Source organism: Sorex fumeus, unplaced genomic scaffold, assembly GCF_029834395.1.
Source record: "Sorex fumeus unplaced genomic scaffold, SorFum_2.1 ptg000014l, whole genome shotgun sequence".
NCBI lineage: Eukaryota > Metazoa > Chordata > Mammalia > Eulipotyphla > Soricidae > Sorex > Sorex fumeus.
This window is the reverse complement of record NW_026606071.1, coordinates 21551942-21624030: the sequence shown is the minus strand read 5'-3', so window position 1 is coordinate 21624030 and position 72089 is coordinate 21551942. Positions and strand designations below refer to the sequence as shown.

General features: G+C 37.2%; 1 pseudogene; it reads left to right on the top strand.

Moving 5' to 3' along the window:
* Window positions 1–34376: 34376 nt before the first annotated feature.
* Window positions 34377–50552, top strand: LOC130021157 (40S ribosomal protein S13-like; annotated as a pseudogene).
* The last annotated feature ends 21537 nt before the right edge of the window (window positions 50553–72089 follow it).

Below are 72089 nucleotides of genomic sequence, written 5' to 3'. Positions count from 1 at the left end.
AAAGTAAAACTCTTGTAAACCTTCTGCCACATTATCTTTATAAATGCTACAACATAGCTGTACCAGCCTCTTGGGCAGTAAAAAAATCCTCCCCAAGTACTTCTAATATCCTTAGATAAATACTAGGAAGTTCCAAGTAAATATCCAGAAAGCAAAGGTTGAACACGAGCTAAACAACCTTAAATTATTTAAATTCTTGAATACCAAATAAAAGAACCAGACACTAGGTAAATTAGCAGGATCTTTATATAGCAACTGAATAATTTCTAGTCTAATTTGATGTGGCATCTGGAAGACCACTGACCATTTGAAATAAATGATATGTTGCCTTAGATTCAGATGATTAGAATATTTTGCAAGGATCAGCTTCATTGTACAATATTGCCTAACAAAAGGATTGCTTCAGGAGATATCTATTGCCAAACTAGTAGTTATTTGCAAAATATACATAACAAAGGATAATTGTGTGTCATATGCATCTTATCATTACCCTGGACACTAAAGCTCTTTTGGATAGTAGCTGAAAATGAAATAAATATGATTTAGTGTATGTTGATTCCAGGAAGGAATTGTTCACCCTGGCCAGCAGTTGTGAACTATAAACAATGTTTGGGGAAGTCAGAAACAAATGTTTTCATTTTAGTGTATAAAAAGTTTGTGAAATAGCATCTGAGTACAAGATTGTTCTTGAAATCAAGGCTAAAACCTGACCACTCATTCAGAAGGGCAGCTGTCCAGACAAAAGCTTTGAGAATTGGAGAGTTGGACTCACTTCATCCAAGCTTTTTAATTTCTGGGGCTCTAGTGTCCTCTTCTGCCAACAAAAAAGCAAGGTCTGCATTAGAATAGGAAATCTGCACTTTTCATCCAGGCTTGCCTGTTGGCTTGCTGTATCCTTATGTCTCCAAGAAAAAGGGCAGTTGTATGCCATCAAGGGCGAAAATTATAGCCTATCACGTCAAAATAATATTTAACTTTAAGCACCAATGAGTTTGGTGAGATTAATTTTTGCAGCTACAGATTATGATACTAAATATCACAATTTCAAAATATTGATTTAGGAATATAATAATATTATGAATCAAAAGCACTTAAATATACATACTGAGATCAAGTTCAGGGGTGTGGATATATAGGCCAGTCATGTTCTTGTCAATAAGTGTTGACTCGTAACTAATGCATGATATATACCCATATATATTACTTATATCTAGTAATTTCTCTGAGGGAAACATATCAGATATAACTCCAGCTCTCAGATAAAAGGGAACAATACAGAAATACATCAAGTAAACTCTACACCAAATACAGTTCTAATAACTTACTATTAGAGTGACTATCCTTCAAGGAAGGTATTAGGTCTTCTTTTATTAGCAAAATGAAAATTTCTGCAAAGAAAAACACAATAGCAAAATTATGTAAAACATAAGTTTTACATTGAATATCATCAGGTACTATACTTTGCGAGTCTTGGGAAGTAATTGCTAAAACACCAGAAGTGATAATATTGTCATTGATTAGACTAACTACAAATGACAACATAAAGGTTTTGATGTCTAGAATACATAGGTTTAAAGTATAGTCTAAAATTAGAATAGGTGAAGCAATATCTTAATGGAAGAGTTGGAAATTGTGAACATAAACCATATAATCAAAAGCAAAAATTCATAAATAATAAAAATAGTGCATGGGGCAGAGGTGAGTTTTGATATGGTGGCTAGTCTAATTGAAAGAAAGGGAGCATTGGGCATAACACAAGAAATAAAATTCAATAGACATTGTATAATTTCATATTCCAGATAATTCAAAAATCAAGGGGGGAAACAATTGTATTTCTTGAGAATTAAAGATAGATGATTCAAATAATAAACTGTACTAGAAGCAAATTCCTGGACATGGAAACAGTCCAATTTTGGTGGAATTCAGAACACATCTGCATAGAAAATTCTATAACAACACAGATGTTTTATGAATACATCGCTAATACCCAGAGATCAGTGAAGAAATGAAACCTGAAATGGGGGTTGCTGCATTTTTTCATTGTAGGAACACTATCCTGAACTAGGTTGTAATAGCAGATGTACAAAGTAAGGAAATCCAGTCTTAGTAGACTTACTAGACTAGTTTAAAGGAAGAATTTATGAAGTTTAACTCTAGATGGAGAGAGCAGAAATAAGACCATGATAGTGATTCTCAAATATCTTGGTAGGCAAAGACAAAACCTCTAGAAATGCGGACATAGGTAACAAAGAAACACATAAATTTCAGCTACTAGAGTAAGCTAATATCAATCACTTTGCTAATCAGCTTTTATCTTTATTCAGAGGGATAGGATAGACAGAGGAAGAAATGATTAGCAGCAATTAACTTTCAGTCCAAATATATAAGAATTTGACAATGGGAATAGAGGGGATTGTAAAGGGTATGCCCACACCAAATGATCAAATCTAAGTGTAGTGAATTCTAGGTCTACTGACCATCAGAAATCCTCACATCTACCTCAGCCTTCACCATCACACCTCTCTGCTTTTTCATCATCATTTCAAATATCAGAGTACTGCATTTGAGGGTAATAGGGCCATTAGGAAATATTATTAGAAAATTAAGCTTAAAGCAAGAAAGTCAACCCAAGTAAAGATTGTTATTTTCAATACTATGCCATGTATCTTTGGATCAGATACTCAAATAATGGCTTAGCACTAAGTACATTATGTGTCAAAAAAAAGCAGGATGAGTAAACAAGTGATACATGAATGAACAAATATTCTTCTATCAATTGCCCTTAATAGCTTTTATGGTGCCTTTGCTTGAAAGCAAGTAAGGGCCCTCATTATTATAGCACTCTGAAAAATGGTAGATGGTAGACAAACTGTAGTGGCTCTGAAAAGTTTGTGGTATAGTGACATGGAAGAAGCATTTTGTTCAGAGGACTTTAGTCTGGACTGAGGATTTGGCCTGGACTATGTGACTTTTGGACAAATTATTTCCCCTCTATAGGTCATTGTGAGGCTGGAGTGATAGCACAGTGTGTAGGGCATTTGCCTTGCACATGGCCGACCTGGGTTTGATTCCTCAGCCCCTCTCGTACAGTCCGGCAAGCTACTGAGCATATCTCGCTCACGTAGCAAAGTCTGACAAGCTACTTGTGACATATTTGATATGCCAAAAACAATAACAAGTCTCAAAATTTGTTGTGAAATGTTACTGGTACCCGCTTAAGCAAATCGATGAACAACGGGAGGACAGTGACAGTGACAGGTGACTGTCACCTTAGTGATAGAAGAGGGGGACTAGCTAAGAAAGAAACTCAGACTTCTACTGGCCTACACCCTCATCTTGAAACTAGCTCTAAAGCCATCTTCAGGTTCTTTCCTTCCTAGCTATCTAAAATGTCTCTCTGACCTTAAAATGTGACTTAGTGAATGTTCTTTTCATCACCTGTCGTATCTTATGGAAAGGGTCTTCTGTGATACACAGAACAGATGTGACTTCAAACCCTTTCAAGGCTTTTCAGAACATGACAATTGTTCTGTGCCATCCATGTGTCACTTATGATGTTTACTAAACTGGGCATAAGATTGAGCCATATTATCTGCAAGATCCTTTCACAGGAAGCACCTGTTGTGATGTAGGTTAGCACAGCTAATCTAAATATGAAACTCTTTTATACATGCCCCAGAAGAGATAAAGATAAGCAGACCCAGACTGGCAAAACCTCAAAGCTTCCTCTTTACCTTATTTCACTTCCATTACTCATACACCTTCTCACCTAAAGACCTGACATAACAAAACAAAGTCACCACCATAAGAATGTAAACTTTTACTAAATATCCATATTGAATGGTCCATTGTCATATTGGGGTTTTAATTTTTTCCTTTTAAGCAACATGTTCGTAATGATTCGTCTTGGTGGAAAGTGGTGAGGATATATAATGAATGGGGGAGACCAAACCAGATCTCAAGCTCACTGTCCCTGCATCACACTTCACTCTGCTCTATGTGCAGCTCCAGGACTGAGTCATGTCCCAGCAACCCTTATTTCCTTCCCCCACTCCTGGATTATCCCTTCTTTTTTTTTTTGCACTCGTCAGTCTTCTCACCCCCTACCCCAGTGCTTTCCCTATTCTCCCATAACTCCGTCATTGCCCATGATAGAGCTTCATAGGGGAACTTCTTTCCAAACATAGTGGTATTATCAACTCTCCTATTCAGGGAAACAACAATCTCAGGCTTGAGGACTATTTCAAATCAGGCATCTTAGAAAGCATTTTCTTGAACAGAATTCTTTTAATGAATATTTATGACATTTATAAATATTAATCAATGAGTATGTGTAGAACCATGGCAGCAGATCAAATGGGAAATAGAAGCACAAGGGTCAAGGACCTCTCAGGAAGGGGGATGAAGTAGGGCTAGGGTATGTATTAGCAATGTTCTTCAAAAGTTCGTTAACTTAGAATCTATAAATGTGATATTAATGAAAAATAGGGTCTTCACAGATATAAGCCAGTTAAGACAAGTTAATTCCGACGAGTATGAAATATGTGGATTAAATGCAATGAAGTCCTGAGAAAGAATTGCTTAGTGGTGGGAGTCAGAGTCAAAGCCTTCCATTTCTACCTAGCACATGGTGGGTATCAGAGTATGTTGATATGAACAGGAAGATGATAATGGTAACAGTGATGCCGACCGTTTTTCCTGTGACAAACAAAAAAATGAACAGAAAACAGAGCATGCAAAAAAGAGATATGGATAAAAGCATAATAACATTGCCAATAGCTCCATATCAATAAACAGAACCAAAGAAGTAAAACCCCAAAATCTGGCTCTCCTGGATAAAATAAAATTAATTATGCAAGGTGCTTACCATTTATGCCTAGTGATGTTGTAGCTCAATAACAATTATGTGTACCATATTATGTGCTAAATTTATATTATTGTAAACTTTATTTGCTCAGAGTAGTAAACTCTGTGAATAGCCCTTATAAATAGCAATTCTTAGTGAGTGGTCTAAATAGCACACAACCTAAAACAAATGAACAAATAAAAAATAAACACCAAAACTATAGGTGACAGTATTTTTTTTTAATTTTATTGAATCACCATGAGGTAGTTACAAGCTTTCATGTTTGGGTTACAATCACACAATGATCAAACACCCACCCCTCCACCAGTGCACATTCCCCACCACCAATCTTCTCAGTATACCCACCCTTTCCCACTCTCCTCCTGCCTCCATGGCAGACAATATTCCCCATACTCTCTCTACTTTTGGTCATTATGGTTTGCAATACAGATACTGAAATTTATCATGTTTGGTCCATTATCTACTTTCAGCACACATCTCCCATCCCGACCAATTCCTCCAGCCATCATTTTCTTAGTGATTCCTTCTCTATTCCAGCTACCTTCTCCCCTCTGCTCATGAGTCAGGCTTCCAGCTATGGAGCAATCTTCCTGGCCCTTGTATCTACCGGGTGACGGTATGTTACAGGACTCAAATAATTACAGAAATTTTGACGAGGTACTTATTTGCTTTTTTTGAGTTTATAACCCAGGCATAGACTTGATAATGAGGATTAAGAGACACAAAAGCATGTTATGATGTCTGACATCATAACATTGAGAGTACAGTAATACCAGAGTGGCAATATATTCCTTTTGGATATCTTGCTCCTGGACCAAAATAAGCGTGTTAATGTGTTCAACAAAGGACTGTTGAGCTTTCCTTGGCCTGTGTCTTGTAAGTCTGCAGCCTGCATTTTAACAAAAACTGTTTGTCACTAAAGTGTGCTTGCTGGTTTGTCTATCAGCCCCACAGACAAAATAAGATCTCTTTTCATGCTCCCACCAAGACTTAAAAAAAAAATATCCTGTAAGTGTGAAAGCACAATCATGCATAATTGTTGTAATTCAGCTGACCTTTTTTTCTCTTCCATTTTGAGACCATGAACACCGTCTCATGGTTTTCCTCTCCCCAATAGCCAGATTTTTTTGTTTAATGATCAGTCTGGGTTTAAACAAAATGCAATTTGTTTTTAAGGATATTTGAAACTAAAATAGGAAGTCTCGTTATTGGTTTATTGGTCTATAACTAGGTTCTTTCCTGTAGCGCTGTTTTCAGTATTCATTGTGAAAAATCAGTCTGCAGCTCCTTGCTGGGGATGGGGTGTTGGTGCCCTCTTGAGGAAGAAGAAACAAGGCCATGAAAAAAGAGAAGGAAGCATTTGGAAACTGGGATAATAATGTACTTAATATATCTATCTTACCTTAACCATTCCTGACAGCCAATATGAAGCTCCTTAATGGTTAATGGCAGAGCAGGACTCTCTGGCTGGATGTGTGTGTTGGGGGGTGGGCTTGGAGAGGGGGGGTCACGTGGAAACTCTTTAGAACGAGACTTGGCTGTGGCCTGGCCTGGCTGAAGGAGCATGCTGGAACATTATAGGACTGAAAGAAAGCACAAGGGATGTTAGAACACCATATGACCAAAACCCAGTGAGGAACAACTTTGTAACTGTGATACAATTAAAAAAATAATTAGTTTGAAAAACAATTTTAAAAAAGAATATATAGCTGGCTCTGTGCTTCAAGAAAGTCTCAAACTTGGGCTGGAAGGGCATTTGCCTTGCCCGCGGTCAACCCGGGTTCAATTTCCAGCCTTCTATATGGTCCCCTGAGTACCAGCAGGAGTAATTCCTGAGTGCGGAGCCAGGAGTAAACCCTGAGCATCGCCGGGTGTGACACAAAAAGAAAAAAAAAGTCTCAAAGGACAATTTGGTCCACCAACATTATTTCAATTCTTGTCCAAAACAAACTTATATAACTCAATTTATGTTTTCTTCTGCATTTATGAACTGTTTCTTTCAAGGCCATGCCATTGGGGGGTGAGAGGGGTGCTTGAGGTTTGGGCCACACCCAGTGGTAGTGCTCAAGAGACTAAATATGCTAGGGATACAAATGGGCTTGGCACATGCAAGTGCCTTTCCCCTGTACTCTCTCTTCAGCTCCATGGTTATGCCACAAAACAAAAACAAAAAAACAAAACCAGTACTGGAGTGACTTTCATACAGTTGGGGCACTTGTCTTGCATAAGGCTAAGCTGGGATTGATCCCCAGGATCTCACCAGGAGCAATTTCTAAGGGCAAAGCCAGGACTAAGCCCTGAGCACTGCTGGGTGTGGCCACCCCTAAAATTGATAATATTAATTTTAAAAAAATCCTAGATCATGCTATTTTGGTGAAGCATTTTCTCCCTCTTTCACAAAGTTCACAGTCAGGGATTATTACGTGTTTTGTTTTGGGGGTCAGAGTGCTCAATACTATACCAGACTTGGTACTTGGAGATCACTCGTGGCAGTACTTAGGGGACCATGTGATGCAGGGGATCTAAATCTGCAAGCAAAGCATTCACTCTGGTCCTTGAGTTAACTTCCCAGACCTTGGCTATGGCTCTTGATTATTAAATCCCTAACAGAGAATTTGCCATACAATTCCTTCTAGTTGTACTCAAGGATCACAAATCTCACAAAGTTCCATCTATCTTGCTCCCATTCCTCATCTTGTTCTCTGACTTAATCTTACTATACACATTCAGTAATTTTACTCGTTTCTCGTGATTCATATCTGCCAGGTTTCTAATCATTTGTCTTACAATTCTTGAACTCAGTCCAATTTTCTGCCTAATTCTGATTCTAAGAACATAGGCTATGAGAATATTTTTTAAAAAATATAGGACAAGTAATATTTCACTTAGCATCTCACTCTCAACCCCAAATTAAAAATCTTTTTAAGTTTCCTTGAGAGAAAATTAATTGACTAATGAACAATCCCAGAAAAACTGAAAAGAGCTTTCAGAGCATTTCAACTGATTCATTCCAATAGTGTATTGGCAACAAATTCTCCAGGGTTCTGGTTTAATATTGCAGAATGAAATTTGACTCTTCCTGGATTTCTAGCACAGCTACAGACTTACTCCTGTATATACTCACCACATCTTATTTAACTTATTATCTTGGGACAGTTCTTCTTCTTCTTCTTCTTCTTCTTCTTCTTCTTCTTCTTCTTCTTATTATTATTATTATTATTATTATTATTATTATTATTAGCTTTTTTAGTCACACCTGGCAATGCTCAAGGATTACTCTTGGCTTACTCAAGGGTTACTCCTACACTCAGGAATCACTCCTGGTAGTGCTCAAGGGACCATCTGGGATGCTGGGGACCAAACCTGGGTTGGTCACATGCAAGGCAAACCCCCTGTCCACTGTACTATTTCTCCAGCCCCGGGACAGCTATTGTTATCTAGTCAGTGTAGTATAGCACATATAGAGAATCACTTTTCAAAATGCACAAACTGAGTTTAAACTTTGTTCTTTCTACCTTTGAATACTATAAATCTTGTTCAAATTACTAAACTTTGGGGGCCTCACAAGGTTTTTCTGTGATAGGGGACCCTGTTTCAATACTCTGGATTCAGCCTAGGCTAATTCTGGTCATTTGTTATGGGACAATTGCTCCCACATCATTGAACATATTGCATTTACAAAATTACCCTGTGTAAAGCAGGGCTTCAACCATCCCATTTCAACAGCAACAACAAAAAATATATTGTCAAAGAATGGGAACTAAAATTAGAAATAATAAAGGAACTAGAATAAAGCCTAGGGGTAAAACAGGGCATTCTTTGACTTTGTTTGCAAATTTTCAGTAGATCATGAATTTGTTTTAGCCTCCTGGCTATTCTGAGAACCTATCACTAACCCCAAGAGAGAAACTACTGAAAAAATCCCCACATGGAGCTGTTTTAGGTGTCAATGGGAAGTAGGCCCTCAGGGGGACCTTGGGATTGTGTTGTATCTACAGTGCTTCTGCTTGAACAGTTTCTAGAGATCTACCTAAGAGAAAGTAATGGCTGGGGAAGAGGCAGGGCCAGACTCTTACTATTCAAGCTTTGAAAGCTTTTATCACTTTAGCAGAGAGATCTGCATATCAGAGAGCTAAAAGGCAAAACCAAAACAAATATGCTCTTATACCTGATTATTACAAAATATGGTCATATATGATTATCAGACAAAAATAAAGGAAGTTTATTGGGGGAGAGGGGCAGTATATTCTCAACACTATTCTGTCTCAAGTTTGGAAACTCTTGTTTGTTGGCGTATTAAAAAAATTGATTTCTCACCTTGGAATATCTATTATATCTAATTTTCTGTTATTTTTCCTACAGGACCAGATAGATGAAATACCTCTTTAAATGTGTTAGAATGTCCTTTCCCACCAGACTTTGCTGACTTACGCCTAGAGAATGGTGCATGCTGCTATTTGCAAATGTGGCTAATTAGTGATTGTTTTTTGATTTATGCAAATCAGGATTCTAAGAGGAGAAGCTTTCTATAAATAATATGCTTTCCCTTTTAAATAAAGGAAAAGAGGGGCTGAACCAATAGCACAGTGGGTAGGGCGTTTGCCTTGCCTGTGGCCGACCTGGGTTTGATTCCCAGCATTCTATATGGTTCCTCAAGCACCACCAGGAGCAATTCCTGAGTGCATGAGCCAGGAGTAAGGCCTGTGCATCACCAGATGTGACCTCAAAAGCAAAAATAAATAAATAAGGAAAAGATCCCCACCACCACCCCCATTCTCCACTCCCATTCTCCACACAAGTCATCAATAGATATGTCTTTAAGCCTTTCACTATTGTAAATTGTGTTTGGAATACAGCAAAGCCCTAACTTTGCTCATATTTGTGTGTGTGTGTGTGTGTGTGTGTGTGTGTGTGTGTGTGTGTTTCCAGTGGCTCGTAATATCTGGAAGTTTAAAAAGCATTTGATTTGATTTTGTTCACAACAAGATGTCTATTTTTTTCCATGCTTGATCTCTCATATCTCAGTATCTATTAGTCTATAGCAAATCTGACTCACTCTGTGGGTTAGGAGAATAATATTTCAAAACCATTGAGTTTATCTAAAGGTTACTTGTTTCTTTTCTTTTTTTTCCTATGTGCCCATGATACTTCAGGCAGGTAGCAAGAAGGACATGACAATCTCCATCCAGAACATCCCAAGTCTAACTGCTCTATCTGTTTCTTATAAAACCTACAGGAGCAACAAGATTTTCTTTCTACTCAAGTGACTCATTATCTTAGACAGGCATCCCTGAGATTTAGAATAAAAGTGTGGGGCTGGAGCAATAGCACAGTGGGTAGAACGTTTGCCTTGAACATGGTTGACCCAGGTTCCATTCCCAGCATCCCATATAGTCCCCTGAGTACCGCCAGGAGGAATTTCTGAGTGCAGAGCCGGGAATAACCCCATGTGCATCACCAGGTGTGACCCAAAAATTAAAATAAATAAATAAATAAAACAAAACAAAGTGCAATTGAAAGTTTAACATCTGTAGTATGTGCAGATAAAACTGTGGCAATGAGTTTGGCTATTTTTAATTTTTATATTTATGTGGTGTTACTCTTCAATTATCTCTCACTTCTATTATGTTCAAACCAAAGTTCTAAGTCTCTATTCCAAAAAATAGTGCTTTATTTTTTGGCTCAATACTTTTGTAGTTCCTTTACTATGAACTAAAAGACTAGAGTTTCATCACTAAAAACCAGAGATTACTTATCTTCCTTCTGTTGGACTACTTTGAGATAAGCCTTGTGTTTCTTCATGCTGTGTAGCAAGAAAATAAAACTGCCTACTCCGATCATTCAGATGCCAACAATCATAAAGATTAACCAAGGCTAAAGAATTTCATTTTAATATTTTTAAAACGGAGTCCCAAATAGATTGTTCAGCCTGCAGTCACTGATTCCAACATATGAGCTGAATATGAAAACATTTTAACTTTCATGTTTTAATGATAAGGTTGTTGTTGGCTTTAGTATTTGAACATTTCAGCATACCTAGTTCTGAAAGCTATGTCATGGTATTCTCAAAATCTACTGGTAGACTATAAATAAAATCCTTCTATAAATATACTTTATGCCAAACTACCAGCAGAATACATTTTTCATCTTCTAAACAGATGGCATAAGAAAAAATATGCATGTATATGATTAATCAAATGTGCTTTTGCTGATAGGACTTTCATTACCATTACCAGCATGAGTTTAGTGAAATTTCTACATGTTTTATTTTCTTTTGAGAATAAGTTTATTTAAGGAAATGATTGATATAAGTGAAGACAGAAAGATGATAGACCTTTCTATGTTTGGATTTTTTGAGGTCCAGCGGACCTGAAATTTAAGGCATTTTTTTCTTCACAAGGACATAGCCAGGCAGCTCTTTTAGGTCTTGTGCTTAAACCACATGCTTAGGCTCTCATCTTATTATTCCAGACTCCACTCCAAGTTTTCATTGGTCATCTGTCATGGTTGTCATTTTATTCTGCATAAATGTTTACCCCCTCCCCTGCTTATCACTGGCATGTAAGACATGGACACAATAAAAAGACTTTAGTTGGGAAAAATGTCATGGCAAAAACTTTTGGCATATCATAAGATTGTACCAACAATGAATATAGGATGGTACTATAGTGTTTGGGCACCTCAAGATTCAGAACATCTGGTTAAAACTCAGTCAATCGCTGAACCAAAACATGGCAATTGTCCTACACTATATCCACCCCTCTATTTCTCCTTGCACAAAACACCACATGTTTTTATCTGCGTGACTTAGATTTAGGAAAAATGAGTTCCTAAATCTAAGTCACCCCCTTGGCTAAATCATATAACTGCTTTGTTCTTGAGATTAAACTTTACTCAAGATATGTCTGATACATTGAAGTTAATGGTGTCTTCAAAGATGTCATGCCACTGGCTAAGCAAGTGAAAACAGAGATAGACAAATGGGACTATCTTAAACTAAGAAGCTTCTGCTCCTCAAAAGAAACAGTGACCAGTGACCAGAATACAAAGACAGTCCACAGAATGCAAAGGATATTCACCTAATACACATCCGACAAGGGTTTGGTATCAAGGGTATACAAAGTACTGGTTGAACCCCACAAGAAGAAAACATCCAACACTATCAGAAAATGGGGCGATGAAATGAACAGAAACTTCATCAAAGATGAAATCCGAATGGCTAAAAGACACATGAGAAAATGCTCTACATCATTAATCATCAGGGATGCAAATCAAAACAACAATGAGATATCATTTCACATCACAGAGATTGGCCCACATTCAAAAGAACAAAAGCAACTGGTGCTAGTGCGGATGTGTCAAGAAAGGGACCCTCCTTCACTGCTGGTGGGAATGTCGACTGGTTCAGCCCTTCTGGAAAACAGTATGGACGATTCTCAAAAAGCTAGAAATTGAGCTCCCATTCGACCCAGCAATTCCATTCCTGGGAATATACCCTGGAGGAGCAAAAATGTACAGTTGAAGCGACATCTGCAGTTGTCTGTTCATTGCAGCACTGTTTACAATAGCTAGAATCTGGAAAAAACCTGAGTGCCTGAGAACAGATGACTGGTTAAAGAAACTTTGGTACATCTACACAATGGAATACTATGTAGCTGTCAGAAAGGATGAAGTCATGAAATTTACATACAAGTGGTACTACATGGAAAGTATCATGCTAAGTGAAATGAGTCAGAAAGAGAGGGATAGACATAGAAAGATGGCATTCATCTGGGGAACATAAAGTAACAAAATAGGAGACTAACACCCAAGAATAGCCAAGATAAGTACCAGGAGGATTACTCCATGGCTTTGAGGACAGCTGCACATGCTAGGGGAAAAGGCAGTTCAGATAGAGAAGGGAGCACCAAATAAAGGGTGTTGGGAGGTTCCTCTCAGGATGGGAAATGGGTGATGAGAGTAGACTATAGTCCAAACAAGATTGCCACTCAATGTCTCTTTTGCAAACCACAGCACTCAAAAGGAGAGAGATAACGAAGGGGAATGCCCTGCCACAGTGGTAGGGTGGGTTGGGGGATGGGGGGTGGGAGGGATACTGGGACTGGTGGTGGTGGAGAATGGGCACTGGTGGAGGGATGGGTATTTGATCATTGTATAACTGAAACCCAAGCACAAAAATCTGTAAGTCTACAACTGTACCTCATGGTGTTTCACTAATAAAAATTTAAAAAAATAAAAAGATATGTCTGTTAGGTGAATTTTTTGGCTCCTTTGCCTTTTGTCCTGTTCTAGGTCACAATGTGTTTGTAAAGCCAAGAGCTCCAGCAATTTCTTTTTGATCTTGAAACAATTATAAGAAATAAAAGTTATTAAAAAGAAAGATAGTTGTGTAGAAATAAAAGCTTGAAATCCCTGAAGAGCTGCTCTATCATCTATGGGCTGCCTCCGGACAGACATCTTTTATGTGAAAAATAAATAAAGAAGGCTAGGAAAGGCAAAGGCTAGGCTAAAAGGGTTGCGCATATTTTCATTATAGAGGCCCAGGTTTTATTCCTAGCACCATATGGTTCCCCAAATGCAATAAGGAAAAAATACCCCTCTCTAATTCACAGTGCTAGGAGTAGCTTCTGAGTAGTGTGGGTGTGATCCCCCAGAGAAGGAAAGAGAGAAGGAAGGAAGGAAGGAAGGAAGGAAGGAAGGAAGGAAGGAAGGAAGGAAGGAAGGAAGGAAGGAAGGGAGGGAGGAAAAAAGAGAGAGAGAGCAGTGTTACATATGATATTGGTTGTAGACCCTTAACACATTTCTTAATCTCTAATACCTATTAAATAAGTATATGTGAATATAAAAGTACCCAAGTTATAAGGTTGTTTTACATAAGATGAAATATGAAAAATACTTGAGTCGGAGCCTGTGCATATTAAGTTCTTCACAAATAGAAATTATTCATCTGATTGAAGATCCCTGATATTTAAGAACCTAACAGTTTCAATAACCGAAAAGTGTCTAAAAAGTTTCTCAGCGTGTTATTATTTTTAATTGTCCTCAGGTGTGAACTTGAATCATGCCCTCTGAAAAGCAATGAGTCATTTAACTCACTTGGGAAGTGGGATATATCTTTCAGTATTGCTTTTTCTCTTCTGTGCTCATGTAGCAACGCATTCTTGGTATGACTAAAACATTGTTTCTTCATGAAAACAACCTAAAAAAAACCAAATGTCACTGCCAATGATAGTAATACAGAAAATATCTAAAGCCCAATAAGGAAATTTGGTGAAATTTCCTATAGAAAGTCAATATTTTGGCTATAGTTTTAAAACCCTGACAAGACTATATCAACCCTATGTTCCATACAGAGTACTATAGTTAGAAATTATTGCATATGATCCACTATCAAAATCGGCAAGTAACAAAAGGTAAAATAACTAAAGTGGGATAAAATCTATAAAAGCATAATACAAGGCAGGCCTTTTGCTTCAGAAGAGTCTCAAGAGTGACGAAATTTTTGTATTCATATTCACCTACTCTCTCCAAAAGACTTGAGACTTTTCACAATAAAAGGTACAGAATCTAAATTATTGACAAGGGGAAATAATCATGAAAGGGAGTAGTTGAGAAGGAAGAATAATTCTAATCAGACAGTCGACTTCCTGCTCTACAGATGTTATCTTCAGTGATTTCAGTTAGGTTAGAAGGAATGCTCATGGAAGACCACATGGAGAATAAGGAGGAATGCCCTCTGGGCTGGCCCTCTGGATCATTCCTTCAGATGATCTTGCCACCCTCTGTCGTGCTCTGTGTCCATAGAGACTGACCTGATGGTTGTGGAGCCTATAAGCTCTCTTATCTTTTGAATCCAACCAGTGAGGAGTCCAACTGGAAGACGGAGAAAGATAAGAGATGAAGAGTTAGCTTTATTCTCTGGTTCCCTCTCTGTGAGATTGCCTAAAACATCTGCATCCTCAGACACCAGTTTACTACTCAGAACAGCTTGCATTATATGACTCGCTTTGCATGTCTCTAATCTTCTTGCTTCCCTTTGAAACCTAAAATAAGTATGCCACACCAGATTAAAAAAGACAAATATAACTTGGTCAGATAAATATTAATTTCAGATGAACAATGAAGCTTTTAATATAATATGCCCCATGCAATACTCAAGGCCACATTTGTACTAAGAGATTATTCATTGTTTATCTGAAATTTAAATTTAACCAGGCATGTAATTTTTCTGGCAGTCCTACCCTAAGGGTACTGTCAGCTGCTAATCTGGGGTTCATGCTGATTTTCCTACAACCTGCCCAAACCTTTGGAATGAATCCCCTTGTCTATAAGCCATCCTTGAATTATTCTGATGTGAGTGTGCCATCTGTTTTCCCTCAGGATCTTGATACAGCCATCATATTCCTTAGTTTATTGCCGTCAAGGTCACTTCTTCTTAACTATTTCTGATATGCTATTTCTTTCAGAGGAATTGCACAAGTGTTCTATGGAGGAGAGTCCAATCAGACTAAAAGGAATTCTTTACTCTCCAGAAAACAGATACACAAATGACAAAACTGACATCTTAGCATAATACTTAAGGATCCTGATTTAGGTTCTTGTATTAATATATCTTAACATGGATTTATCTAAAAGTAGAGCCTGGAACAAAGGCTTATTTGTAGGTAGCTTATTTCTGAAATTGACCTCCCAAAGTAGGGGTGCATAATAAGCAGATGAAACAGAAAAGGGAGATCCAATTGTAAGAGAGTGCTATTAAATTGACTTTAGGAAACTGGAGTTCGATTCTCCCTAGGATCTTCTAGAGACACTCCTTAACACCACTCAGATCATCTCTGCAGAGACTAGTAGGAGAGAATTTATGTACCTGTGTACTTCAGTGGACAAGAGTAGACTCATGCATACCCTGTATTTCCATTAAATATACAGCAGTACAGACCCAGTTCTCAGTACATCTACTCTGCAATATCTCAAGGCATAAAGCAAAAAGTACTGCAAGAAGCCTGGAGTGAAGTATTTCCCAGTAATATATTGTCACTCTAAAGGTGATCAAAGCACTGGCTGGAATCAAGAGAATTTTGAAGGAGTGATCAAAATGTATTCCGTGCCCAATGGAAGGCCACTCACTGTATGGAGGTGAGCATAAATTTATGCAGATCGCTGCTAAGATATTAATGAAGACATTAAGGAGTTCACAACATTTCGGATATATGCCTTTGCTAAGATGAGCTGTAAGGAGGAATTGATGTAATTAGCAGCTACTGAAAGTCAGATACTCTGTAGCACAGAAATTTCTTGGGTGAAGCTTACTTAAGAAGAGCCAAACAGAGCTCTTCCTTATGATTTCTATGTATCCTTGAATTGTTATGCTGCACCATGCCTGAAGTTTTCCAAGTAGACATCGGAAAACTCTGTAAGTGGACATAAATGGGAAATTTCTGGCCTCTCCACATTAGTTGCAGTTCAGAGGCAATTACTCCAGTTCAGAACAAGAATTTCAAATTCCAGTAACTATTACGTCTGAGTAGCAAAATTATTGCTTTGTGTGGGAATCGAAAAGCTTTCTGGATAGAAATATGGCAAAATCTACTGGGCATTTTACTTTCCTCACAGCCAAATGATCAACCTCAGTTCAGGTAGTTTTCCATAATAAACATGAGTGGAATAAAAAATCATAGTGAATATCTTCGATCTTCCCTTGTTTCTGTAAAAATATGTAAGACAAAAAGACTCCAACTCAATTTAAGCAATTATTATTGTTCATCCTTAAACTCAAACCACTCACTATGGCATGGTTTATAGGAAAAAACAAGATGATAAGTAGGTAGATAGAAGATCCAGTGATTAGATTTGGTTCAATTATTGAGAACTACCAGCATAATAATTTAGTCATGAATCGTATTATGACTTACAGACCTGTCTGGTTGTTTTCAGTAGTGAATAAACAAGTTCTAGTCTGATTCATTTTCTAGTTAGTGATGGTAGATAACTCTCATATCTTAACTGAGCATATGACTTCTCCCACACAATGAGCCAGAACAGAGTTTCTGATCAATTACTGTGGAAACTGTGTGTTAGCTCAAATTATTATCATCATTGCATAATTTAAATTTACATTTTCTGACAAATAAATAAACCTGAGAAGTATTTTCAGTACATTTCTTCTCCATATAAAAATAAAATATGGTCACAGTAATTTAAATTATGTAGTGTCCTTCTGCTCATAATTTCAAATTTCACTCTCATATAGATATAAAAATATCCTTGAAAAACTATTGTAATTAACATTTTAAATAAAAGAGGAGCATAGTGCCCTAGGACTTAAAAAACAAAACAAAACAAAATCATGATTCTCCTCTACTTTTTTCATTCTTTCTGTATTAAGAAATGTTGGAAATTATATTACCCGTCAACTCACAGGGGTCTCAAATATTTGGGAAATACTTAAGACCCCACTTTATAATTAGCTTCATATAGTAGGAATCTATCGCTGGAGCGATAGCACAGCGGTAGGGTGTTTGCCTTGCACGCAGCCAACATGGCCGACCTGAGTTCGATTCCTCCGCCCCTCTCGGAGAGCCCGACAAGCTACCGAGAGTATCTCGCCCGCACAGCAGAGCCTGGCAAGCTCCCCGTGATGTATTCGATATGCCAGACACAGTAACAACAAAGTCTCCAACAGAGACGTTACTGGGCCCGCTCGAGCAAATCGACGATCAACGGGAGAGCCTATCCTACCAACAGGATAAAATTACATTATGTACATTGAGAGAGTTGAAGAGATTGTACAGTGGGTATGGCAACTTGTTTTGCATGAGGTTAACCTGGGTTTGATCCCCAGCACCCACTTGGTCCCCCATACCCAAACAGGATTAATACCTGAGTACAGAGTCAGGAGGGAACCCTGAGTACTGCTGGGTGTGGATTCACAAAAACAAACAAAAACACCAACAAATTATACACATTGAGTTTCATTTCAGCCACCGTAGTTGTATAAGACTACAATGATTGTACTTCACATGCAGGAAATTTTTTAGTTCGTGTTTACTTTCTTTGATATGTCAGCTACTAGTGTTCCTTCAAAATCCTTACATGCTGTAAGTTTGCTATAATAAATTATGATCATGTTATAATAAAAAAGTCATGATCATTTTATAATAAAATCATGAGGATGCTGAAGAGATACTACAGATGTCAAGGTGTTGGTCTTGCATGTACTAGATCCAGTTAAATTTCTGACACTACATATTTTCCTATGAGTTCCCAGAGCTACCCCTTATCACAGATCCAGGAGTTGCCTCTGAGTACCACAAGGGGAGTCCCATCAAAAAAAAAAGTCCCCACCAAAAGAGTAAATCATGATTAGAGGCACCAATAAGGTCAAATAATTGATATATCTATGAATATGATTGTCAGTTCATATGATTTTAAAGAATCCCAAGTATAATTTTCCTCCAAATTCTCTTAGATTATAAATAGTTGTTTATAATCTATAATAATATGGAATTATATAGAATATATAGAATATATAATAGCAACTAAGGTAAAATAGTCACATAATTTGATACCTCTGTGATCTGTGGTGCTATATTCCTTTTTAAGCCTAGAACTATATAATAGTAAAAATGGCTGAAAAGTATAATAGAGTGACTGTGAAAAATGAGGGCAGATAAAAGGGAGAGAAATGAGGACAGAGAGAGAGAGAGAGAGAGAGAGAGAGAGAGAGAGAAGAGGAGACGTTTGTGGGAAAGTCATTATTAATGTGGAGTCAGACCTATGTTTTCCCATCTCAAGTCCAGAGTTTGGAAGTTTTCACCCCTGCTCTTCTGACAATAAAAACTATACAAAATTAAAGTGGTGACTTTTATTGGATATAATAGACAGTTTCTAGGCATATTCTACCCTGAGCTCTGAAAGGATGAGGGCATTCAGAGAGACCCAGTCAAGGTCTGCAGAATCCACCAATAAAGCTGCTGAAATCCTAGACTGATAGAAACACTTCAATAATCATTTTGATGGTTATTAGATATTGATAGTTGAAATCATGTATCCAAGAAAAAAATCCTAAAAGTTATTTATGGAAATCCAACCAGGTTCTCAGGATGATCCAGTAGAGATGTGTCTATGTCCTAAGAAGGGGAAGCATCATGATTTATATCAAAGCTTCTCTATAATTAAGTTTTATTTTCACAAAGAAAAAAACTTTGTCAGATCTTATCCCAACTGAGAGAAGGGCTTTCCCCTTCATTATTATCTTTTATAGCCCTTAATGTAAGTCCTTGTTCACATAAGAGCACTGTACTGTATGGCACTGCATTGCACTATCATTCTGTTGTTCATCAACTTGCTCGAGTGGACCAGTAACGTTTCCATTCCTCCCAGTCCTGAGATTTTAACAGCTCTCCTCTCATTCTTCCCAACTCTGCCATATTGGAGGCTTTTTCAGGGTCAGGGGAATGAGACCCATTATTATTACTGTTTTGGCATATTGAATATGCCATGGGTAGCTTGCCAGGTTTACATAAGAGAGAGAGAGAGAAAATACAAGTCAACAAGGGTTAAATTTTCTATAAAGCAGAATGGAAAGGAGTAGTATGTAAAAATATATACCTCTGGAGAAACTAGCTCTGGGAAAAGCTTCTGAGCACCAAAATTCTAAGTCACAGACCCATGAAGAGATTTAGATTGGATGAGATAACAGAGCATTCCCATTTCACGATACCTAATTTAGTCAACATATCAGTATCACAACCTGTGAACTACAGATTCTTTCTGAGAACAATTACTTAAGTAATACAATGGTACTCAATCATAGATAATTTATATTATCTCACAGACCTGAGTTCTATCACAGTCACCAATGTTAGTGACACTTCTTCATTCAGACATGGAAAAAGATAATAACTGGTCTTTTATGTTAACAAATAACACAACTCTGAGGAATTTACGTGCATCTGGATGAATACCTGACCTCCACAAAATGCCATAGCAATAAATTGTTATATGGAGCTCACCACCTCTCCTTCTGGGCTCTTTCTTTGCCACTACCAACTGACCACACTGTGATCAGTGGTGGCTTCCTATTTTTTTCTTCACCACAAGCATCTACAACCATAGAAACAAAGAAGAAGCCAGAGTGCTACCTGAAATAAAACCAAAAAAAGCTAACCCAAATGTATATTCAGAAAATTCTGCAGGTGATTCTTATAAAAATATATGTCTATCAAGGAGACAGACAGCACAAAGGTGAAGGAAAGTTAACACTGGTGATAAGATTGATATTGGAAAATTGTTTGCCTGAAACTCAACTATGAAAACTTTTAAATTGTAGTACCTTAATAAAAACATAAATAAATAAAACTAGAATTGTATTGTTAAAAATGGAACCACTAAAAAAATACACTCCGAAGAGCACACTTAAAGGACAGAAAAGTTCAACAAAACAGAGAAGCAGGTCCAAGATATTAGAAAAGAAACTACCTCAACATAACAAGAGTTCATATATGACCAACCTATAGCTAGTATCAATTTCAGTAGTAAAAGAAGATGAATATTTTTCTCTAACATTTGGATCAATACAAGTGTGAACACTCTGACTACTAATACTTTTGGAAGTCTTGGCCAGAACATTAGTCAAGAAAATGATCTAAAAATAATCCAATTTTAATAATCCTAGGAGTAACCCAACAAAGTTATTAAAAGACCTGTATACTTAAAAATGGATTGACAATATTAAAATAAACAGTAAAAATAAATAAACAGTCCATGATCATGGGCAGAAAATATAAACAATAAAATGACCATCTTACCTAAAGCAATCTACAAATTCAATAGTATTACTGTCAAAATATAAATAAAATTATTCAAATAAATAAAACAAAAAATTCTAAAGTACATATGAAACTGCAAATGACCCCAAATTGCCAAGAAAGTGAGTGAAAAAAAAGTAGAGATATTGTGCTCTTTGTCTTCAAGCTATATTACAAAGAAATAGAAATTAAAAGAACTTGGTATTAGATTAAAAAAAAAGACACACAAACCAATGAATTAGAATGTACAGAAATAAACCATGTAGGCAGATATCAAGTCTACTATAACGAACCCTAGACTATATAGTGGAGAAGTAAATCTTCAACAAATAGTGATGGGAAAATTGGACAATCTCATGAGAAAAACAGGAAGAAATTAGATCACTACTTATCATAAATTAATACAAACTGTAACTCAAAATGGATTATATCTGAAACCATAAAATTTATGTAAGGAAATATAGATTATATATCTGATATGCATCAAATATATTTGATCATTATATTGATAAAATAAACACAATAAACAAATGAGATTACATAAAACTTCAAAGTCTTCTACACAGAGAAAGAAACTACCAAACAAAAGAAACTACCAAAACAAACACTGGAATCTGGCAGCTGGGAGAAATGTCTTCATATCACACACTGATTAGGGGCTGATATCTAAAGTATATCAAGAACTCACAGGACTCAATATTGATAACCAAAAGTAGGCAACGCAAATAATGAGAAAAGAAATCCAAATAAACACTTTGTCAAAAAACTGTATAGGTGGCTCACTGATAAATGAATAAAAAATGATCAGTGTAATTTACTATTAAAGAAATAAAATCAAAACCACAATGGGATGTCACCTCACACTAGTAAGACTGACCTACATAAAAAATGTTTCAAAATAATTGTAGGCAAAAAATGTAGAGTAAATAAAAGCTTGTTATATTGTTGGTAGGAATGTAAATTGATGCAGAATCATTGAAAATAGCACATAGGAATATACATTTTTTAAATTAAAATACCATATGATCCAACAATACCAGTCTTAGGCATTTATCTAATGAATAATAAAACATTAACTCAAAACCTGAACTTAACCTTAATACCTATTGTTAGATGGTTGAATACTGAAGCTGTGCTATATGTACTCAGTTGAAGACTATTGCCACTTAGAAAGATGAAATTATATTCTTTGTGACAAAATGAAGTTAGAGATGATTATAGATAACTGAAATATGAGAGGAATTTATATAATACTGGATGGTTTTGCTCATAAAGAACATGAAAAATGAAGGCAAACTCACCTCTTCTGAATAAAAACAATAAAACAAATAAAAATTATGATGGCACTAGAAGGTGGGTAGTATGGATTGAAGGCTCTTTTTGGTGGTGGGATAATACTGAAACTTTGAATCCTGTTTACTTGTAGAGATATTAAGCTATACATCCAATACTAAATTATTATGAAAGGGGAGTGTTAAGTTGTGATAAAGGGAAGGCAGAGCCATTCCTGACCATCTCATATGTTTCTAGTCTTCTAAGCAGACCAGGGGTTTTCTGGTATAAAGATGTTGAGAATCAAAGTTGTTGACATCGCTGTAAGATCTTTGTATGGTGTTAGTAGACTTGCTTAGATTAGTTGTTAAAAAATCTCTCTTAGTTATCAGAGCTCACTGTTAGTTTCAGGAGAATTTTCTAAAATTAATCACCCTACAGCCATTTGAATGATTCAATAGGTGGTATCAGTTACTGAATTGGCCAATCCAAACCAGGTTATTCTAGAAGACTCTAAAGTGTCTTTTCTTGTGTTACATGAGCAAGTTCTACCAGTTCAGCACTAGTCATTTGCAACATATACTACTCAGGTAGAACAACTATCTGCTTGACATCCTGAGTAGCAATAAATGGTACTTCCAACACAAAAGAAAGTTTTGCTGAGGTCTTTTGTAAATCTTGAAGAAAAGAAACCCTGAACTCATATGCAAGATGGACAATACCATTTAGAATCCTCTAATTTAGGAGCAACAGAAATTCAGTTCAAATTATCAGAAAGGAAAAGAGGGATTTAGTGACTTGAGTAACAATGAAGGTAGGATAGAAATAGTTTCAAGAATGAGTAGGACTGGAGCCAAAGTGATGGTACAACAAGTAGGGTGTTTTCCTTGCATGTGGCTGATCTGGATTCTATCCTCAGCATCCCATATGATCTCCAGAGCACTGCCAGGAGTGATTCCTGAGTGCAGAGCCAGGAATATCCTCTGAGCACCACTGGGTGTGACCCAAAATGACAAAAATATTAGAAAATAAAAAACAGTGAGTAGGACTTACATTTTATGTCCAGGAATGTCTTATTTTCTAGATATTCTTCCTAAATTTGGTGATCAAAGAACTCACTGTAATCCTGGCCTCAGAATATTGTGCTACAAAAAATTCCAGCAGAAAAAGTTCATTTCTCCCAGAGTCCATAGGGAAAGACTTGGTCACATGCCCACTTCAGATTAATCACTATTTCCAGAATAAGGGCTACAGTGATGGTCTTAGAATTCTTTAACCTAAGAAAAATTGGAATTTTGCCCAAGATAAAGAGAGAGCTTGAAACAAAAGACAAAATAAAAAAGGAGATAACAAAACAGATATTCACTATGTGTCATCCTCTGGCTTTCTAGCATGCACATTTAATCTTTACCCATATATCTTTCACATATATCTTCACACATATCACAAAATATTTGATCACTTTCTCCCTATATTAGTAGGTAATCAGAAGAGCACATCCAAATGCAGCACTCACAATTTTGAACATTGCCTGACTAAGTCCATATACAGCTTCTCAAGGCAATTCTACCTAAGAATAAATAAAAATATAACTTCATACAATATACCTAATGTGAAATACTATAGAGTAATAGCTATTGAAACCTCCATTTGATAAATGAAAGAGAAAATTATAATTATATGAAATTATAATTATATGCATATATATTATATACGCATAGTCTGCTTCTGAAGAATGTATACTCGTAAAGCTAGAGGGATTTTATGGAAATCCAGTTCTATCCCTAGTCCTATTAACAAATTAATTACTTTGGTTATTGAACTCAAAAGCTCTTCTTGAGATGGATATAGAGAAAACTCTGTAGTCTCATTAGTATATCAATTCTCAAGACCCTGTTATGTGGGTTTGGGTATTGTCTTTGGGATTGAGCATCACAGGTTCCTTTCTTGATCTGTTTTTTTATTTTTATTTTTTGAGGGAGAAGATAATTCCTTAAAACTTCAGTAAATTGTTAGTGGAATCAGTTCTGGAGAAACTTCATTAGCTTGGAATCAAAGCCAAAAACGTTGGCCAGTAACAATTTGTAAATATGAATCCTGACTTTCAGTTTCTGTCTCTTAGCAACAAACCTTGGTCCTCTGCCCATGCTTCTTAGCTCTCTTTTTTAATGTATCTATCTTGTCTCTTTTTGAGAACCATATGAGAAAGTAAACAGAGTGTGACAGCAAATTTGTCTCTGACCACCAAGCCATTGGATAAAGTCTTTGTAGAGTGATAATTATTATCTTTATTTAGCAGGTAAATACAGAGCAGGAATAGCAGTATTTAGTAGAGATTTTTGTATTCCACGAAGTTTCCTTGTTCTAAATTGAGAATTGGGTAGATATTTTGGATATTTTGGCATTTGTAATTGCACAAATACACAATTATCTGACCTGTGGTAGTCCTAGACTTCTGAGCTCACAGGGCTCATAAAGCATTTTACAACTTAATTATCATAGTGTTTAATTGCATCCACTACTTTCCTCTTGCTTTACATAAGAAAGAATATCACAAATTGCCCACCTTTCTCTTTATATAAAAATATCTTCCCACATTTGCCTTTTAATTTCTTTTACTTCAGGTAGTAGAACAGAATCTTTTTTGTCTTTTTTTTTTTTTTTGGTATTCCCTTTATACTGTCATTTTACTTCTTGAAAGAGATCTGTGGGTGGATGAGAGTAGAGTTAAACTGGTGGAATTAAGAAAGAAAACGATGACCCTTAAGGTGTAGCAGAAACCTTGGATGGAGGAGTAAAAGTTACAGAAATGTGATTATGATAAGTTTATCAGAAAAGAATTGAAGTTCTAGAGAAGATAGTCACACTGCAAATTCTTTATGGATAACTAAAATGAGGAAATGAAAGAGTACTGTTCATAGAGGGTCAGTTGTAGAGGACTTGGGAAGACTGAAATGGTTTTGTGTAATACTATTTTGTGGAATGCATTTTCATGAGAATTCTTTGTTTTGACATCTTTGTGGTCAAAGAACCACAATTGGTCAAGTTTGAAACCAATGTCACATTAAAGTGAACTATTTGGTAGTTCAAAATTAGCTGAGTATCTACCATGTGGCAGGTACTGTGACAACAGAACTAAGAGGTATGCCCTGCTGACGAGAAACACTATCTGGAAATGAATTTCTTTAAGCATACAAAGATGTCACTGATTTATTTGTTGATCAATCTGTACATAATGCTTACTGTGAGTCAGTCACTGGGCTGGGCAATTAGAAATATGGGCCAGCAACAACAAACTTTTCTTTAAGTCTTGGCATTTCTGGTACAAGAGAGAGTCTGCCAATCAGATAATCACACAAGTAATTAAATAATTGCCTCTGTTCCAGAGCTATGAAGGCTCAGGGAGCTTTGGAGCCAAACATTTGATACAGCCAAAGAACTCTGCTTTGTTGGGATGTAAAAGATTAGAAATTGAGTCAAAGAGATAGCACAGTGGGTTAAGGCACTTGCCTTGTGCATGCTGACCTGGGTTTAATTCCTAGCAGCTCAGGAGTAAACACTGAACACTGCTGGATGTGACCCAAACAAAACAAAAAACAAAACAAAAAAAAAACAAAACAAAAAGATGACTATTATATTAGGGATTGACTAGGCATAGGGTCATAAAGAATCCTCTGAGCAAAAGAAATAACTCCTTTGAGGTCAGGGTGCAATGAGAGCAGGTTTATAGTAAATTGGTAGGGTGAAATAGCATCTATGCCATAACTCATAAGGCACACAGAAGGGTTTGTCTTTTTCTTAAGATAATGAAGTTGCACATATTTGAGATAAAAATTTTCTGTAAGAGCTACTTTCCAATGGGTGGAGAACCTATCAATAAAATGTAATATTTGGGTTAGACCCTATGAAATTAAAGGATATATTTCTAGTTTTTCATAATTAGATAAAAAATTCCTAGTGATGCAAACTATATAAAAATAAACAGGAATAAGGGAACTTGGCTATATTAGGAAAACATGAAACAAAGCACGTGATGTTTTTAGTTGTGGGGTGATGAAGGCTTGGGGATTGCCCAAGGAAGAGTTCAAGATAGTGTCAATAATTGAAACTTTGGCAGATGAGGTAGTTAAGAGAACTAAAAACATATGCCAAAAGAAGAAAACCTTGGGGCTGGAGTGATAGCACAGTGGGTAGGACGTTTGCCTTGCACGCAACTGACTCAGGTTCCATCCCAACATCCCATATGGTCCCCTGAGCACCACCAGAAGAAATTTATGAGTGCAGAACCAGAAGTAACCCATATGCTTTGCCGGGTGTGACCCAGAAAGCAAAAAAAAAAAAGATTAAGTAATAATTTATTTGAATGTCTGTGTCGGGATAATCAACTCTATTCCATTGGTCTGTGGGTCTGTCTCTATTTTAATACCATGCTGTTTTAATTAATACTGCTTTGTAGTACAGTTTGAAGATGAGGAAGGTGATGCCTAGCTTCTGCATCTCAAAAGAAATAGTGACCAAGATACAGAGACAGCCTACAGAATGAGAAAAAATATTCATCCAATACCCATCAGATAAGTGGTTATATATTATATATTATCTAATATATATGGCATATTATCTAATATATATAAGGCATAAACTTATATCCAACATTTACAAGTTTCTTAGAACTTTATAAGAAAAAGATCCTCCAACTCCATCAAAAAATGGGGAGAGGAAATGAACAGAAACTTTCTCAAAGAAGCACAAATGACCAAAAGACACATGAAAAAATGCTCTACATCACTAATCATCAGGGAGAGGCAAAGCAAAACAATAATGAGATATCACCTTATATCATAGAGACTGACATACAACAAAAAGGATAAGAACCACCAGTTCTGGCACGAATGCAGGGAGAATGGGATTCTCATTGATTGTTGGTGGGAAGCCACTTAGTTCAGCCTTTTTGGAAAACAATAGGGAATTCCTCACAGAACTAGAAATTGAACTAGAAATATGACTCTACAGTACAACTTCTGGGAATATACCCCCAGGCTGCAAAAATACACAGCCGAAATGACATCTGCACTTGTATATTCATTGCAGCACTGGTCACAATAATCAGAATTTGGAAACAACCTGAATGTCTGAGAACAGATGACTCATTAAAGAAGCTATGGCATACTTACACAATGGGATATCGTACAGCTGTTAGAAAAAATGTAATGAAATTTGCTTATAAATGGATGAAAACCGAGTGTATCATGTTAGTGAAATAAGTCAGAAGGAGAAGGACAGTCATAAAATGACAGCACTCGTTTGTGGGATATAAAAAAGAAAGAAAATAAACAAAACAAAACACAGTCAGAGACTAACATCCAAGGAAAGTAAAAACAAGGGTCAGGACAAATGTCTGGAAGCCTGCTTCAAGGGCTCGGGGAGAGAGAGGATGGGACAGAGAAAGGACCATTATGACAATAAAGGTTGAAAAGGGGTCTCTCTGGATGTCGATGTGTGTTGAAAGTGGACAATTGACAAACATGATGATTCCTCAGTATCTGTATTGCAAATGATAGTGCCCAAAAGGAGGGGGAGAGAGAGAGAGAGAGAGAGAGAGAGAGAGAGAGAGAGAAAGAGAGAGAGAGATGCCTGTCATAGATGCAAGCTGGGGAGGGTGGCAAGAGGGATATTGTTGGTGGGAAATGTACACTGACAGAGGACAGGTGTTGGAAAATTGTATAACTGAAACTCAATCATTATAGCTTTGTAACTGTATCTCAATGTGACAGCGATTCAATTAAAAATAAATTAAAATAAATGTTAATTTTTTTTAAAAAATATGGAGAAGTAAAGTAAAGGCAGGCATGAAAGGAAAAACAAAATCTGTTAACCTAAAAAGGAATTGAACTAGAGTTTTGGTTTTCCTGTACTTGCCAAGAATTGTCCTCTCCCTACTCTCTAGGTATTAAGGTAGGCAATATTGTCTCTATCAGCAGAATTGGTCTCTTTGTCTCTAAGATTCTGGTTCTGGGAAGAAATTAGAGGGATATCTAGAATGGCAATTTATCTGCAAGTTGCTCCCATTTCTGCTCTTCATAGGTATTGTCCCAGAACCTTTCATTTGTTCCCAATATTCAATTACCAAGATTTGCCTAAAGATCTTAGGGGCTGGAGTGCTAGCACAGAGGGTAGGGCCTTGCATGCAGCTGACCTGGGTTCAATTTCTCCGTCCCTCTCAAAGAGCCCAGCAAGCTACCGAGAGTATCCCGCCAGCGCAGCAGAGCCTGACAAGCGCCCCATGGTGTATGTGATATGCTAAAAATAGTAACAACAAGTCTCACAATGGAGACTGTACTGGTGCCCGTTCGAGCAAATCGAACAATGGGATGACAGTGCTACCCTAGAGATCTTGGTCCTAAATCACATAAAATAAACTTTCATTTTTAAGTTTCCTGTTCTGGGTTTTTTAATCCCCCCCAGGATTCTGCCCCAAGTCCTTCACATGTCATTTACCTATAACCAAATCAGACATCTTTTGACTCTTGGGAAAAGTCAATATGGATCTTTCCACAAATCTCTCCACTAATTATCCAGGCAATTTGGGTCTTCCTTGTTATTTTTACCATTTTGTCTCCAAGGACCCTCCCATATGATGACACTAAATCCACCTAACATGAGAGTCACAACTAATTCTTTCTAGAAACCCTAAAGCTGCTATCTTAACTGGTCCACAGTAACCCATTCACATTTTCTCTTAAGAGTATGAGAGAATGAAACATACAGAGCCTTTCAAACATAAATTAAGAAAATGTTCCAGTGTCCCCTGCATCCATTTAATAGCTGACTCAGAAAAATAAAAAGATAATGCTGTTATGTGTCTTTCCAATCAACTTCATAACTCTTAAAAAGAAAATTAAGTCTTTTTTCAAGTAAAACAGGACTTTTTAGAATTTCATAAAATAACATAGATAATATCTAAGCTGAAGAGTTAATGTAGAGTAAGTGCTCATTGAAGATTATTATTAAATCTTATAGTGAAAACACATCTTTGCATTACTTTTAATTTCATATTATTGGGGGATTTGCTTGCATGACAACTGTCTAACAAGCCAATAAAAATACAGTACTCAAATCAAACTTTGGAAATTTTTTAGTAAAAAGTCAAATTATGTATTAGACTTTGTAGGCAGCATGGCCTCTATTACAATTATTCAAAACTGTATTTGTGGTTTTAGGTAACTCATAGTGATCAAATGAGCATATCTATATCCCATCTAAATATTATTTTAAGAAAATGAACCAGACTATTTGGTCAAAGTTTGCCAATGTTTGCTTGTCATACAATATTAACTATGAATTAATGAATTTACTTATTCCACAGATACTCATAGTATCCAAATATTATGTTGGATACTGGGCATAAAATGGTAAGCCAAAGAAACAGTTTGTGATTTATTGAGATAACTGCTAAAAAAAGGAGATGGAAATTACAAAAGTACTCATATATGTAAGTTATAAGCATGGCTAGGGCGATTTAAAATGTAGATAGTGTTATAGAATACTTGACAAAGAGGCATTTGTCTACTTGTATATTTGGTGGACATTAGCTTGAGAAGTTTCTCTAGAGAAATGCTGCTTAAACAGAGATTTGAATAATGAGAATAAATGATTTAAATTGTGGTCATGTTTTCTAGGCAAAAGATTCAGTCTCTGTGATGAAATAAAAAAACCATTAAAGATTCAAACTACTGAGCTAAGTCTATAGTGTTCAAAGTACATGCAGCAATAGGAATGAGAGTGAAGGAAAAGAAAAAGCTTGTTGGTCCAAAGAAGCATTGAATTGGTTTAAGATGTGACTAGGAGCTCTATTGAGGATTACGATCTCCAGCTCATGGACAATGATTAGTCAATCACCAGCTTTAAAACATGAGCAGATTTACATACTGAAAAAAAAGTATCAATTCTGCTAAGGTGTTGAAAATAGAGTAGGTCAGGGTGTCTGGGACATACAATACTGCGATGAGAAAAAATTTCAATTTAGAGCTAGATCATGCTGTTGAAAGCCGGAGAATGGGAGGTTTAATGATTTGCAAGTAAAATTCTTCTCTGCATCACAGAAAAATAATTTAAACTCTGGTGTACAAAAAATGAAGAAAAGAATGAGTGTATTTAATCAATGTCAACTTTTTTTTTACCTTCTCAGTGTGTTTCTCTTTCAGAAGCAAAATGCAGATGAATTTACATAAAAGTTTACTCACACACAGTTCTACTGACCTGCCGACTCAACTTGTTTTCAACTTGACTTAATTTCCACATTTGAAATAATTTGCCACAAAAGCATATAGTTTAAACAAGAGAGAAGCTTTTCTACAATCTAAAGTATTATTAATCAAAACTTTCAAAGAAAAAATATTTTCAAAGATTAAAAATAGATAACTGGAGTTCTAGCTTGGTTAACCATAAAATGAGTTTTAAATAAATCATTTTTAGATTACTTAAATTAGCTGTGTTATCCTTGATGACAGCAAAAACTTCCAAGGCCTAAAACAATACTGTTTAACAGGCTGCATCTGCCCTTGAGGAAACAGTTGGCTTTTTAAGAGATGTTTTAAGCTGTCACAGCTGGGAAAGTTGACATTGCTCCTGACATCTAGTTTAAAGAAGTCAGGGATGTTGATCTACAAACATACACCAGATCTTCTTCCAACAAAAAGTTAGCCAAACAAAGATGTTAATCATGTTAATAGGGTAGAGAATCGTTAGTCTCCAACAATGTTACTCTCAAATCCCCTTCAACTTTGTCTACTTCAAACATTGCTTTCTTGTTCTATTGTTTTCCTCTTTTCTTTCTTCTTCCCTTCAGTCTCCTCTCTTCTTCCTTTTCACTGCTTATTTTTTATACTAATGTCAATTTTGTATAATCTAACACTTAAGGATATTAGCTTCTCTTTATATAACTCAAGTTTTCACCGCTTTTGCTTCTATTTCATTATTAAAGCATGCCTTTAAGCAAGTATATTAAACCAAAACCTATTAAGATTGAGGTTGATATATATGAGTGAGAATATATCCTCGAAATATTCTCCAGAAGGACCTGAGATTCTAATGCAGAAATACCTTCCACTATATTCAGTCAACCAGTATTTTTTTCAATACTTTCAGGGGTCTCAATATTGATTTATTTAGTCCACGCAGAGGCAGTTACAATTGGTGAAAAGTTCTTGTGTATTGAGCCAACATGCATTGTCTTAGTGGCATGTTTATCTTTGATATATTTTGTCTTTTGCAAAATCTGAGATGTCTTCCTTCTGCTAATTGACAATGGGTGGATCAGTAAAGACAAAGATTGTTCTCTTCCTGCTACACCTTAGAAGCCATAAATGATTCAGAGCTATGACAATGATTTGTAGCCAGAGTATACTCTCAATAAGGTTTGCTTATCTATCTACAACAATTTCTATTCTCTCATTTACCAAAGTGCAAATTCAATATACAAATTCATTCTTGTCTATCTTCTTTTTATTCAAGACTTCAATGACTTCCTAAGATGAAGCTCAATTTTCTTTAAATCTTCAGAGCCCCTGATTAATCTCTATTTCAATATCTTCCACTTTGCCATTTTTATCTTGTTCCACTACTGACTCCAGTCCAAATGCATTCTTAGGTTTGGTCATAATATAAATATAGTAGCCCCTTGAGTTCTCATGGAGTCCTCATTCTGCCCACAATGCTATTACCTTTATTTACTTGTCGAGCTCCTACATTGTCTTTAATCTAACCTTAATCAGAATTTCTCCTGGAAGGCTTCCCAAACTAAGTACATAACATCAGAATATATAATAAAACTTATTTATTTTGTAGTATTTGGGGTTTAATACCAATGTTGACTTTATTTACTAGATATAAAGAAAACCATGAGTTGGGTGTTCAAAAGAAGCTTGAATTTCAGGCTGTTTGAAAGAAAATGTTTAATCTATATGTAACTGCATGTCATGTACCAAACATTTAGAGGTTTTATTAAATATACAGACAGTTAAATTATGACAAAATAGCTAGAGAATGAAGTAGATAAGGAAAACTTCTTCAGCAAATGGTGCTGGGAAACTGGTTTTCTCCATTCAAAGGTTAACTCAAAATGAATTAAAGAGCATATCTTTAATTGTATCTGTAAGTATAGTATCTGTAAGATAAATTAAGGAAAACGTAAACAGAACTCTCCATAATACTTATTTCAGGGTTTTTTTCAGACGTTGAAACAAAGTGCCCAAGAACAATTAACTATAAAATATGGTATATAAACACAGTTCAGTTATGAAAAAAGACAAAATCTTCCAATTGTCTGAAACTTGGGTGGAATTGGAGGATACATGCTAAGTGGTGTGAGGTAAGTCAGAAATAGAAAGACAAATATAAGATGATCTCACACAAATTGAGAGTATAAGAAACAAATAAAAGGATTAGATAATCCCCCGCTGAAATAAAAACTGAGATATTGTCCACAAAACTGTGAACTGAGGATGAAAATGGTGAGAGGGGGAAGGATCCATGGTGTCATTGTAGAGGAATATTGACACCAGAGTAATGATGGCAATACATAGAAGTACTGCAAGTATAAAGCAGCAGGTATAAAGAAGTAATAATAATATGTATAAACCATGCTATCTCAATAAAAATAACTAGTTTGAAAAACACCTTTCCTTAAGTTAAAGATTTGAAAAAAATGGAAAAAATAAAGAAAATAGTGGGTATGGGTAAAAAATTTTTAAATACTTGGAACACGTCACTGTAGCATAGTACAATGAGCCACATTTATTCATACCAAGGTAAGCTCTAATAGTAATACTAACCTCTAAAATAACCTTGCTCATTAAACTAGACATCTTTTGTGCCACATTTTGTTTCTTCTGGTGATTTACTACAGTCATTTTTGCAGAAATCAAATGGTATAACCTTACCATAAATGACTCCACAGTTCAGGTCTAGTTCAGGTCTCAGACTTGTAGTTAACGTATCATGGGACATTTAGGGGGACCTGTGTAGGTTTCTGCTTGTGTATCTTAGAAATTTAAGAGATTTTCCACCCTGTAGGGAAACTCTGATCAATGATTGATAAATCTTGTGTTCTTTGACCAGTTCTGCCTTCGGCAAGCTATTCTTAAATACATATTAAACTTCCTTCAGAAGATCCTAGCTGCTTATAATAATGATCAAATACATTCTTTAGTAGTCTTCCTCTTTTTTCCGTTCATAATTCATGTTGTATGGGATCACTTCCAAAAAATATTGCCTGCACATAAATCCTTGCCTTGAGTACTCATTTTGTGGAGAACTCCTAAATGAGGCAATGGCATGGGATACTGTATAGGTCATGGGGAAGAACGGACTTAAACACATAGTTGACTGTAGTTTACTTAGTTCAAGAATTTATGAGCCTACTTGTGGAAAGCTGATTAAGTTCTGCTCATACTCAATTTATCCATACCTAATAACCAGAAACTGTGGATTTGTTACCTTAATATGGTGGTTTATAGCTGTGATTAAGACAACTGTCCTAAGATTATCTTGAGTTACCCAGGTGGTCCCTAAATGCATTCATAAGTCCTATAAGAGAGCAGAAGGAGGATCCAATTCAGAGAGAAGGTCATCTGATGCAGGAAGCAGAGATGAGAATGACAGCACTTTGTTTTTACATTTGTTTGTTCATGAGGGCAGGGGTGACTAGAGCAGTGATGTATGGGTCATTCCTGTCAATACTCAGGGATTACTCCTGTTTTTACACTTGAGGATCACTGCTGGCTCTCATGGTAGACCAATATGTGTGATGCTGGGAATCGAACCTGGATTGGTTGCTTGTAAGGCAAATGCCCTCTCTGCTGTTCTATCTTTCTCACTCCATCACAGCGCTTCAAAGAGAGAAGAGAGGACCACAAGCCAAAAATGCTGGCAGCTACCAAAAACTGAAAATAAGAGAGAAATAAAGTTCTCCCCCGATGACTCTAGAATTAATTTGATTTTAGTTCAATAAAGGTAACCTGAACTTCTCCATAACTCCAAGAGAATAAACTTGCATTAACTTATTTGTACCTAAATCTGAGGTAATTTTTCTAACAACACTACCATAACTACCACACTACCATTTACTAACACTATGACCATGGAAGAGATATGATAGAATTCTTCTGTTAATAAAAATAATAGATGCAGCTAATACTTACTAAGTTCTTATAGTGAGTCAGACAATGTGATAAGCATTTATTCTTTACTATTTTCTGAATTTAACTGCAATTATCTAAATCCAGTACCTCTACTCTTAATCATGAGGACTGCCAACCTGTTCCTTCTGATTCATTCTCCTACGTCTCTTCTCTGGAAGATGGGTTCATATAAAGTGTCTATGCTTGCTCTCTAAACCCAAACTTCTGGTTGTTTTTGGCCAGTGGGAAGCAATGGCTGGAGATGTGATGGTAAGTTTACACAGAGATCTTTAGCTCTCTCCTTCCTAAGTTACCACAGGTTGATTTCATCCTTCTCCTTAGATAACAATTCTTGTCAGCTAATTCTACATGCTGTTGGTTTGCGGAATCCTTGCTCCCACGATCTCTGGGAATTTTCCCATCCCTTCAGGAACAATAATAGTTGTTCCTGAATTCTCTTCACATTTCTGTTGTTTTTAAATGCCCCATTTTTAAAACTCCCTATTGGCTCTGCCATGAGAGACTTTGCTCATAGTCTCCCTTTTATTAACTAAGAAATCTAAGACTCAGTATGATTATTATTAGTTACAAATTTTATCCAAGGATAAAATTACCAAAAAATGAATGTGTTAAAACTTTTTTCATCTTCTGTTGTGATAGGCAACATTGTTAATATCCTTCCAAATTTAAGAGAATCGAATTTCTTGTTCATGTTGAGCCTGTCATTGAAGCTGACTAAATTTTTATCAGGCTGTGCCCCTTACTAAAATATAGTGGTCTCATTTTGTAGGAAGGCCATCGGGTACTCTTAAGATAATCTATGCAAATTTGATGAATATAATATATCACTTTCTATCTTGTTTTGATCATTCTGACACCACATTTTCCTGTTACGCAAACATTTGAGAGTGTGGTTTGAGTATCTTCAAAGACCATGCCAACCGAGAGGAAATATTTCTGAGTTGTCTGAGTTATGTGTGGCCATCTTTTATGATATCTGTAAATCTAACAGCTGTATCCTAAGTTAAGAAGTGATGGACATTTCTCCAGACATGAAACAATTCATCAAAAATCCATCTTGCACATAATATAAAACTTTAATAATTCAGCCCAACTGGGGGCCTGGCCAGGCTGCAACATGTTGTACAAAGAAATGCAGTTTGATGGCTGTAAAATACAAATAAGAACTTGAATTAGGTAAATAGAATGTGTCCAAGCATAGTTCTTCTGAAGTCTGCTTGCTTGAATAGCTAAGAAAGATTTATAATTGGTGTATCAATTATTTCTGTGGGGATAGATGTTTTTATGATGCTTAAGGGCACTTAAAAGTTTGTTCTCATAAGTAATTCAAACATTCCTTTTGAAATTCTGCTTGCACTATTAATTTATCTAGCAAATTAATCACAGAATCATAACATTTTAGTGCTGAAAGAGGTCTCAGAGAAAATCCAGAGCAATTCTCTTTGCGGTTTCTTGGTTTATTCCTTTGTAGTGTTCATAGTACACAGGTCAACATTCCACAAACCCCCTCAACTCTTCCCAGCCTCCTAGGATATTGGTCTATATGAGGGGTTCAGCATAACTAATTTCTTCCTGCTTGCAAAGGGAACACTAAAACATATCATCTGTGATATGATACAATTCACTGAAACAAAGCCTTTGTTCTTGATGCTTCCCTTCTTCCTTGACACAATTCAGTGCCCTATATCTTATGTCCCTTTTGTTTGTTTTTTCAGTCACTTCGACTTTTTTGGAAGGAACCAGGGATGACCATTTTTTTCAATGACTGGCTTTGCAAATTTCTTCCAATCTGTAATCTCTGTCCAGTCCTTAGAAGTCCGACTCTGCAAAATTGCTCTGTAAAACTCATCAATAACAGAGTTCAAAACTCCTATGATTTGACCATTCCATGATAACTTTTGAATTGGTTAAGACTTGAAACTCTCTTCTTTGTTGGCTTCTACTAAAGTCATTTTCCCTGTTTTACCCCGACTACTTGTACTATTTCTTCTAGTCCCTTTTGTTAGAGTTCCTATTTGATGTATCTACTATTTTCATTCTTTATATTTTAGAAACCATAAACATTCTACTACTTTAACTACTTTTGTGCTAATATAACTTAAAACTAAGTCTCTGTCACACATCTTTCTCTTAACTTAACCTTCTAAGGTGGGACTAAATTCCAGAGTCTTCAAAACTAAAGATCTGAAACAGCATTACTCTTTCCCCTCAAATGTACCTCCACTCATATTTTCCTTTTTCTAAGTATTATCACCATTCACATAGGTATCCAAGAGTTACTTAAGAGTTCCAGCAATTGCTCCATTACTCCCAATATAAAACTTAAAACTACTTAAAATAACAAAAAAGTGGGACTTGAGAGATAGTAATCAGGTAAGTTGCTTGCCTTGCCTGCACTCAACCTAGGTTCTATCCACGGACCATATATGGTCTCCTGAGATGTTTCAGGAGTAAGCCCTGAGCGTAGGGCCAGGAGTTAACACTAAGTACTGCTGGGTGTACAAAGATGAAAAAGGAAAAGAAAAGGAAACAAAGAAAAAGAGGTAAAAACTTAGGTGATAACTACTGCTTACTGCAACTGTTCCATGTCTTACAGTTCTCTGTCAAGTCCTCTATTCTAGGTAGACTGTCCTTCTCATAACACTCAAACACAATTCAGGAGTCAGTACAAAAATTTTCTCCTCTACAAATCTTTCTAATTAATTTTCCTCTCTGTAAGATTCTGTCATTCTTTCCTATATGCTTCATCTGTGTGTGACACTTAGATTCACATTGGTCCTCACTCCCTACCATGAATACACATATATATTTTATATCTTAATCATGAGTTTTGAAGTACTGACTATTATGTCACGATAATTTGGTCTAAAATACTAACTTTACCTATAGTTTTTAAAAGCAAGTATCTCACCATAATTGTACTTAATAAATAGTTCCTGGGTCAGAAATATAAGTGTGATCATTTCTGAAATCAAAACTCAAGAATCAAAAATTCTTAACTATTATGTTTCCCAGATGAAGCCTTTTATGGATTTTTTCCATTAAAGGTCAAGATGAATACTCTACAATAAAGTCAACAGAATTTGGTAACTTCTTTGGGATTTTACTGAGGGAAAAGGAAGCTCTATACATGATTTATGTTGTCTGATTGAATCAAGAGTTTCTGAATGATTAAGAAACTAGAACTTGACTAAGTTGGAAACCATGTGGCCTATAACAGAAAGCCTTTAAAAAAAACAAGATAAATTTCTAGATGAAGAAAATGGATTATTTCTATACTTCATAAGTAGGATGAGAACTTCAGTGCTTTCAGTTATAAATAAATTACTTTAACCGGTGCTACTCCAGGACAAGGGGTAAATTATTTCTTTAGTGAATTATTGAAAAATGTATATTTGGAACAATCTTATGGCTTATTTTAATCATGTCTTCATTTAAGTTCAATGAAGGGAAGTGAGTGGGGTGAGTTTTGCTAGCATAAATATGAGTTTAAAAAACACAATTCTTGACAGTGGAAATAGTACTACCACTTTACTGAGTCTACCAGGAGCTAGGTATTATGAGCTAGGTATCTTTATTACATGTTCTCACTTTTAGAAGCAGTAACAATAATGATGTAATTATTCTGGGTTAGCCCTAAGAATTTTATATGTGCTAAATCAGCTCAGAATTTACACAGATTACCTCATTTTCAAAGTTTTCAAGTATCTTCCATGCTATAGCATATTTCACTACTTAATCCCCTTTTATTGTAAGATAAAATTAATTCAAATGTGTGAAAAATAGCTTCTGTGGCCATTAAATTTCCTCTCCTCTTGTTATATTATCTACTCTGTAGATAATGATTTCTGCACATGGCAGAGCCCATGTAAAGCTTACCAATTTGTATTTTTAGGAGACCAGTAGCATTGTGCACCATCCATTACCTTCTTTGTGAGCTCTCTGGTTGATGGCTTAGGAAAATGCTACCCAATTTTAACTACAAGCAAAAAGGAATCAAATATTCCAGACCTTCCCCCATCTACTTGGGAAACTCTATTTGTAGAAATTGGTCTGTTTCAACTCTTAGGGTCTTTATGTGTTTATCAGCATACTAATTGTCTTTTAGTACTAGAATGAATTTACATTTTGACTCTTTTTTCTCAGTATATGATCTTTGTGATAAAAAAATAATGTAAAGTGAAGTGAGTAGATTAGGGATTGGACACATTTCTACCTGACACTTAGATATTTCTCATTCCTAATATAATGAGACACATGTTAGATGCAATCAACCTCTCCTTTTTATAGGTAGTCTACCAAGGTCACACAGCCAGTTAAAAGGAAAATTTGAATATGAGATCAGGGGCCAACATGTCTATCATAAACATAAAGTAACATGAGTACATTTAAAAGTAACATGAATACATAATAGAAAAGAAAAGAAAAAAAAAAGAAAAATCTAACTTCTAATTTCCTTTTTGCCAGTTCTTAGCTGTGGGACCTTAGATAACATACTTCCTAGACCCTTTAATCATGAAGCTGTGACCTAAATGTGATCATCTGTGTAGAGTACCAAAGGCTGCACTAATGTTATGACTTGGTAAATATTAATCTTTGTGGGTAAAGTCTCTTTGGTCTAGATGTTGAAAAGTCCTTAATAGTAAAAAATACCTATGGTTCTCCATTGCTTCCTCCATATCCAAAGCAAGGAAAATGGTTGGCACCTGCCTCCCTGGGATAGTGCCCTTCTGCTTTACTTGAACATCAGTTGCAACAATGCCAGAACGGACCGTGCAACTCTGCTTTTGAAGAGCAATAAGCTTCCTTAAATTCAGCCATCTCTATTCCTAAGCACTTGGATTGAGTCACCCTGAGAAGTTCTAGTAGACTCCCAAAAGAGTATTTTGGATAGAAAGCAAAAGTTTATTGTTTTCACTTTATGGTTCCCAAGTGTAAGAGTGAACCCAGAACATAGTTTGAACTCCCTGTTAGGCCCTAAACACTCTACACTATCAAATACAACACAATAGTTGTAATTGAATCGTATTACTTACAGTCATAGTTTCCCATTGCAAAATATTGTCTTAATTTTAACCAACATGCATACTCCCCAAAATCCAACTGAAACTTTCCCTGCTAAATGTTCTAACTAAACAAACAGAAAAGTTTTGTCTTGCATTATTGTTTTCTGACAACATACCTCCTTGAAGGATGTGTCTGAGGTATCTTCTTATTGTTACTTTCTCAGGGATGGGTCTGACTATTAAATATATTTTCCTCATGTCTCTGGAGGATGATAGCCACTAAGCCGCCAAGGGGAAGCAGGCAGAGGGACAACACCCTTTCCTCCCTGGAGTGGCCCGGCGACAGTAATGTACTGTGGGGTCCGGACGCATTTCTGCCAAAAGCCACTGGGTTTTGAGATTTGTTTCTGAGTCTCTGGGATCATGACCATTAAGCAGTTTGATCAGGAACCAGAGAGGCCATGCCTCCAATTATATAGCTGAGCCGGAGGTGGTATGTTGGTGTGTTTCCCACATACCTAACTTTTGGCCGTTTACTTTCTTGGTAAACGTTGCCCCAAGTTTTTGGTGTCTGGCCAAAGACACAGCAGCAATTTTGCGGTATCTGGAAGTCTGAAGGTGCCATCAGCCTGCTGATGCACTCGCCTTATAGGTACAGATTGACCTGCTGGCAGAACCGTACTCCCTATCTTCTTTTTCAATACCTGTCCTTCAGTTAGTTATATGAGAAGATAAAAATCATCACCTCTTTAATAATTATATAACTTTTAGGAAAATCTACTCTATGTAAAAACTAAATTATTATTTTCTTCACTTTATACCCAACATAATACAAACCAACATTTCTAAACTTGTTTCTTCATCTGAAGAATAGAGATAGTAATAGTACCCATTGTGTAAACCCATTAACCTAGTGTGGTTTTAAGTAATAAGATAGATGATTAATGTAAAGGACGTTGTGTACTTTTTATCATATGTAAATAATCAACTAATAGCTACTCATGTTTTGTCATTGGATAATAGGGAAATAAAAAATACCTAAGACACACTTCCCATGCTCTGGGATTTCAAAGGATATTTGAAATTACAAGACATGAACAAGCAATAAGAAGATAGTGTGAGAGAGATCTTGATAAAGTATGTGATGTAATATATGTCAAATGAGTGAGGGAAAGAATATTGTGCCTAGGGGCTGAAGTGATAGGACAGAGGGTAGGGTGTTTGCTTTGCACACGGCCTACCCGGGTTCGATTCCCAACATCCCATATGGTTCCCCCAGCACCGACAGGAGTAGTCCCTGAGTGCATAGCCAGGAATAACCCCTGTGCATCACCGGGTGTGACCCTCCCAAAAAAAGAATATTGTGGCTAGAATATTTTAATATAAATTTAAAAGACAAGTTAATGGAAGACTAATGAGCTAGAGAGAAACTACAACAGAGACTGAATATGTTGTTACAATTGTCTAAATTTAAGGTAACGTTTAAAGTCTGGTGATTGTCCAGTGGTGGAGGGAAAAAGACAGCTCTGATACACTTAAAATAATTGCTTTCTAATAGAGAAGAATACATAGAGAGGGGCTTTTATATGAGGAGGAAGACATTCCCAGATTTTAATCTCAGGAGGAAGGAAAAATGAGCATACTTTCTATAATTAAATAAAGTCATTTATTCAGTCATTTTCTAAATAATGAAATAGGTCATATTTCTGCATTCTCTCTATAAGTCCCTGCACCAAGTAATTTGGATCCAGAGATGAGTACAGCAGTCCCTGCCTTCCAGGAAATAACGGTCTAGTCTAGTCAGAATGGGAACTGGCTTGGAAGAAAAATGAGTATTTAATCATAGATTTGGTCTAAAGGAAACTTACATGTCATGTATAATTCTCCATTGCACTACCTGAAACAATCTTAAAAGATGGGAAAACTGAAGTTGAAAGTAAAATTAATGCCTCTAATTAGTTGGAGTCAAGTCAGAATGTGAGCCTAAGATTTTTTAAAATTTTAGTTTAGGTAGCATGATTGCAGTAAAGTTAATAGATTAATGTACAAAGTTATTGCACCCACCACCAAGTGCTCAAGTTCCTCTACCCCTGTTTCTATGTGATCTTTAGTCCACTTCCTCAGCATTACCCAACTTTCCTCCACTATTAATTTTGCAATTCAACATAAAAGTTTGTCATTGTCATGTTTTCTCTTTTTGCCCCCCTCTATTTATTTATTTATTTTTTTATTAGTGAAACACCATGAGGTGTTTCACTAATAAACTTAGTGAAAGACCATGAGGTGTTTCACTAATAAACTTACAGTTATAGACTTACAATTTTTTTGTGCTTGGATTTCAGTTATACAATGATCAAGTAAACATCCCTCCACCAGTGCCCATTTTCCACCACCACGGGTCCCAGTATCGCTCCCACCCCCCCATACCCCCCATCCCACCCTGCCTCTGTGGCAGGGCATTCCCTTTTGTTCTCTCTCTCTCCTTTTGGGTGCTGTGGTTTGCAAGAGAGGCATTGAGTGGCAATCATGTTTGGTCTATAGTCTACTTTCAGCATGCTTCTCCCACCCTGGCAGGATCCTCAAAACACCCTTTATTTGGTGCTACCTTCTCTGTCTGAACTTCCTTTGCCCCTAGCACGTGTGGCTGGCCTCCAAGTCATGGAGCAAAATTCCTGGGTGTTAGTCTCCCATTTTGTTACTTTATGTTCCCCAGATGAATGTAATCTTTCTGTGTCTATCCCATTCTTTCAATTAACATGATACTTTCCATGTAGTACCACTTGTATGTAAATTTCATGACTTCATCTTTTCTAACAGCTACATAGTACTCCATTGTGTAAATGTACCAAAGTTTCTTTAACCAGTCATCTGTTCTCGAGCACTCAGGTTTTTTGTCCAGATTCTGACTATTGTAAAGAGTGCTGCAATGAACAAACAAGTGCAAATGTCACTTCGACTATATATTTTTTGCCTCTCTGGGATATATTCCCAGGAGTGGTAATAGGAAGCTAGTTTAGCAATTCAGCAGACCATCTTATTTATGAAATGCCAAATAAAAGCTAAATCTCAATTTGAACTTCAACTTGGCCTATGGAAGAATGAGAAAGTCACTGGAATATGTTGAAATGAGGGGAAAGCACACAGGATCCTTTTATTCAAGTACCATTCTCCCAGATTTACTTTGTACAAATTCAAACCTGGAGAAGGGAAGTGTTTGCAGAAGTGACATAAGACTTCCAAGGAGCCTACTCTGGAATTTTCATCCTGGGCATCTGAGGGAACTGAAGGAGGTACTTGATCCAGGATTATATATGACAAGTGAAAAGATTACTTTATATATACAGCTGGGTGTAAAGAAAAGTGTCTGGGAAAGAATTCATGCAGATAGATGACTGAACAAATAAGAATAGTGGTCCTCCAATAGATTACTTGTCCCCACTACCATGTTCTCCAAAACAAACAGGTTTTGGTTCCATTGATCTTTTATTTGTCCTTCTATTTTTGTTTTATTTCATTTGTTTCTTCTATGATGTTTGTTATTTCCATTCTTTTACTAACTTTAAGCTTAATGTATAAATTTACATTATTAAGAATCATTTTTGTTTACTCCATGTCTTGGAGGCCAGATTCACACTCTAGGGGTAAAGGCAGCTCAGATAGAGAAGGTAGCACCAAATAAAGGGTATTGGGAGGATCTTCCCAGGATAGGTGAAGCATGCTGAAAGTAGACTCTAGACTGAACATGATTGCCACTCAATGCCTCTTTTGCAAACCACAGCACCCAAAAGGAAAGAGAGACAACAAAAGGGAGTGCCCTGCCACAGAGGCAGGGTTCGATGGGGGGATGAGGGGAGTGGGAGGGATACTGGGATTAGTGGTGGTGGAGAATGGGCACTGGTGGAAGGATGGGTACTCGATCATTGTAGAACTGAAACCCAAGCACAAAAATTTGTAAGTCTACAACTGTACCTCATGGTATATCACTAATAAAAAAATAAAAGAATCATTCTTATTCTTATGTAGGCATTTACTGCTATGAACATACCTTTTATTTTGTATATATTTTGGTGGGTTTTTTTTTTGGGAAGGAGAGGATTCTACTTGGTATTTCCAGGGACTCTTATCCTTGAACATCACTGACTCTCCTCAGTGATGCTCAAGGATAAAAATCAGTCTTCTTACATGTAAAGCATGTGTTAAGACTGTTGTGCTACCTTTCCAGGCCAAGTTGGTTTTAAAAAATAAAATAAGTAAACTTTAGATTTTAATAACATATTTAATTAGCTAGATGTAACAGACATTTACAAAACATCCCATCCCAAAGCATCAAAATATAAATCTTTCTCACAAATACATAAACATTCTTTAGAACAGATCATGTTAGGTCACAGAACAAGTATCAATACATTTAAGAAGTGGAGTTAATACCTACTTCAGCAACTAAATCAGTGACTGAATAAATAGCAGTACTCCTACACTAAAAATAATAAAAATTAAAAATAAAATTCAGTATCACTGTCATCCCATTTTTCATCGATTTACTCAAGCGGGCTCCAGTAATGTCTCTATTCCTCCCAGCCCTGAGATTTTAGCAGCTTCTCCCTACTCATCTTTCCCAATGATTGGATGCTCTTTCAGGGTTATGGAAATGAGACCTGTTATCGTTACTGTTTTTGGCGTAGCGAATATGCCGCAAGGAGCTTTCCAGGCTCTGCCTGTGCGGGCGGGATACTCTAGGTAGTTTGCCAGACTCTCCTAGATATAGATATAGATGATATAGATATAGATATAGATATAGAGATAGAGATAGAGATAGAGATATGTGTATACATATATATATTTGTCTCTATGATTTGTTGCCTAATGTCTGAAGCCTATCAAATAATTATGGGAAATGGGTAGAAAGTGTCTTATGATGTGTCCGGAAAGCGGCCTGGTCCATGGCGGCAGTTGGGTAGTGGAGGTCGGCTGCCAGGGCTGGGTTCCCTGGTGTGGCGAGGGCTCTTACTCGCCCCGTTGTGGGGCGCCCCAAATGAAAACAGCCTGGTGCGAAGTCCCAAAATAAATAAATAAATAAATTAAATTTAGGAAGACTAAATCGAAAATATCAAATATTATTTTCAACCACAATGTATAAAACTAGAAATCAATTACAGGAAGAAAACTAGAAAATTCAAAAATATGTAGAGAGTAAGCAATATGATATGATTAATGAATCAAAGAGGAAATCATGATAAAAATTAACATATTTTAAGACAAATCAAAGTTTGAATACAACATGATAATTTTGGAGTAATACAGAAAAATTAATTCTAAAAGGTATGTTCAACATATGTATGAACATAGGCAATTATTTTTGTACACAAACTATTTTATTTTAACATATAGAATGACCAAAAACAAGACATGATGTCATATATAGGGATATACTCTGTATAGAAAAGTGAAGTGTATTTGTAAATTAAGCAAATATATCAAAATATATTAAAAACATTACTAATGCTATGCCTGGAAGTGCTGTTTTTATGTGGTTATCATTTAATGGTATCGCTAATAAAATGATACTAGTGTTCACTCTCATAGTCTTGATGAGAAGTTATTACATCTTCACTAGCATTAAAGTGCTCAAGACTTCCACCACTATTTCTTCATCACCTTTGGTTGGCCCATTCCTTCACTGCTCAGTTATCTGTTTTGTGGTCAAGACCAAGAATTCGCCCTCATTAGATACTGTCCATTCCCTTATTTTATTTCTCTATATACCACAGATAAATGAGATCATCCAATATTTGTTCCTCTCCCTCTGACTTATTTTACTTAACATGGTACCCTCCAGTTCCATCCAACTTGCAACAAACTGAAAGATTATGCCCTTTATTACAATGTCATAGTATTCATTGTGCACAAATACTACAATTTTTTTAATCCATTTATCAGTCATTGGACATATGGGTTGTTTTCATATCCTGTCTGTTGTACTTAGTGCCGCAATGCACAAAGATATGAACATGAAGTGCCATAAAGTACTTCTTACATCCTAGACTTGTCTTCCTTCACAGTTTTTCACTAAAATATGCAGGGCCCTTCGATGTTCACATGTGTTACTCTTCCACTATGCTATGAGTCCTTTAGAGCAATAAATTTAAATCTATCATTTATAAATTCCAATATTAGCAGTTATAGCATTCAATAAATGGCTACTGGATAAGAGAGTAGATGTCTTTTGGAGTGGATATCACACTAATTTATATACCCCTCTCCCAAACTGAGTAATATTCACACAATGTTTGAAGTGTTAGAAATTTAGAAATATTCAAGTTCTTGCAAATTATTCATTCACTTTGAAGAATATAGATTTTTCTTTGAGGTGTTTAAAATATGAAAAAAGAAAAATTTTAAAATAAGAAAAAAAAGCAGTTAATAAAGGTAGGGAAGTGTGAAATAGGAAAGAGGAGTGAAAACATAGGAAGACAGATAGCATGATGAGTCAATATCTCTGAATCTTCAAAAGGTTCAAGAGACTCCAGAATCATCTTTCATTTCTTGTTCCTTGATAAAGTAATGAGCAAATCAAAATTTTATGTCAGAAGTTGAGCAGAGAAAATTTAAAGGCCCAAGTCAGAAACACAATTAAGTAAATGGCATTTTATCTCCTCGAATATAGTTTAGGCCTCAATGATGAATATATTCTCATACTAGTTTTTATTATTATGCTGACTTCAGCTTTAACCCACTTCTGGAAACCAGTTCCTCTACATTTAAAAATTCCTTGGGAGTTCTGAGCTATCTTTACTTTCTCTGGACATTAGCTCTTTGGGTTATAGGTACTCCTTCCAGACCTCCTTTAATTTCTGCATTTGCCCAGTCAGTCTTGATATATTCAAGTCCTAGTGTACAAATCTTGATTTGGCTATGCAATCCTGGCCGGTCTCACCTGATCCTTCAAACCCATGCCAACTTTTGCAGTTTTACTAGGCTTAGAAACCCCCCAATTACCTATTCCCACCCCATGATTCTCTTGACTCTCACAGACTCAGATTAAAAGTCTCTTCATCTCTTGGACTGAATTTTCAGATTTACTCAACAAAGAAACTATGTTGTTGTGTTGTTTTTTAAGATAGTTTAACAAAACTGTCACTTCCTAGTCTTAAAAGACTGACAGCTGGTGACAAAAGACAGTAATTACACTGAAATAACTCTTCAAAACATCTCTACCAGGTTTTGTGAGCAATTTCACCCAAATGTTTCTGATTTTAAAACGGCTCCCTTTGTAATTGCTATTTAAATCCAGAAAGTACATAAAAGAACACATAAAGCATTTAAAGGTCTTTCCCTCACTTTGGAATCACATTTTTAAAGTTTGTATTACATGTATTCTTATTCTATAAATCCGAGAATTAAGTGGCTGCTAATTCAAACATATTCCACATGTACAGCGGCTACCATAAATAAAATTGCCTGTTTCCATTTGGAAATTCATTCCTTTCTATCCAATCACATAATGGCAATATTGAAAGGCAAGGGGAACAAATCACATTAAAAATGTTAAAACTGGGAAAATATAACTTCCAACTTGAAGTAAAATATAAATAAACCACCTCATCTTAAGCACCTTTGTTTAAGGATAGAAGATATAAGCTGAGTATTTTGTGTTTCAGAATATATTCAGTGACATAAGAGCTTTAGGAGACATAAGACGTAAGAGCTTTAGGAGTATCCCAGTAATTAGTGACATAAATTATAAAGTGTCTGTCTTCGGTTTTAAAGAGTACAAGGTCTCACCAAAATTTTTTATAAATATAAAATACAAAAACTTTCCCCCGATGAGTGTAATTTATGGTACTTTTGCATACAATTATTCTGGTATACAGGAGGAAAAGAAAAGCTGAAGTTAACAGTTTCAACAGTGAACACAAGCAATATTGACTCTGATAACTCCTTAAATTATCATCAGGGAACGATTTTTAAGATATACTAAATTTTTTTATTAGTGAAACACCATGAGTTACAGTTGTAGATTTACAATTTTTTGTGCTTGGGTTTCGATTATACAATGATCAGATACCCATCCCTCCACCAGTGCCCATTTTTCACCACCATGGATAATATCCCTTCCACCCCCATCACCCCCATCCCACCCTGCCTCTGTGGCAGGGCAATCCCTTGTGTTCTCTCTCTCCTTTTGGGTGTTGTGGTCTGCAAAAGAGGCATTGAGTGGCAAACATGTTCAGTCCATAGTCTACTTTCAACATGCATCTTCCCTCCTGGGAGGATCCCCCAAACACCCTTTATTTGGTGCTCCCTTCTCTATCTGAGCTGTCCTTTCCCCTAGAATGCCCGACTGGCCTCTAAGCTATGGAGTAATCCTCCTGGTGCTGATCTCAGCTATTCTTGGATATTAATCTCATATTTTGTTACTGTATATCCCCCAGACGAATGCAATCTTTCTATGTCTATCCCTATCTTTCTGACTCATTTTGCTTAGCATGATACTTTCCATGTTGTACCACTTGTATGTAAATTTCATGACTTCAAGATATGCTAAAATTTAAGTAATAGGATGGAGTGAAGATTTTTAAATGTTAGACTAGTAAAATTTAGATGTGAAAGAAACCTCACAAATTACTTTGTTAAAAATGAAAACGAGATCTTGAGTACATTTATTATCTGATAGCAAAATAAGGATCTTAAATGTAAAGATAGACGTAACATACTTTGAGTAATAAAACATGATGTACAAAGGTTAAATCAAATAGCATTGGGCATGATTGTGATGGAATGCAGTGACCTCCTCTGAAAGGTGCAGGCTCACATATAGCATACTTCCTGCTCCCTCTCTAGGAGTACCAAAAGGTTGGCAATAATGAAACTGAAAAGCTCTGCAAGTTAATGATAATTGGGAAAATGAAGAGGTATGGGGTACAAAACCCAAAAGGCTTATTATAATTATGAGAACAGAAAATCAACTAATTTTAGACAAATTATTAGTGAAAATTGTATAACCACATTATAAACCTTCTTTCAAGCATGTAATTTAAAAAAAAACGTGTTTTAACCTTTTTTTCCCCCCAAGGAGGTGTCATTTTTAAATTCAGGTTTGTCTTTTTAAAACATTCATATGTTAATTTGATCTACAGTAACACTTTTTTTAGAAAAGCAAATTATACTATGGAATAAAAATGCTTATCAAGAGCTTATGTTTTGTTCTTTGAAGTGGGGCAGGCAGAATTTCTAGATTATAAGCACCAGAATTAAGTCTTATTAACTCTTTATGCACTTCACCCTATCTTTGTTATACCTCTGAGTAAAAATTGTTGATTTCCAAAGTCAGTGGTGACTCAAGGTGATTCACAAGTGCTCAGCAGTGGAGAGGAGTTGGCTGGACTGTTTGAAATAATAACAGTAGGGGTCTATAGGCAGTAAAGCTTGTTACTGATAATAAAGATAATAAAAGGAGGGGAAAACCCAAACAAATTCAAATAAGCCTAAACTTCAAAAGTCTTGAGTTGGCAGACTTGATGGAACAGATATTTAGTAATAGTTTGAGCTATTTACTTTGTGGTAGGAAGAATTGGTTTAAGGTTTCACAAATAAGAAATATATTATCGTAAAATATATGTAAATATATAGGAAATTTCCATCTCTGAATGCTTCTAAGAGTGCAATAGATTTTAACTATTGTGATTAGTGCTGCTATGAGCATAGGGGTGTAAATGTCTTGCCCTTGTAATTTGGGGGCCTTTTGGGTAGATATCAGGAAATAGAATTGCTAGGTCATGTAGAAGTTTAATAGTTTTTTGGAAGAGTCTTTGTAATTTTCCAAAAGGGTTGGACCTGTCGACATTCCAACATTCCCACAAGAGGTGGAAGACAGCTGCTTATTTTTGTTACTTTTAGTGTATGCCAGTTTCACTGGGATGAGATGGTTTTGTTGTTGTTTGTTTTGCATTTTTCTGAAGGTCAATATAGCAAAGTATTTTTTTTCATCTACCCCATTGGCCATCTATATGGCTTTCTTGAGGATGTTTCTGTTCATCTTTTCTCATTTTTTAATAGAATTGTTTGTTTTTTTTTTCTTGTAAAGTTTTATAGGAGTTTATCTTACAAATTAGGGGGCAGAGTGATAGCACAGTGGATAGGGCATTTGCCTAGCACATGACGAACCTGGGTTTGAGACCCACCATCCCATATCGTCCCTCAGCACTGCCACAAGTAATTCCTGAGTGCAGAACCAGGAGAACACACGAGAATCACTGGGTATGACCTCCAAAGCCTAAATTAATAAACAAATAAGAGAGCAAAATTACATGAGTCATCAGAAAATATTTTATCCCAGTTTGTGGGATGTCTTATTATTCTGGTTATAATTTCTTTTCATTGCAGAAGCTTCTTGATTTGATATAATTCCATTTTTGGTTTTTTTGCTTCCATTGCCTAACCAATGGCATTGGATCATTGAAGGTACCCGTAGATTCACTGTCATGAAGGCTTCTCCTTATGTTTTCCTTCCAAGTATTCAAGAACAGAAGATTGAATAAGGAGACTATATCGTATATGTAAAACTGTTTGGTTGTAAGATTCAGTTTGTCACTACATGGATAGAATGATCATGCTCCCTGCTGAAATAAGCCAGAAGGAGAAAGATGCAGAATCATCTTTGTCATCTATGACACATAAAGACACAAAGTAAGGGACTGAAAAATAGGCCAAAGAAACAAAATATATAAACTAGCTGTAGAACTGAACTCACCAATGTAGGGAGACAAGAGAGAAGAGGAAGTAGGCATGAGGGGATAGATCTTAAGACAATAGTAGAAGGAAGTAGACATTCTGGTTGGGGGTGTAGTGTTGGAATATTGTATGCATGCTACCCTATTATTGATAGTACTGCAAATCACAGTAAATAAATTTTTAAAAAAATTTAAAGGTCCTTATTTTCCCCCGCCACCATCATGGTCGCATGCACGCTCCAGGGAAGGGCTTGTCCCAGTCGGCTCTGCCCTATCGGCTCAGCGTCCTGACCTGACTGAAGCTCACATCTAACGACGTGAAGGAGCAGATCTACAAACTGGCCAAGAAGGGCCTGAGGATGTCCCAGATTGGTGTCATCCTGAGACACATGGAGTTGCCCAAGTGCACTTTGTGACGGACAATAAAATCCTCAGAATCCTTAAATCTAAAGGACTTGCTCCGATCTTCCTGAGGGTCTCTACCCTCTAATTAAGAAAGCTGTTGCTGTTCGGAAGCATCTTGAGAGGAACAGAAAGGATAAGGATGCTAAATACCATCTGATTCTCATTGAGAGTTGTAGTCACTGTTTGGCCCACTACTACAAGACCAAAGGAGTCCTCCCTCCAACTGGAAATATGAATCATCTACAGCCACTGCCTTTGTCACATAAATTTTTGTATTCAAGCAATAAAATCATTGTTTAACTAGAAAAAAATTTAAAGGAGTGTTAAGCAAAACAGAACAATTTATATTTCTTTCTAAGACATACTAATTAATGTATTACCAAATTTGAGTACATGGATATTTAATCACTTTTGTGATGTCTTCAGGATCATTTAGAAATAATTTTATTATTTCTATTTACTACTACCTTACTAAAATATTTTATACAAGAAAATAATAAAGGCTTTCTGTGACTAGGTGCTGCTTTCACTGAACCTTATAAGCAGTACTGGAAAGCAGCCCAGAGCGTGGCACGGGCTGGATAGTGGAGGTAGTAGAAGTCGATGATGAGGTATCTGGCTCTGGAAGGGTAGGTCTCTTGGATGTGATCCCTGGGTCACCAGAGATTGGTGGAAGCAGGCAGAGGATTTCTGCTTCCGGATCCTGTTGAGCCGGAGTCCAAGGTCACAAAGTTCTGCTTTACCTGGTTCTGTGGGGCTTTACTCATGCGTGAGGCTTGGCCTGAGCGGTCTGGAAAGCGGCCTGGAGTGTGATGGTGGCTGGGTAGTGGAGGCCAAGCGACACATAATAAGACACTTAATAGCAATTTTTCATTATTACCACACCACTGTGTGAGCTGTATTACGGAATCACTACCAGGATCTCACCATTCTACAAGGAAGTGATCATCGACGTCAAGAGAGGGGTTTGGCAGGGTGATACCATTTCAACAAAACTCTTCAGTGCCACCCTCAAGAACGTCATGCGACGACTGGAATGGGAAGGAATGGGAGTGAAGATAGACAGTCGGCAACAACACCACCTCCGTTTTGTTGATGACATCGTTCTAATAACACCAAACATTAGCCAAGTGACACAAATGCTGGCCGACTTCGACTGTGAGCGTGGAAATGTCAGACTGAACCTGAATCGCATGAAGACAATCTTCATGAGAAATAGACTCATTCCTGACATTTCATTTGATCTCAATAGAACAAACATCTCCGAATGCAGCTGTTATGCATACCTAGGTCGAGAACTCAACATGATGAATGACCTGGCACCTGAGTTGCACAGGAGGAAGAGAAAAATAAAAAAAAGAAAATTGAGGATACTCAGGATCAAAAAGAGCCAGCTCAAACCAATGAAACACATAACCATTGCATCAAAGAACTCAACTTCCACAAGAATTTGTGGTGTCCCATGAGGAAATAAAGATATATTTCTGAGTACATCGATTATAAAGTGAAGATAGAAGCTGAAAACTCTAGTAATCTCATATGTAACATATTATCAGACTCTAAATTTGTCCCATTCCAAGGTATCAATTTTCCTTGTAAAACCCAAATCAAGATAGCAGATATAAATATTAGAGTTGATTCTCAATTATGTTTATTAAAATAAGTTTTTCAAATATTTCATCTTTTCTTAGACACTCTATAACGTGAAGAACTATAATGATGAAGTTCTGAATTAGAGGACTACAGACAAAACATGTTAGATAAATAAAGTGAAGTTTAATGAAGTAAGGGAAACACCATTTTATTGTTACAAAATAGAAAATCACAAATATTTATAATATAATCACAAATAATTTATAATCTATAAAACTTTATGGTTTAAGATAAATAATTTTAAGGCAGGACTTCTAAAGCACAAAAGTGGTGAGGAACAGCTGAGTTGATGACAAATTTAATAGATTTATTTGATACAAAAATGTATAGATGTTAAAGCAAATTTTTGTAAACAAACTTTAAGACTCAAACCATTGTGCTAGCATTACAGTTTGGCTTCTACGGTTAGGCTTCCATAAAGCCTAGTTTAGTAATGAGAATGGTTATTAGAGAGTATCCTTGAGATCAATATCTGTGTCATAGAAGAGAAGGAAATTGGCATAAGTCAGAGGGCGCAGTCAACTTGTGATATAGGTTCCATGGCTCCATGATCTCAGGCAATCCCTGTACATTGTGTAATGTATATAAAATGAACAGTCCCACACTCAGTGGAGATGGGCTAGCCCTGGAAGAAGTAATAGGCAAGGCAGGCTTCTGCAGCTGAAGCAATGTTTGAAGGGAATGCCAGGTTTTTATTTGCTGAGCGTGCTCATCAGCAGTTTTGGCAGAAATCTTTCCTCTAAAGAGAATTTGACAGGCTGACTCATAGTTCTATCTATGAGTTCATGCTCCCTGAATATAAAACTATTACTATTAGTGCTTAGTGGAAGGATAAGAAAATATATCTACCTCTATTATTGTTTAACATAGAAATAAGGAATTAAGAATTTTTACATTTTCAAAACAAGCTTAACTTTGAAATTTATCTGGATTCTAAGGAAAAGTTGTCCTTTTTTATAACAGCTAGTTTAGCACAGCAGCAGGGCGTTTGCCTTGCATGCAGCCAACATGGCCGACCCGAGTTCAATTCCTCCGCCCCTCTCAGAGAGCCCGGCAAGCTACCGAGAGTATCTCGCCCGCACGGCAGAGCCTGGCAAGCTCCCCGTGACGTATTCGATATGCCAAACACAGTAACAACAAAGTCTCCAATGGATACGTTACTGGGCCCGCTCGAGCAAATCGATGATCAATGGTAGGGCCTTTTTACTCTTCACCCACCGTTCCTTATTAAGCATTAAATGTTATCCTCTTGTTCCCCATGTAGATTATCCTTCCCCACCAATAACTGCTCTCTGTAAAACCCTTACATCTTATTTAATAAATATATACTCACATATACACACATAACATTTATTTAGCACTATTGCTTTCTATGTAATAACCGATATTTCTACCATAAAATGTCTAATTTAAAAAAAAAGAAAATATAGTTCTTATTGTCCTTGTTTCTTAAAATGTCTTCTATATTTGATATTTTATTTTAAGTACTCCTTGACAAGTCAACAGTAATTTCTCTTCATATTTAATGGATTTACTGATATTGACTTTCATATTAAAACTCATTCTTGGTTTCTTGCACTCTGCAAGTTTTCTTTTTCTAAGATAACTATTTCTCTGTCATGTTCATTGACTTTTATCTGTGTTACTCTTCAAATGTGATTTTCCTTTTCTATTTTTTCCATTTTAGTTCTATGTTCCTAGTTGTTGATTTTCATTCATCTAAACAACATCTTTATATGAACTATACATTTCTGCCCTACTTCAATATCCAATTGTCAACTACAAAACCAGACGTAATTTATTTGTCAGTCTTGAGTTTCACATCACACCATTATAGAGGAGTTGCCCAGCTTCCAATGCTGCTCTCTTTAAGAAAGCTGTTTTAGATGCCCCTTCCCACTTAATGGAAACAAAATGAAAGTAGAGCCAACAGTAACTTCCTGGTAAAGAATAATTGTTGTGATGACCCTGACAGAAAGAGCAAGCAAAACAGGAAGCAAAGTAACTCTGTTCCAGTTCCAGACCTCACAGGAGCTGCTGACCAAACAGAAATGTGATTTGCAGTTTCAACCTCAGCATCCCAAGCCACAAAGGGGTAGAGGTAGAGATCAGAGCTAATTGTTTAATTACCAGTACTGGTAGAAAAAGCCTATCAGCCTGATATGAGAAAATCATTACCGGTGGCATAAATATTTTAGCAAATAAACTTTTACTTGAAAACAACATTCTCATTTGCTTACTATTAGTGGATGCTTTTATATTACAAAGCTGTGGAGCTGAATAGTTGTCTTGAAGACTGTATGTCCCACAAAACCTAAATTTGCCTCTGACTTTTTATAGAAGAAATTGGCCAACTCCTGCTCTAAAGTGAACAACTCTATTATTACGAAAACTATACTTTTTTCACCCTCTATAATTAATTAATTAATAATTAATTATAAAAATACACTAGTCATGTTGTTTTATTGGACACAACTTATATTAATTTTACCACTTTCCTGTTCCCTCACACTTTCTCGTGGTCTTCTTTTTCATATGTCTTCTTGTCAATTAAATTCTGTAACCAGATTATTCTTTGGAAAAGGCATCTGTGGAAATACTTCTGTCCTACTCATATACCTCTAATGGTTTTCCCATTTGGGTAAAATACAAATTAAAAATAACACCCATAATTGGCCCAAAGCCATATTTCCTGGCTTGTTGTTCACCAATCATAATGCTAAGGTCACTACTTTGTCTACAGTAAGCCATAATAAAAAAAAGTAAAGGCCCTCCCATTGATCATCGATTTGCTCGAGAGGGCCCAGTAACGTCTCCATTGGAGACTTTGTTGTTACTGTGTTTGGCATATCGAATACTGGAGCGATAGCACAGCGGTAGGGAGTTTGCCTTGCATGCAGCCAACATGGCCGACCCGAGTTCGATTCCTCCGCCCCTCTCAGAGAGCCCACCAAGCTACTGAGAGTATCTCGCCCGCATGGCAGAGCCTGGCAAGCTACCCGTGACGTATTCGATATGCCAAACACAGTAAACAACAAAGTCTCCAATGGAGATGTTACTGGGCCCGCTCGAGCAAATCGATGATCAACGGGAGGGCCTTTACTTACTCGAGCTCGAGCATATATATATATATATATATATATATATATATATATATATAGCATGTGCAACATAGACTTGGTAGAGAACAGAAAGATGGATAGGCTTCCCTGTGCACGAAACTCTGGGGATATCTGACCAAGCCATAATATTTACTATCATTTTGACCTTTAACCAACACCTTTGTCTTTGAAAAAATCCAACCCTTCTCCTAACCCCCAAAAATAACCAGCATTTTCTACTCCATTAACCAAAGGTAAAAAGGGAAAAAGAATGATCGTCAGGCTCAACTTGATTCATAAAATTGTAGATGAAATATATTTATTACTGTGAAAACTAGGGTGGAAAGGGGTATGGTGCTGCCAGCAGGTCAATCAGAACCTGTGAGGCGAGTGCATCAGCAGCCTGATGGCACCTTTAGACTTCCAGATACCCCAAAATTGCTGCTGTGCCTTGGCCAGACCCCCAAAACTTGGGGCAACGTTTACCAAGAAAGTAAATGGCCAAAAGTTAGGTATGTGGGAGATATACCCACAAAACACCTTTGGCTCAGCTATATAATTGGAGGCATGGCTTCTCTGGTTCCTGATTGAACTGCTTAATGGCCATGATCCCAGAGACACAGAAACAAATCTCGAAACCCAGCTGCTTTTTGCAGAAATGTGTCCGGTCCCTGCAGTAGGTTACAGGTACTGGGCCAACCCAGGTGGGAATAGGTTTCATGCCTTGGCCTGTTCCCCCTGGCAGCCCGGTGGCCGCCATCCTCCAAAGACCACTCACTGGATAGTCAGGTTTGGGCCCGCAGTGACGAGACATTTTGGGCCTCACGGGATGGGGGTGGAGGCGGTCCTGTCCTTTCCACCCCAACGAGACCCCAAGTCATCGCCCACAAACAGCCTCTCTGGCTCCTGATCAAGCTGCTTAATGGCCATGATTCCAGAGACTCAGAAACAAATCTCGAAACCCAGAGGCTTTTGGCAGAAATGTGTCTGGATCACGCAGTAGGTCACTGTTGCTGGGCTACCCCAGGGAGGAAAGGGTGTTGTTCCTCCGTTTGCTTCCCCTTGGCAGCTCTGTGGCCGTCATCCTCCAGAAGCCATTGGACAGTCATGTTTGGGCCCGCAGTTATGAGACTTTTTGGGCCTCACGAGATGGTGGTGGAGCCGGTCCTGTCCTCCTCACACCAATGAGACCCCAAGTCATCTCCCACGAACGGCCTCTCTGGCTCCTGATCAAGTTGGTTAACAGCCATGATCCCAGAGACTCAGAAACAAATCTCAAAACCCAGTGTCTTGACAGAAATGTGTCCAGACCCCTCAGTAGATTACTGTCACTGGGCCACCTCAGGAGGGAAAGGGTGCTGTCACTCCACCTGCTCCCCCTTGGTGGCTCGGTGGCCGCCATCCTCTAGAGGCCATTGGACAGTCAGGCTTGGGCCCGAAGTGATGAAACTTGTTGGGCCTCACAGGATGGGGGGTGGAGCTGGTCCTGTCCTCCCCACCCCAACAAGACCCCAAGTCATCACACACGAACGGCCTTTCTGGTTCCTGATCAAGCTGTTTAACTAACGTCCACGATCCCAGAGATTCAGGAGCAAATCTCGGAACCCAGCTGATTTTAGCAGAAATCCCTCCAGATTTAAGTGTTAAAATTTTGGAATTTCAAAATCACACGGCCACTAGTGCAGCCACGTGACATCATATGTTATTCATAACCAGCAATAGAAAACAGATTGCCTACTGTTGCTTTTTCGGCAGATCTGAGTGTTAGGGTAAAATCTCAAATAATAATGGTGGGTCTGGAGTCAAAGTGTTGAATGTGATCAAGGTAAAGTAAAGGCCCACCCGTTGTTCATCGATTTGCTTGAGCGGGCCCAGTAACGTCTCCATTGGAGACTTTGTTGTTACTGTGTTTGGCATATCGAATATGTCACGGGGAGCTTGCCAGGCTCTGCCGTGCGGGCGAGATATTCTTGGTAGTTTGCCGGGCTCTCCGAGAGGGGCAGAGGAATCGAACTCGGGTCGGCCATGTTGGCTTCGTGCAAGACAAACACCCTATCGCTGTGCTATCGCTCCAGTCCGTGATCAAAGTAGAGAGAAAGAATGTGGAAATCATCTGCCCCACAGGTAGTGGAAGGGTGTGGGATGGGGGTATACTGAGGTTGTTGGGGGTGAAGAATGAGCACTGGTGAAGGTGTGGGTGTTTCATTGTATGACCGAGACGTAGACCCAAAAACTTTGTAACTGCTCTCACTGTGATTCAATAAATAAAATTATAAAATATGAAAAAAGAAAAGTAAGGTGGATTTCAAGCACAATTCAATCAGCTAATCAGTGGCTGAATAAATAGCAGTACTCCTACATAAAAAAAAAAGAAAGAAAACTAGGGTGGAGAATGTGGTTAATTTATGGACTAGAAAGGGTATATTACATTCTCTACTTTATTGCCTTCCTTTTATTCCCAGTTAATTTTTTGTTTGTTTTAGTCTTTGTTTTGGGGATATATTTTGCTGTATAAACTCTCCCTGGCAGCCAGGAGAGGCCCCTTCGGCTGTCCCCATCACCACCTGCATTCAGTGGGCCTGGGCTGCTCCCCCACCCAGGGCAGCCCGGGTCATGGGGCAGAGGGAGGAGGAAGAACGAGGGCCAAGCCAATTGATTGATCAGATGCCATTTATTCCATTCTTCCCACACACCTACTCCAGTCTCTCTGAGCCTCCCATTCTAGTCTCATACTGCCCCTCATTCCTCTCTCCTCCTGTCTCTCCTGCTCATCTCTCCACACTCCACCTCCAAGCCTGGGCTCTCTCTCTCTCTCTCCACATCCCTGCTCCTGTATTCTTCTTCTACATTCTTCTCTCTGTCTGTCCCTCTTGATAGTCTCTCCACACTCCATCTTTCAGCCCTGCCTCTTTCTCATCTCCCCAGCTCTAGTCTCTCACACTTCCCAGCACTGAGGGACAGACACTACACACACTTCAGCAGCAAAATCAACATAAGAAAACCCTTCCTGACTACCAGCTTCAAAGGCAGAAACACCACCTAGGGGTATTCCAAAGCCCTTCCTGACTGCCCAAGGGCAAAATATCTCTTAAGGTATTTTTCTCCTTTCCTCAGTCAAATAACTCAACCAACATCTTAATAATAGTTATTTTTGTATGGACACAGTACATTGAGGTCAGTTCTCTTGGGAACATTTTGCCACAGACTCAGACTACAGTCAGTGTTCAGGTCAGATCAATCATTCCTAACCCTACAAGTGTCCAAATCTAGTTATTACTTCTTGGATCATGACAACATATGTCCATGACCATGCTCTTAACATATACTTAAGCATTAGGCACTTTGGTCAGGCCCATCTCGATGCCAGTGTAGTATATAGCTTACTGCTTGCCCTGGGTCCATCCAGTCCCTCTTTGGGACCCTGCTTTTGGGGGGCTAGGAAGTAAGGGCAGCTGAGGCTTATGTGGAGAGAACAGATGCCCAGGAGAGTAATGACAGAGTCAATAAACGCCCACTTTACAAAAGCATAGCATTTACTGTCTTCTTGTGCCCTTACAAAAAAGACATTGCTTTAAATTAACTATGCAAAGGACTTAAGGAGAAGAGAAAAACAATATTTACAAGCAAGTCTACAGAGCACAAAGAAAGAAGTTACAAATAAACACAGAGGAATGGGACCACTGCGATGGGAGGAACCCAATAAACCTAAACTACCTGAGGCTATGCAGAAAGGACAAAATAATGTTATCCTACATTTGACAGTGCGCAAGGGCTGACTGCTGACTCTGCAAATGGGAATCACTTCTGATGAGTTCAGGAAACCATCTGTGATGCCTGGAATTGAACCTGGACGGGGAAGGCAAGTGCCCTACCCTTTAATGTAGCTTTGGTCCATATTCCAAGCTAATTCTTAGAGAAAAAATGAATCAGGGAGAAAATTTGGATTTTCAAAATGACGCACTTTTATTCAGGGTCCCATACTGATCTAGAATGGGCAGAAAACAAAAACAATATAATAATAATAATAATAATAATAATAAAAACTTTAGTTCTTAATTCTTAAAACCTGTGGCATATTAATTCCACCAAATGAATCGACTTAGGTCAACACATTATTTCTTACTATCAGATGGCATAAAGTAAGAAAGAAGTTTAAACACAAGGGTACTGGTTAAGGACCTCACAATTTAAGAAATATTGAGGGGAAAAAGTTGTTTCCCAAATATTTCCCATTTATTTTTCTTTAACCTTTTAGATTTCACCATAAATCACATTAACCAATGGTGTGATGGTGCTCCAAAGACATAATCAAGACAGTCTAGTTTTCACCATTCTGGTTGTTTTTTTTTTATATACCCCCTATTGCTCCATTGGTATCCTCCTATGATTACTGGTAGAATGCACAAAAATGCTCCCAGAGAGCACATTAGTAAGAGCAACTTCAAATCTATAGCACATCCAAGGACAAAATTTGCTCCCTCTTCTATTTCCCATCCCAAATTATTCTCAACTACACTGCCTAATATAGCTCACCAGAGGTTAGGCAATTTGATTAAATGGCAACACTAACATATTCCAATAATAAATTTACAAAAACATAAAAATGCTAAAAATTTGCATATAAACTCTCTCACATTGTGAAATTCCCCGAAGGTATTCAACTCCAAAGATTAAATTTTCTTGCAAGTTTAAGTCCAAATAATTTAATGTGCAAAAGAATTAATGTACTTAAAAAAATAAGAATTAAAGTTCTTAATTCTTCCCTAAGTCCTTGGACTCAGATATCTGGTAGATACTCCCTTTTGAACTACTGCTTCCTGGGATTTTTATCACTAAAATGAACATAATTCTTTTTGTCTCTCACCTCAAAAGATTCCAGAGACACATTAAAGTGATCTTGCAGCTACAGCCCTACTCTCTTGAGTTTTGAGAACAAAACTCAAGAGATAAAAATAAATAACAAAATAAAACCCAGCCCTCAAGAAAACATTCTCAGGCAAAATTGTTTCTTAAACACAAAATTTTTATTTTTCCATGCTAGTATGGGTATCGACTAAGGTGGTGAACAGTAAAACTGAGGGATGAGAAGTAGTCAAGAGAGGAAATGGTCTCAATTTCAGTCTTGTCAGAATGCCAGTCAGCTGATATCTGTTATCTAAACTTTGTAACTATGAAGTTAAATCCAATTGAGAACATTTTCTCAAAAGTTTCATTTCCCCTAAGAGGTTAATATACCAACCTGAGAAAAAAATCCAAAAGCATATGATTCTCTTATGAGAGAGGTGAGGAAAACAGACATCAGAGCCTTCTTAGAAAGTTTAGAAATTTTCCATAGTTATAGTACCAGTTTCAGTTTCATTTCCATCCAATAGATCAACTCTAGCATTTCTAGTGCCATGGTTCTATACCACTGTGGTAAATTTTAGACTGCCATTTCCACTTCTGCCTTTGAGCAAGCATATTTTTTATGATACACAGCTGTCACTTCTACCTTCTTCCTATTTTACCTGTTGGAATCTCATACTTGGTAGATCTTAGAACTGAAGCCCTCATGACAACTTCAGAATGTTTTCTTCCCAGAGATCTAGTGAAACATATTTCTTCACCCTGTTTATTCATAGTACAACTATCTTCCCTTCGTTTTACGATATCTCTGGATTTATATAATGTTTTGTTCTGCTACATCTTTTCCTCTAATTATTGAATACATCTCTGGAGGATCAATACTTTTGTCTATAAATTATTTTCAAAAATATCAGTTGTTATTATCATAATTAAATCAAGTGATTAAATGGATCATTCTCTTATTTACTATGAGTAGGATATAATTTTTGAACTGTAATTTTTGAACTTGAGAATCATCAGAAAATGGAAATTTTGGTTAATCATTATGCATAGCACTTATATAGACAAAGCATATGTGTTTTTGAGAAAATAGGTTTCATTTCTTTCGGGAATATTCCTCTAAAGCAATTTTTATTTATTTATTTATTTTATGTAGGAGTACTGCTATTTATTCAGCCACTAATTAGCTGATTGAATTGTGCATGAACTCCACCTTACTTCATTTTTTTCATTTTTTTATAATTTTATTATTGGATCACCGTGAGAGCAGTTACAAAGCTTTTGGGTCTAAGTCTCGGACATACAATGAAACACCCGTACCTTCACCAGTGTCCATTCTCCACCCCCAACAACCCCAGTATATCCCCATCCCACACCCTCCCACTATCTGTGGGGCAGATGATTTCCACATTACTCTTTCTCTACTTTGATCACATTCAATATTTTGACACCAAACCCACCATTATTATTTGAGATTTTACCCTAACACTCAGATCTGCCGAAAAAGCAACAGTAGGCAATCTGTTTTCTATTGCTGGTTATGAATAACATATGATGTCACGTGGCTGCAGTAGTGGCCGCGTGATTTTGAAATTCCAAAATTTTAACACTTAAATCTGGAGGGATTTCTGCCAAAACCTGCTGGGTTCCGAGATTTGCTCCTGAATTTCTGGGATCATGGCTTTTAAGCAGCTTGATCAGGAGCCAGAAAGGCCGTTCATGGGTCATGACTTGGGGTCTTGTTGGGGTGGGGAGGACAGGCCCGGCTCCACCCCCATCCTGTGAGGCCCAAAATGTCTCGTCACCGTGGGCCCAAACCTGACTGTCCAATGGCCTCTGGAGGATGATGACCACCGAGCTGCCAGGGGGAGGCAGGTGGAAGAACAAAATCCTTTCCCCCCTGGTGGCCCAGCAACAGTAACCTACTGTGGGGTCCAGATGCATTTCTCCAAAAGCCGCTGAGTTTCGAGATTTGTTTCTGAGTCTCTAGGATCATGGCTGATGAGCAGCTTGATCAGGAGCCAGAGAGTCCATTTGTGGGCGATGACTTGGGATCTCGTAGAGATGGGGAGGAGAGGACCGGCTCCACCCCCATCCTGTGAGACCCAACAAGTTTTGTCACTGCGGGCCCAAGCCTGACTATTCAATGTTCTCTGGAGGATGGCGGCCACCGAACCACCAAGGGGGAGCAGGCGGAGGGACAGCACCCTTTCCTTCCTGGGGTGGTCCGGCGACAGTAACTTACTGCAGCGTTTGGAAACATTTCTGCCAAAAGCCACTAGGTTTCAAGATTTGTTTCTGAGTGAGTCTCTGGGATCATGGCCATTAAGCAGCTTGATCAGGAGCCAGAGAGGCCGTTTGTGGGCGATGACTTGGGGTCTTGTTGGGATAGGGAGGATAGGACTGGCTCCACCCCCATCCTGTGAGGCCCAACAAGTTTCATTACTGCGGGCCCAAGCCTGACTGTCCAATGGCTTCTGGAGGATGATGGCCACTGAGCCGCCAGGGGGAGCAGGTGGAGTGAAAACATCCTTTCCCCCTTAGGGTAGTCCAGCGACAATAACCTACTGTGAAGTCTGGACGCATTTCTGCCAAAAGTTACTGGGTTTCGAGATTTGTTTCTGAGTCTTGGGGATCATGGCTGTTAAGCAGCTTGATCAAGAACCAGAGAGGCCATTCGTGGGCTATGACTTGGAATCTTGTTGGGGTGGGGAGGACAGGACCAGCTCCACTCCCATCCCGTGAGGCCCTGCGTCTAGTCACTGCGGGCCCAAACCTGACTGTCCAGTAGCCTCTGGAGGATGGTGGCCACCAGGCCGCCAGGGGGAACAGGCCAAGGCATGAAACCTATTCCCACCTGGGTTGGCCCAGCACCAGTATCCTATTGCAGGGATCGGACGCATTTCTGCAAAAAGCTGCTGGGTTTCAAGATTTGTTTCTGAGTCTCTGGGATCATGGCCATTAAGCAGTTCAATCAGGAACCGGAGAGGCCATGCCTCCAATTATATAGCTGAGCTGAAGGTGGTTTGTGGGGGTGTTTCCCACATACCTAACTTTTGGCCATTTACTTTCTTGGTAAACGTTGCCCCAAGATTTTGGTGTCTGGCCAAAGGCACAGCAGCAATTTGGGGGTATCTGGAAGTCTGAAGGCACCATCAGGCTGCTGATGCACTCACCTCACAGGTACAGGGCAGGTTGACCTGCTGGCCGCACCATACCCCCTAAAGGAATTTTTAGATCACATGTAAAGAAGTTGTATAATATTCCAAGACATCCACTATTTTCTAAAGTGGATTTGACATTTTGGACTCCTCCTAAAAACAAACAAAGGCTAGAGTTACTCCATGTCTATTCAAGTCCTCATTTTAGTCCATCAGTGAGTCCTTACATTTTTAATTTGGATTTTTCCTGAATAGTAAAGCTCACTATAATTTTATTGTGCTTATCATATAGATTTCATATCAAAAATAAGACTGGCCAGACTCTGAAAAGGAATCATATTATAATTAGTAGTTAAGAGAATGGGTACTCTGACTGGAGTTATAGCATCAGACTAATATAAATTTTGATAAGAATATACTAAAGTTATAAAACCTTAGTGACTGATAGTAACAACTTCTCTTACTCAAAATTCTTAGAGAAGGCAAACAAAAGTTAGGGCTAGCTTATTTCTTGCTAAACAGTGATGAAGCAATTATTAAATTGGGGTTTAAGCAAATAGAGTAATTAGTAGAGCTGCAACTAAATGGAAAGAATATCATAAGGATGATGTGAAGCAAAAGTACAGTAGGCAGGATGCTAGCCTTGCACATAGCTAACCCAGATTAGATCCCTGGCATCCCATATGGTTCCCTGGGCACTGCCAGGAGCAATTCCTGAGCATTTCTGGGTGTGCCCCCCACAAAAAATAATTTCATGGGGAATAAAAGAATGAAGTCTAAGTTCAGAAATCAGGGAACTGACTGACTCACATTTCTACTGACTCTTCATTCAAAACTAGCTTTTGATGGTAGAGAGAAGAGGGTTACATCAATGTCTCTTGGGTAAGGTGACAATGTTGTGTTAGTAGAACACTGATTTTACAGGGCCAGTAGGGAACTTGTAGATCAGGACAATTCTCAGTGTACAGTTTGATAAATGGAAAGGAAACAAATAGACAAACTCCATGTAAGTTCTCTATTTGCTGTCCACCACTGTGCTTCTTGATTCCATCTACTCTCCTTTTGTGAGTATATGGAAATTGGGTAGAAAATGGAGAGAAATTTTTTTAGGTAGAAGATACAGGAAGAATTTCATGTCATAAATAAGTTTCAGCTTCTAGTATGTTATCAATAGTCACTAGGAATATAACCATGAGAAAGAATATTACTTTTTTTGTTTGGGAAATCAGAAAGTTTGGCTGTGGATACTTGGGAGTTCTGTGGTTGGAATTTGCTGTTTTTTTTTAATTTTACTGAGCTTTACTGACCTTACATTCACTCATACAAAACTAATCATTTGGGGGACCAAAAGATAATACAGAGACTAAGACACTTCACGTAGCTGACTTCAATTTGATTCCTGGCACCACATGTGGTTTCTGAGTACTGCCAAGAGATCCTTGAGCACAGAACCAGATGAAATCTTTGAGCATCACTAGGTATGGCTTTAAAACAAACCCCAAAATCTGATTATTCAAAAGATTTGAAAATCTGGTCCATTGTTAATAAATTTTTCCTTAAAATAAAAAAATTAAACAGAAAGTGATTAGTTAGGGTGAAAGTGAGTTTAGCAGAAAAAGAATAAGTAGGGAGACATTTTGATTTACCAATAATTTTTATGCTTTTCTTATAAAAGTGAGATTTACTTTCAGAGTACTGCTTGGACAATCTTCGACTGGATCCAAGCTCGAACTGAAAGTCAGTCATTGGTGGCCATATTTCTCATGTTCATTCAATTGAGTTTCTATATATTAAAAAGAAGTACTTCCCAGAAATAGTCATGTCTCTTGACTGTTGCCAGGAAATAAATTTAATGCACAAAATTTAAAATATACTATGAGAGAGAGAAAACAGAAAATTTGCACCTTGATCTCCATTAGAGGAAAATGCTTACCCAAAATAATTTAACTAAGTCTAGCCCATTTTTACATTAATAAAGGAAATAGAAATTAAATACTCATGTCATATTTTTGAGGACATAGCAAGCCACATAACATGAAGTAATAAATAGAATATTTATTTCACAGTGATAGGGACCCAATGACACAAATGAAAAGGCAGATTCCAATTGAAGTGAAGAAATTGAGGTTTTTATTAACATGGGTGCAAACTATACTGTCCCCCAAGTATGGTGGGAGATACTTCAGTATATGCTTACTGTAACAAACTACCAAGCAAACAAAGCAGTAGATCACAATTCCTTTGGCTAATAAAATGAAAAGAAAACTGGAATTGAGGAAGATGAGTTCACTGTTGCCCATGAGACTGAAGCCCATAGTGTACTGTCCTTCCTTTCCACCAGCACTTGCTCTGCTAAGGTTAATGAACATCAACCATCCAGTGGACTAAAGGCTACAACCAATTGTGACTTTAAAATTCATGCTTGGAACATGACCCACTGGATAGAGAAAGAATCCAAAGGAAGGTAACAGTTTTGTCTAAGAAATGTGCAGAGTTTTAGAAAGAAATTAGAGGAAGGTTGCTGGAAATCTCAAGTATAGCAATTCAGACTGGTAGTGGAAGGAAAAGTTTACAGGGCATATCAAATCCCCCAAACCTTGTTGCCTGGTGCAATTAAGCTCATACTGAATAATGGTCTGTGACAAATACACAGGTTCTAATCCCTGGAAACTTGAATTACCTTATTTGCATAAGTTTTCAGATGTATAAATTGTATAAAGTTGGGGTATTATCCTGTATTATTCAGGTGAACCTGAAATGTAATCAATCATAAAGTGTCCTTTATAAGGGAAAAAACAACAACATAGTCTTCTCCAGTGCCATTGCAGAATCTCTCTCTATGACTATAGAAGCAGAGATAGTAGTGAAGACAATCCAGAAAATGCTAGAAGTCACCATTAACTTTGTAAAAGCTAAAAAAAAAATTTCTCTCCCGGGGTCTCAAAAGAACTAACCTTACCAGCACCTTGATGGTAACTTGATAAACCTGATTCTAGTATTCTGGTCTCTCTAACTTCATAGGAATAATGTTTGTTTGTTTTTTTAAGTCACCAACTTTGTGGTAGTTTGTTACAGCATAAGAACGGTATGAAATTAGAACAGCATAAGAACGGTATGAAATTAGAACAGGGCCAATTATTTTATCAACTGTTCTGGAAACCTGTAAGAAGGGGATAAAGAGATGAGCAGGATGGTAAGAGAAGCTTTAGTCAAAGAAAACGAAACTGCTTTGAGAACTTCCTCCCACTATGAATGCTGATAAAATGATGAGGAAGCAATTTATATATAAACATGTGCTTAAGTTTTGCTATGCTTTTCAAATTAAATGCATCTCCATTTTGGAATGTTTTCAAAGGCTCTGAGGAGATATATTTTAAGTTAAAACCTATATGTGATAGAATGTCATTTTTTTTCATGCAAATCTGAGCGAATTCAAAGGTATCTAGATTTTATACTGAGATTTAAGGGAACATGTCTGATATTTTGGAAATAAGAAGAGTATTTAGCTTTGTTTGGAATTGGAAAACATTCTATATTTAAAAAATATGTTTAATTATATTTTAAAGTAGAGATATGGTTCACGTTTCTTCAAATTCATCTCTTTAAAGTATTTATTTCAATGGCTATTAGACAAATCTCTGATTCCAGAATGTTATCACTTTGAAAGAAACCCATACCTGTTATCAGTCAACCCTGTTTTCCTCTCACCATAGTTCTGACAATATTCCTCTTTTACTGTCTGCATCTCTATATTTTCTATTCTGAATATTTTATATAAATGGGACCATAAAACACATTGCCCTTTGCATCTGACTTCTTGCAAATGAGCAAAAGTATTTTAAAGTTAATCCATGTAGACATTGCCTCAGTGCTTTAAACTTTATGAGGTTGAATAGTATCCATTTTATAGAGATAACACATTTTCCACCCATTTGTAATTAATGAATATTTGGTGGTTTCTACTTGGGAGATATTAGAAACAGTGCTGCTATAAATATGTGTGCATCATTTTTTTCTTTAAGTCAGTGCCAAAAATCCATGGCTTTCTTGAAGTCCTTTACCTAATTCTACCTCCAGAGTTCCAGATTCCTGGAGAATATGGCTAATGCTATTTTCAGTTCCTTGGGGGGAAAATGAATTTATAGTAATCACTATGCTAAGGCACTGTAGCACTATAGCACTGTCCTCCCATTGTTCATCGATTTTCTGAGCAGGTCCAGTAACGTCTCCATTGTGAGACTTGTTGTTATTGTGGACTAAAGTAGGCATGAATTCCACATTACTATTTTTTTAATTTTTAATTTTTGTTTTCATCAGTTGTTCACAATAATTGTTTGCACCAACATTTTAACATCAATCCCACCATCATTACATCTTCCCCCAAGCCTGCCCCAGAGGTAGATGCTAAATAATGTATTTTGTAGTGTTTGTTATTATTCCTATGAGATGTCATGAAGCTGCAAAAGTGACCACATGCTCCTAGAATTCTAAATTTTTTTTAATATTTGGGGTCCGAAGATATCACTGTGGCATGCTGCTCTCTTCCAAGATTCATTTGTCAGTCTCTCAGTCATAGCCGTTAATGCGTTTAAATGGTGCCCAGAAGCAGTTTGTAGATGTGACTGCCAGAAAATTGGAAGGGCCGGTAGATGGGGGGAGATCACCCATTCTTGACTTCCTGAAGCCTGGAGTTTTCAGTCACTGGTCCCACATACCTGGGTTTTTCAGTGGATTGATTCTCATGTTTGGGGGGGCTGGTTATGAGCCTGTGAAGGTCAGCCATGAGTGTGGTGGTAACTGGGTTCTGGAGGTTTGCAGCTGCTGGGGTTCATTTGGAGCAGGTGGAGGGACACTCCAAAGTGCCCTGGTGAAATCAGCCTGGTGAAATCAGATATCTGCGGACATATCTCTGTGGTGTGCTGCTCTCTTTCAAGCTTCATTTGTGAGTCTCTAAATTATAGCTGTTAATGTGCTTAAATGGCCTGATTGATATCTTTTGAGATTTATTTATGGGTTATTGAAGCAAGGCTGATAAATGAGCTTGTATATCTGAGTTGGAGGTGGTTTGTAGGTGTGACTCCCACATACCTAACATTCTCCAAGATAGATCACATGCTAAGCCACAAAACATACCTCCATAAAATTAAGAAGATAAAGATTGTATCAACAATCTTCTTAAACCACAATGCACTGAAATTAGAAGTAAACACACACATAAACATAAAACTAAATCAAACACCTGGAAATTAAACAGCTCACTATTGGACAATGAGTGGGTTAGAAAGGAAATCAAAGAGGAAATCAAAAGATTACTGGAGATGAACGAAAATGAGGACACGAGTTATGAAAACTTATGGGACACAGCAAAAGCTGTGTAAAGAGGAAAGTTTATAGCTCTACAAGCATTTCTCAGGAAGGAGGAGCAAGCCCACATAAGTAACCTAACCTCACAGCTTGGAACTTGGAGAAAGACCAACTAAAGGAGTCCAATCCAAATAGGAGTAAGAAAATAATAAAACTCAGAGCAGAAATTAATGAGATGGAAACCCAAAAAATAATCTGAAAGATCAATGAAACCAAGAGCTGCTTCTTCAAGAAAATAAATAAAATCGATAAGCCTCTAGCAAGACTCACAAAGAAAGGGAGAGAGAAAACCCTAATAAACCAAATCAGAAATGAAAAGGGGGACATTTCAACAGAAACTACAGAAATTAAAAGGATCCTCAGGAAAGTATTTTGAGAAGCTTTATGCCAAGGGACATGAAAACCTCAAGGAAATGGATAAATTCCTAGATTCCTATAGCCTCCCAAGGCTGAACCAAGAAGACCTGGGTTATCTGAACAGACCTATCATCATCAAGGAAGTTGAAACAGTTATAAATAGTCTCTCCAAGTACAAAAGTCCTGGCCCAGATGGATTCACTAGTGAATTCTTTCAGATCTTTAAAGAGGACTTACTCCCAATCCTCTTTAAGCTTTCCCACGAAATTGAAGTATCAAAAACACTTCCAAACAGTTTCTATGAAGCAAATATCACCCTGATAACAAAAGCAGACAGAGATACCACAAAGATAATTACAGCCTGATATCCCTGAAGAACACAAATGCAAAGATTCTCAACAAACTATTAGGAAATAGAATCCAACGACTCATCAAAAAGATCATATACCATGACCAAGTAGGATTCCTCCCAGGGATGCAAGGATGGTTTAACATTGAGAAATCAATCAAGATAATCCATCATATCAACAAAAGGAAAGATAAAAACAATATGATCATATCAATAGATGCAGAGAAAGCATTTAACAAGATCCAGCACCTGTTTATGATGAAATCTCTCAGCAAAACAAACATCGAAGGAACTTTCCTCAATATAGTCAAAGCCATATTGACAAGCCCATGACAAGTATCATTCTCAATGGGGAAAAACTAAAAGCCTTTCCTCTAAGATTGGGCACAATACAAGGTTGCCCACTTTCGCCACTCCTTTTTAATATAGTACTGGAAGTCCTGACCATTGCAGTTAGGCAAGAGAAAGGTATGAAAGGAATACAGATAGGAAAGGAAGAGGTCAAACTATAACTATTTGCAGATGATATGATACTAAACTTAGAAAACCCTAAAGACTCTACAGAAAAGCCCCTAGAAACAATATGTCAGTTTAGTAAAGTGGCGGATAACAGAATCAACACCCAAAAGTCCATGGCTTTCATATAAATAAATTACAAAAGAGAAGAAAGAGACATTTAAAAAATAATCCTGTTCAAAATAGCACCTCAGAAAATCAAGTACCTTGGAATCAGCTTAACCAAAGAGGTGAAGGACCTATACAAGGAAAATTACAAAACACTACTTCAAGAAATAAAAAGAGGACACTCGGAAATGGAGACACATCCACTGCTTATGGATAGGGAGGATTAACATTATCAAAATGGCAATACTGCCCAAAGCACTATACAAATTCAATGTGGTCCCTATCAGGATACCCATGATATTTTTCAAAGAAATAGGCAAAACACTCCTGAAATTCATATGGAACAATAAACCCCCATGAATAGCGAAAGTAATCCTTGGGAAAAAGAAGATGACTTCTTTTTCCCCAACTTCAAATTGTACTACAAAGCAGTAGTAATTAAGACAGCAAGGTACTGGGCTAGAAACAGACCTGCAGACCACTGGAACAGAGTTGAATATTCGGTCACAGAACCCCAAATATATGACCACTTAATCTTTGACAAAGGAGCAAGAAATGTGAAGTGGAAAAAGGGAGCCCTCTTCAACAAATGGTGCTGGGAAAACTGGATATCCACCTGAAAAAAAATGTCCTCTATCTAATGACAAGCACAAAGGTCAGATCAAAGTGGATTAAAGACCTCAATATCAGACATGAATCCATAGGTGAATAGAGGAAAATGTAGGCAGAATCCTCCACGACATTGAAGCTAAAAGCATCTTTAAGGATGAAACAGCACTGACCATGCAAGTGGAAGCAAACATAAACAAATGGGACTACATCAAACTAAGAAGCTTCTGCACTTCAAAGGAAACAGTGACCAAAATAAAGAAAGACTCCACAGAATATTTACCCAATACCCATCTGATTAGGGATTAATATCCAGGATATACAAGATACTAGTAGAATTGTACAAAAATGCTCCACATCGCTAGCCATCAGGGAGATGCAAATCAAAACAACAATGAGATATCATCTCATACCACAGAGACTGGCACACATTCAAAAGAACAAAAGCAACCAGTGCTGGCATGGATGTGGGGAAAAAGGGACACTCTTTCACTGTTGGTGGGAATGCCCACTAGTCCAGCCTTTACAATATGGACAGTCCTCCAAAAACTAAAAATTGAGCTTCCATATGACCCTGCAATACTACTTCTTGGAGTATATCCTGAGAATGCCAAAAAGCACAGTATAAATGACATCTGTACCTATATGTTCATTGCAGCACTCTTACAATAGCCAAAATCTGGAAACAACACAAGTGCCCTTGAACAGATGACTGGCTAAAGAAACTTTGGTACATCTACACAATGGCATACTATGCAGCTGTCAGAGAGATGAAGTCATAAACTTTGCTTATAAATGGATAGACATGGAGAGTTTCATGCTAAGTGAAATGAGTCAAAAACAGAGGACAGACATAGAAAGACTGCACTCATTTGTGGAGTATAATGAAATAACATAACACAAGGCTGACACCTAAGGATAGTAGATACCCAGGACAGGTAGATTTCTCCATAGCTGGAAGTCTACCTCATGATCAAAGGGGAGAAGGTAGCTGGAATAGAGAAGGGATCACTTAGAAAATGATGGCTGGAGGAATTGGTCGAGATGGAAGATGTGTGCAGAAAGTAGATAAAGGACCAAACATGATGGCCTCTCAGTAGCTATATAGCAAAACAATGCCAAAAAGTTGAGAAAGAGTATGGGGAAAATTGTCTTCCATGGAGGCAGAGGTATACTGGGGATATTGGTGATGGGGAATGTACACTGGTGGAGGGATGAGTGTTTGATCATTGTGTGATTGTAACCCAAACATGAAAGCTTGCAACTATCTCACAGTGATTCAATAAAATTTAAAAAATAAAAAAAATTAGAAAAAAAATTTAAAAATGCAATATAAGTCTGTATACATATGTATGCTTGAGTACATATGGTTATATAATAGACATAGACATATTTCCATTTATGTATATAATACATTATATATTGTCATTCACATGTATATGCACATTTACATTTAAATGTAAATATACATATTCATACAAACACATATAGACACACATTTTTATCTTTATATTTATGTTCCCAAGGGGCAGGAAAATCTCAATTGTGATGAGTAGAACTAATGCATATCTCTTGGCTTTTAAAAACCATTTCCTTCTCAAAGAAACCTGGGCTCCTTGGAGAACTTACTGATTCTGGTGCTGAAATAGAGAATTCATAAACTGAATCTAGAATATATTATTCAGCCAGAGGAACACTGATTATTTCACAGGATCTGGTTTGAATTGGTTCCTTTTTACC